General features: G+C 41.8%; 1 protein-coding gene across 3 annotated transcripts; it reads right to left on the bottom strand.

Annotated features, from left to right (window-relative positions):
• Window positions 1-43,286: 43,286 nt before the first annotated feature.
• Window positions 43,287-61,387, bottom strand: EZHIP (EZH inhibitory protein). 3 transcript variants are annotated; one of them, XM_015461682.3, is made up of 3 exons: window positions 61,008-61,387; window positions 46,248-46,467; window positions 43,287-45,763 (listed from the first exon to the last, which is right to left on the bottom strand). In XM_015461682.3, the coding sequence occupies exons 2-3, from the start codon at window positions 46,291-46,293 to the stop codon at window positions 43,617-43,619; spliced, it is 2,193 nt and encodes a 730-aa protein (XP_015317168.2). In that variant the 5' UTR covers window positions 46,294-46,467; window positions 61,008-61,387; the 3' UTR covers window positions 43,287-43,616. The 3 variants fall into 3 exon arrangements, with proteins under 3 accessions (XP_015317168.2, XP_024844486.1, XP_059739759.1); XM_024988718.2 differs by having other exon boundaries at window positions 43,287-45,715; window positions 61,008-61,386; XM_059883776.1 differs by having other exon boundaries at window positions 43,287-45,715; window positions 46,342-46,467; window positions 61,008-61,386.
• Window positions 61,388-72,089: the final 10,702 nt, after the last annotated feature.

Below are 72,089 nucleotides of genomic sequence, written 5' to 3'. Positions count from 1 at the left end.
AAAAAGAATTAAAAGAACTGAGGATAGTCTCAGAGACTGCTGGGACCATATCAAATGCACCAACATTAGAATAATAAGGGTCCCAGAAGAAGATAAAAAGAAAGGGTATGAGAAAATTTTTGAAGAGATTATACTTGAACATTGCTCCAACATGGAAAAGGAAGTCAATCAAGTCAAAGAGGCACAAAGAGTCCCACACAGGATAGACCCAAGGAGAAACACACCTCAGTTCAGTTCCGTTGCTCAGTCGTGTCCAACTCTTTGCAACCCCATGAATCGCAGCACGCCAGGCCTCCCTGTCCATCACCAACTCCCAGAGTTCACTCAGACTCACATCCATCGAGTCAGTGATGCCATCCAGCCATCTCATCCTCTGTCGTCCCCTTCTCCTCCTGCCCCCAATCCCTCCCACGATCAGAGTCTTTTCCAATGAGTCAACTCTTTGCATGAGGTGGCCAATCTACTGGAGTTTCCGCTTTAGCATCATTCCTTCCAAAAAAACCCCAGGGCTGATTTCCTTCAGAATGGACTGGTTGGATCTCCTTGCAGTCCAAGGGACTCTCAAGAGTCTTCTCCAACACCACATTTCAAAAGCATCAATCCTTCTGTGCTCAGCTTTCTTCACAGTCCAACTCTCATATCCATTCATGACCACTGGAAAAACCATAGCCTTGACTAGATGGACCTTTGTTGGCAAAGTAATGTCTCTGCTTTTGAATATGCTATCTAGGTTGGACATAACTTTCCTTCCAAGGAGTAAGCATCTTTTAATTTCATGGCTGCAGTCACCATCTGCAGTGATTTTCGAGCCCCCCAAAATAAAGTCTGACACTGTTTCCACTGTTTCCCTATCTATTTCCCATGAAGTGATGGGACCAGATGCCATGATCTTCGTTTTCTGAATGTTGATCTTTAAGCCAACTTTTTCACTCTCCACTTTCACTTTCTTCAAGAGGCTTTTTAGTTCCTCTTCACTTTCTGCCATAAGGGTGGTGTCATCTACATATCTGAGGTTATTGATATTTCTCCTGGCAATCTTGATTCCAGCTTGTGTTTCTTCCAGCCCAGCGTTTCTCATGATGTACTCTGCATAGAAGTTAAATAAGCAGGGTGACAATATACAGCCTTGACGTACTCCCTTTCCTATTTGGAACCAGTCTGTTGTTCCATGTCCAGTTCTAACTGTTGCTTCCTGACCTGCATACAGATTTCTCAAGAGGCAGGTCAGGTGGTCTGGTATTCCCATCTCTTTCAGAATTTTCCACAGTTTATTGTGATCCACACAGTCAAAGGCTTTGGCATAGTCAATAAAGCAGAAATAGATGTTTTCCTGGAACTCTCTTGTTTTTTCAATGATCCAGCAGATGTTGGCAATTTGATCTCTGGTTCCTCTGCCTTTTCTAAAACCCGCTTGAACATCTGGAAGTTCATGGTTCACATACTGCTGAAGCCTGGCTTGGAGAATTTTGAGCATTACTTTACTAGCATGTGAGATGAGTGCAATTGTGCGGTGGTTGGAGCATTCTTTGGCATTGCCTTTCTTTGGGATTGGAATGAAAGCAGACCTTTTCCAGGCCTGTGGCCACTGCTGAGTTTTCCAAATTTGCTGGCATATTGAGTGCAGCACTTTCACAGCATCATCTTTCAGGATTTGAAATAGCTCAACAGGAATTTCATCACCTCCACTAGCTTTGTTCGTAGTGATGCTTTCTAAGGCCCACTTCACATTCCAGGATTTCTGGCTCTAGGTCAGTGATCACACCATCATGATTATCTGGGGCATGAAGATCATTTTTGTACAGTTCTTCTGTGTATTCTTGCCTCCTTTTCTTGATATCTTCTGCTTCTGTTAGGTCCATACCATTTCTGTCCTTTATTGAGCCTGTCTTTGCATAAAATGTTCCCTTGGTATCTCTAATTTTCTTGAAGAGATCTCTAGTCTTTCCCATTCTGTTGTTTTCCTCTATTTCTTTGCATTGATCGCTGAGGAAGGCTTTCTTATGTCTTCTTGCTATTCTTTGGAACTCTGCATTCAGATGCCTATATTTTTCCTTTTCTCCTTTGCTTTTCGCTTCTCTTCTTTTCACAGCTATTTGTAAGGCCTCCCCAGACAGCCGTTTTGCTTTTTTGCATTTGTCTAACTCAATGAAACTAAGCCATGCCCGTGGGGCAACCCAAGATGGGCAGGTCATGGTGGAGAGATCTGACAGAATGTGGTTCACTGGAGAAGGGAATGGCAAACCACTTCAGTATTCTTGCCTTGAGAACCCCATGAACAGTACAAAAAGGCAAATTGATAAGATACTGAAAGAGGAACTCCCCAGGTCAGTAGGTGCCCAATATGCTACTGAAGATCAGTAGAGAAATAACTCCAGAAAAAATGAAGGGATGGAGCCAAAGCAAAAACAATACCCAGCTGTGGATGTGACTGGTGATAGAAGAAAGGTCCGATGCTGTAAAGATACTGCATAGGAACCTGGAATGTCAGGTCCATGAATCAAGGCAAATTGGAAGTGGTCAAACAAGAGATGGCAAGAGTGAATGTCGGCATTCTAGGAATCAGCAAACTAAAATGGACTGGAATGGGTGAATTTAATTCAGATGACCATTATATCTACTACTGTGGGCAGGAATCTCTCAGAAGAAATGGAGTAGCCATCATGGTCAACAAAAGAGTCTGAAATGCAGTACTTGGATGCAATCTCAAAAACGAAAGAATGATCTCTGTTCGTTTCCAAGGCAAACCATTCAATATCACGGTAATCCAAGTCTATGCCCCAACCAGTAACACTGAAGAAGCTGAAGTTGCATGGTTCTGTGAAGACCTACAAGACCTTTTAGAACTAATACCCAAAAAAGATGTCCTTTTCATTATAGGGGACTGGAATGCAAAAGTAGGAAGTCAAGAAACACCTGGAGTAACAGACAAATTTGGCCTTGGAATATGGAATGAAGCAGGACAAAGGCTAATAGAGTTTTGCCAAGAAAATGCACTGGTCATAGCAAACACCCTCTTCTAACAACACAAGAGAAGACTCTACACATGGACATCACCAGATGGTCAACACCAAAATCAGACTGATTATATTCTTTGCAGCCAAAGATGGAGAAGCTCTATACAGTCAACAAAAACAAGACCATGAGCTGACTGTGGCTTAGATCATGAACTCCTTATTACCAAATTCAGACTTAAATTGAAGAAAGTAGGAAAACCACTAGACCATTCAGGTATGACCTAAATCAAATCCCTTATGATTATACAGTGGAAGTGAGAAATAGATTTAAGGGCCTAGATCTGATAGATAGAGTGCCTGATGAACTATGGAATGAGTTTTGTGACATTGTACATGAGACAGGGATCAAGACCATCCCCATGGAAAAGAAACACACTTAGACACATACTAATCAAACTAACAAAGACTAAACACAAAGAAAGAATATTAAAAGCAGCAAGGGAGAAGCAATAAGTAATATACAAGGGAAACCGTATACACCTAACAGCTGATCTTTCAGCAGAAACTCTGCGGACCAGAAGGGAATGGCAGGATATACTTAAAGTGCTGAAAGGGAAAAATGTATAACCAAGATTACTGTACCAAGCAAGGATCTCATTCAAAATTGATGGAGAAATAAAAAGCTTTTCAGACAAGCAAAAGTTAAGACAATTCAGTACCACTGAACCAGCTTTACAACAAATGTTAAAGGGCCTTAACAAGAAACTCAAGAAATATAGTCAAGAAATACAAGAGAAGAAAAGAGATCTACAAAATCAACCCCAAAGAATTAAGAAAATGGCAATGGGAATATATGTATCAATAATTACTTTAAGTGTAAATGGCTTAAATGCTCCAACCAAAAGATACAGCCTGGTTGAACAGATACAAAAACAAGACCCATATATATGCTATCTACAAGAAACCCACTTCAGACCTAAAGACACATATAGACTGAAAGTGAGAGGATGGAAAAATAAATTCCATGCAAACGGAAGCAAAAGAAAGCTGGAATAGCAATCCTCATATCAGACAAAATAGACCTTAAAGAAGATTATAAGAGATAAGAGAGGATGCTACATAATTATCAAGAGGTCGATCCAAGAGGAAGACATAACAATTGTAAATATCTATGTACTCAACATAGGAGCACCTCAACACGTAAGACAAACACTAACAGACATAAAAGGAGAAATTGAGGTAACACGATAGTAGGAGACTTTAACACCCCACTCACACCAATGGACAGATCACCAAAGCAGAAAATTAATAAGGAAACACAAGTCTTAAGTGATACATTAGATGAGAGGGAGCTCATTGATATCTTCAGGACATTCCATCCAAATGCAGAGGAACATGGAACATTCTCCAGCCTCACAAATCAAAGCTTGTGATCTCGGCTCACAAATCAAAGTTCAGTAAATTTAAGAAAACTGAAATTGTTTCAAGCATCTTTTCCAACCACAATGTTATGAGACTAGATATCAATTACAGGGGAAAAAAAACTGTAAGGAACACAAACATGTGGAGATTGAACAACATGTTTCAAAATAACCAACAGGTTACTGAAGAAATCAAAAGGCCAATAAAAACATTTCTAGAAGCAAATGACAATGAAGATATGACAACTCAAAACCTATGGGATGCAGCAAAAGCAGCCCTAAGAGGGAAATTTATAGCAATACATTCCTACCTCAAGAAACAAGAAAAACATTGAATAGACAACCTAACTTTACACCTAAAACAAATGGAAAAAGAAGAACAAAAAACCAAAAGTAGCAGAAGGAAAAAAACCATAAAGATCTGAGCAGAAATAATTGAAAAAGAAATGAAAGAAACAATACTAATGATTAACAGATTGGCTAAAAGCCAGATTCATCAAGAAAAAAAGAAAGAGGAATCAAATCGTCAAACTTAAGAATGAAAAAAGGAGAGGTTACAACAGACAATGCAGAAATATAAAGGATTATAAGAAACTATTATGAACAACTATATGGCAATAAAATGGATAACCTGGAAGAAATGGACAGATTCTTAGAAAAGGTCAATCTTCCAAGACTGAATCAGCAAGAAGTAGAAAATATGAACAAACCAATTGCAGGCACTGATTGAAGCTATGACCAAAAATCTCCCCAAAACCAAAAGCCCAGGACCAGATGGCTTCACAGAAGCCATCAAACATTTAGAGTAGCGCTAATGTCCATCCTTCTAAAACTCTTTCAAAAAATTTCAAAGGAACACTTCCAAACTCATTCTGTGAGGCCACCATCACCCTGATACCAAAACCAGACAAAAACAGCACAAAAAAGAAAACTTCAGGCAAATATCACTGATGAACATAGATGCTAAAAGCCTCAACAAAATTTTAGCAAACAATTCAGCAACACATCAAAAAGCTCATACACCATGACCAAGTTTGGTTTATTCCAGGACTGCAAAGATTCTTCAATTTATGCAAATCAATCAATGTGATACACCATATTAACAAATTGAAAGATAAAAACCACATGATCATTTCAATAGATGCAGAAAAAGCCTTTGACAAAATTCAGCACCCATTTATAATTAAAACTCTTCAAAAAATGGGCATAGAAGGAACCTATCTCAATATAGTAAAGGCCATATATGATAAGCCTACAGCAAACCTTATTATCAATGGTGAAAAACTGAAAGCATTGCCCCTAAGATCAGGACCAAGACAAGCTACAGTCCACAGGGTCACAGAGAGTCAGACACTACAGAGGGACTAACACTTCACTTCATATATATATATATGACATTTAGTACAAGATATGCAGATGACACCACCCTTATGGCAGAAAGTGAAGAAGAACTAAAAAGCCTCTTGATGAAAGTGAAAGAAGAGACTGAAAAAGTTGGCTTAAAGCTCAACATTCAGAAAACGAAGATCATGGCTTTTGGTCCCATCACTTCATGGGAAATAGATGGGGAAACAGTGGAAACAGTGTCAGACTTTATTTTTGGGGGCTCCAAAATCACTGCAGATGGTGATTGCAGCCATGAAATTAAAAGACGCTTACTCCTTGGAAGGAAAGTTATGACCAACCTAGATAGCATATTCAAAAGCAGAGACATTACTTTGCCAACAAAGGTCCGTCTAGTCAAGGCTGTAGTTTTTCCAGTAGTCGTGTATGGATGTGAGAGCTGGACTGTGAAGAAAGCTGAGCACTAAAGAATTGATGCTTTTGAACTGTGGTGCTGGAGAAGACTCTTGAGAGTCCCATGGACTGCAAGGAGATCCAACCAGTCCATCCTAAAGATCAGTCCTGGGTGTTCATTGGAAGGACTAATGCTGAAGCTGAAACTTCAATACTTTTTCCACCTGATGCGAAGAGCTGACTCATTGGAAAAGACCCTGATGCTGGGAAAGATTGAGGGCAGGAGGAGAAGGGGATGACAGAGGATGAGATGGTTGGATGGCATCATCAACTCAGTGGACATGAATTTCAGCTAATTCCAGAAGATAGTGAAGTACAGGGAAGCCTGGAGTGCTGCAGTCCATGGGGTTCCAAAGAGTCGGACACTACTTAGTGACTGAACAACAACAACCATAAGGGCTTCCTGGAGGGCTCAGAGGTAAAGAATCTGCCGGCAGTGCAGGAGATGCAGGGGACACAGGTTCAATCTCTGGGTCAGGAGGATCCCTCAGTGAAGGAAATGGCAACCCACTTCAGTATTCTTGGCTGGAAAATCCCATGGGCAGAGGAACCTGGTGGGCTACAGTCCAAAGACTTGCAAAGTGTTGGACATGACTGAGCATGCACGCACCACACTAATTAAACAACAAGAAAAGTTAATACTCGGAGAGGCGGTCCTAAGATGGTGGAGGAATAGGATGGGGAGACCACTTTCTCCCCCAACAAATTCATCAAAAGAACATTTAAACGCTGAGTATATTCCACAAAACAACTTCTGAATGCCAGCAGAGGACATCAGGCACCCAGAAAAGCAGCCCATTGTCTTCGAAAGGAGGTAGGAAAAAATATAAAAGACAAAAAGAGAGACAAAAGAGGTAGGTGTGGAGCTCAGTCCCGGGAAGTGAGTCTTAAAAAAAGAGAAGTTTCCAAACACCAGGAAACACTCTCACTGCCGAGTCTGTGGCGAGCCTTGGAACCACAGAGGGCAACATAACTGGGAAAAAAAATAAATAATTAAAACCCACAGATTACGTGCCCAATGGTAACTCCCCCAGTGGAGAAGCAGCGCAGATGTCTGCATCCGCCACTAGCAAATGGGGGCTGGGCAGGGAGGTGCAGGCTGCATTGCTTATAGTAAGGACCGGGCCTGAATGCCCCGAGGGCAATCTGAGGGAACTAACTTGGGCTAGCAAACCAGACTGTGGGATAGCTACCACGTGAAAAGCCCTAACCTAAGACACCGCCAGGCCCACTCACAGAACAAAAGACTGAGCAGAGCTACGTGAAAAGCCCTAAGACATCGTCAGGCCAGCTCACAGAACAAAGGACTGAACAGAGATAGCCGGCTGCAGACCATCCCTCTCCAGGGACAGGCAGCCGGAGCCAGAAGGGGCCAATCACAGCCCCAGAAAGGCATTATCTACCAAACTGCAAGCAGGCTTCTTTTCTAACTAAGACTTCCTGGGGTTCTGGACAGTCAGCATCCGCCTGAGAAGGCGTGTTGGTTGTACATCCAGAAAATCGAGCAGCAGGGACAGGGGAGGCGATAAGTCGCAGCGACCGTGCTTGCCAAACACCTCATCACCTGAGCTGCTCGGACCTGGGAAGGGCACAAAACGCAGGCCCAACTGAGTCTGAGCCTCTGAGGACTACCCGACTGCCTGAACTTGAGCGGCTTAGACCTGGGAGGTGCATGCAGCCCAGGGCCGGCCTCGGATGGTTCCCGGAAGAGCAACCTAGAGCCTAAGCAGTGTGGGCAGGGAGGGCACACGCGCAGTAAGCAGGGGCAGGCCCAGCGTGGCTGAGACACTGCGAGCACACGCCAGTGTTATTTGTTTGCAGCGTCCCTCCGTCCCCACAGCGCGTCTGAACAAGTGAGCCTAAAATGTGTCCACCACCGCCCCCTTGTGTCAGGGCAGAAATCAGATACTGAAGAGACCAGCAAACAGAAGCTAAAACAGAGGGAACCATCTTCGAAGTGACAGGTGCAATAGATTAAAACCCTATAGTTAGTACCAACTACATAGGAAGGGGCCTATAGATCTTGAGAAATATAAGCCGGACCAAGGAACTAGCCAAAAATGAACTGACCCCCATTGCCCAAAACAACACCAGAGAAAGTCTTAGATATATTTTTACTACTTTTACTATCATTTAAAAAATTTTTTTTAATTTTTAAGTCCTCTATTACTCCTTTAATTTTCATTTTTATAGCCTACTATTACTTGGCAAAAAAAAGAGACCCTATTTTTTAAAGCAATCTTCAAATATATATAATTTTTATAATTTTTGTGACTTTTTTTTTTCTTTTCTTTAATATTGTATTTTTGAAAATCCAACCTCTACTCTAGATTTTTAATCTTTGGTTTTTGGTATTTTTTATCACTTTTGTACCTTTAAGAACCCAATCTTCAGTATCCATTTTAACTTTGGAGCGAGATTACTGGCTTGACTGCTCTATCCCCCTTTGGACTCTCCTTTTTCTCCACCAGGTCACCTCAATCTCCTCCCTCCCCCTTCTCTTCTCTACCCAACTCTGTGAATCTCTTTGTGTGTTCCAGATGGTGGGGGACCCTTAGGGAACTGATTACTGGCTGGATCTGACTCTTTGCTTTTGATTCACGCCTTTATCCTCGTGGCCACCTCTGTCTCCTTCCTCCCTCTTCTCCTCTCTGTATAACTCCATGAACATCTCGAGTGGTCCAGACTGTGGAGGGCACATAAGGAAGTGATTACTGGCTAGCTTGCTCTCTCCTCCTTTCATTCCACCTCATCTCATTCGGGTCACCTCTATCTCCCTCCTCCCTCTTCTCTTCTCCATGTAACTCTGTGAACCTCTCTGGGTATCCCTCACTGTTGAGAAACTTTTCATCTTTAACCTAGATATTTTATTATTGGTGCTGTATAGATGGAGAAGTCTTGAGGCTACTGTAAAAATAAGACTGAAAACCAGAAGCAGGAGGCTTAAGTCCAAATCCTGAGAACACCAGAGAACTCCTGACTCCAGGGAACATTAATTGACAAGAGCTCATCAAACGCCTCCATACATACACTGAAACCAAGCACCACCCAAGGGCCAACAAGTTCCAGAGCAAGACATACCATGCAAATTCTCCAGCAACACAGGAACACAGCCCTGAGCTTCAATATACAGGCTACCCAAAGTCACTCCAAACCCACTGACATCTCATAACTCATTACTGGACACTTCATTGCACTCCAGAGAGAAGAAATCCAGGTCCACCCACCAGAACACTGACACAAGCTTCCCTAACCAGGAAACCTTGACAACCCACCCATACAACCCCACCCACAGTGAGGAAACTCCACAATAAAGAGAACTTCACAAACTGCCAGAATACAGAAAGGCCACCCCAAACACAGCAATATAAACAGGATGAAGAGACAGAGAAATACCCAGCAGGTAAAGGAACAGGATAAATGCCCACCAAACCAAACAAAAGAGGAAGAGATAGGGAATCTACCTGATAAAGAATCCAGAATAATGATAGTGAAAATGATCCAAAATCTTGAAATCAAAATGGAATCACAGATAAATAGCCTGGAGACAAGGATTGAGAAGATGCAAGAAAGGTTTAACAAGGACCTAGAAGAAATAAAAAAAGAGTCAGTATATAATGAATAATGCAATAAATGAGATAAAAAACACTATGGAGGGAACAAATAGTAGAATAAAGGAGGCAGAAGATAGGATTAGTGAAGTAGAAGACAGAATAGTAGATATAAATGAATCAGAGAGGAAAAAAGAAAAACTAAAAGAAATGAGGACAATCTCAGAGACCTCCAGGACAATGTTAAACACCCCAACATTCGAATCATAGGAGTCCCAGAAGAAGAAGACAAAAAGAAAGACCATGAGAAAATACTTGAGGAGATAAAAGTTGAAAACTTCCCTAAAATGGGGGAGGAAATAATCACCCAAGTCCAAGAAACCCAGAGTGTCCCAAACAGGATAAACCCAAGGCAAAACACCCCAAGACACATATTAATCAAATTAACAAAGATCAAACACAAAGAACAAATATTAAAAGCAGCAAGGGAAAAACAACAAATAACACACAAGGGGATTCCCATAAAGATAACAGCTGATCTTTCAATAGAAACTCTTCAGGCCAGGAGGGAATGGAAGGACATACTTGAAGTGATGAAAGAAAATAACCTACAGCCCAGATTACTGTACAAAGCAAGGATCTCACTCAAATGTGAAGGAGAAATCAAAAGCTTTATAGACAAGCAAAAGCTCAGAGAATTCAGCACCACCAAACCAGCTCTCCAAAAAATGCTAAAGGATCTTCTCTAGACAGGAAACACAAAAAGGGTGTATAAACTCGAACCCAAAACAATACAGTAAATGGCAACGGGATCATACTTGTCAATAATTACCTTAAACATAAATGGTTTGAATGCCCCAACCAAAAGACAAAGACTGCTTGAATGCATACAAAAACAAGACCCTTATTTATGTTGTCTACAAGAGATCCACATCAAAACAGGGGACATATACAGACTGAAAGTGAAGGGCTGGAAAAAGATATTCCATACAAATAGAGACCAAAAGAGAGCAGGAGTAGCAATACTCATATCCGATAAAATAGACTTTAAAACAAAGGCCACGAAAAGAGACAAAGAAGGACACTACATAATGATCAAAGGATCAATCAAAGAAAAAGATATAACAATTATAAATATATATGCACCCAACATAGGAGCACCACAATATGTAAGACAAATACTAACAAGTATGAAAGGGGGAATTAACAATAACACAATAATAATGGGAGACTTTAATATCCCACTCACACCTATGGATAGATCAACTAAAGAGAAAATTAACAAGGAATCACAAACTTTAAATGATACAATAGACCAGTTAGACCTAATTGATATCTATAGGACATTTCACCCCAAAACAATGAATTTCACCTTTTTCTCAAGTGCACACGGAACCTTCTCCAGGATAGATCACATCCTGGGCCATAAATCTAGCCTTGGTAAATTAAAAAAATTGAAATCATTTCAAGCATCTTTTCTAACCACAGTGCAGTAAGATTAGATGTCAATTACAGGAGAAAAACTATTAAAAATTCCAACACATGGAGGCTGAACAACACGCTGCTGAATAACCAACAAATCACAGAAGAAATCAAAAAAGAAATAAAAATATGCATAGAAACGAATGAAAATGAAAACACAACAACTCAAAACCTATGGGACACTGTAAAAGCAGTGCTAAGGGGAAGCTTCATAGCAATACAGGCATACCTCAAGAAACAAGAAAAAAGTCAATAAATAACCTAACTCTACACCTAAAGCAACTAGAAAAGGAAGAAATGAAGAACCCTAGGGTTAGGAGAAGGAAAGAAATCTTAAAAATTAGGGCAGAAATAAATGCAAAAGAAACAAAAGAGACCATACCAAAAATCAACAAAGCCAAAAGCTTGTTCTTTGAGAGGATAAATAAAACTGACAAACCATTAGCCAGACTCATAAAGAAACAAAGGGAGAAAAATCAAATCAATAAAATTAGAAATGAAAATGGAGAGATCACAACAGACAACACAGAAATACAAAGGATCATAAGAGACTACTATCAGCAATTATATGCCAATAAAATGGACAACTTGGAAGACATGGACAAATTCTTAGAAAAGTACAACTTTCAAAAACTGAACCAGGAATAAATAGAAAATCTTAACAGACACATCACAAGCACGGAAATTGAAACTGTAATCAGAAATCTTCCAGCAAACAAAAGCCCAGGTCCAGATGGCTTCACACCTGAATTCTACCAAAAATTTAGAGAAGAGCTAACACCTATCCTACTCAAACTCTTTCAGAAAATTGCAGAGGAAGGTAAACTTCCAAACTCATTCTATGAGGGCACCATCACCCTAATACCAAAACTTGACAAAGATGCCACACAAAAAAGAAAACTACAGGCCAATATCACTAATGAATATAGATACAAAAATCCTTAACAAAATTCTAGCAATCAGAATCCAACAAAACATTAAAAAGATCATGCACCATGACCAAGTGGGCTTTATCCCAGGGATGCAAGGATTCTTCAATATCCACAAATCAATCAATGTAATACACCACACTAACAAATTGAAAAATAAAAGCCATATGATTATCTCAATAGATGCAGAGAAAGCCTTTGACAAAATTGAACATCCATTTATGACAAAAAAAAATCCTCCAGAAAGCAGGAATAGAAGGAACATACCTCAACATAATAAAAGCTATATATGACAAACCCACAGCAAACATTATCCACAATGGAGAAAAATTGAAAGCATTTCCCCTAAAGTCAGGAACAAGACAAGGGTGCCCATGCTCACCACTACTATTCAGCATAGTTTTGGAAGTTTTGGCCACAGCAATCAGAGCAGAAAAAGAAAAAAGGAATCCGAATTGGAAAAGAAATAGTAAAACTCACTGCAGATGACATGATCCTCTACGTAGAAAACCCTAAAGACCACCAGAAAATTACTAGAGCTAATCAATGAATATAGTAAAGGTGCAGGATATAAAATCAACAGACAGAAATCCTTGCATTCCTATACACTAATAATGAGAAAATAGAAAGAGAAATTAAGGAAACAATTCCATTTACCATTGCAATGAAAAGAATAAAATACTTAGGAATATATCTACCTAAAGAAACTAAAGACCTATATATAGAAAACTATAAAACACTGGTGAAAGAAATTAAAGAGGACACTAATACATGGAGAAATATACCGTGTTCATGGATTGGAAGAATCAATTTACTGAAAATGAGTATACTACGCAAAGCAATCAGTAGATTCAATGCAAACCCTAACAAGCTACCAACTGTATTCTTCACAGAGCTAGAACAAATAATTTCACAATTTGTATGGAAATACAAAAAACCTCGAATAGCCAAAGCAATCTTGAGAAATAAGAATGGAATATATATCAATATATATATCATGTATCATGTGCTGAGTCATAGCCTGTACATTTATTTCTCTGATTGGCTAAACTCTAACCTGTACTTTGCTGTGATTGGCTGACTCCTAGCCTGTTCCTTGCTCTAATTGGCTGAGTTCAAGCCTTTACTTTAGGTAGTTTGCTCTGACTGGCTGTCTCCTAGCCACTTCCTTATACTGATTGGCTGAACTCTAGCCTATACATTTCTCTGATTGGCTGACTCCTAACTTGTCCTTAGCTCTGATTGGCTGAGTTCAAACCTGTACTTTGCCATGACTGACTGAGTCCTAACCTGAACATTTCTCTAGCCAGTCTTTTGCTCTGACTTCTGCTGCTGTTAAGTCACTTCAGTCATGTCCGACTCTGTGTGACCCCATGGACGGCAGCCCACCAGGCTCCGCCATCCCTGGGATTCTCCAGGCAAGAGCACTGGAGTGGGTTGCCATTTCCTTCTCCAGTGCATGAAAGTGAAACGTGAAAGTGAAGTCGCTCAGTCGTGTCCGACTCTTAGCGACCCCATGGACTGCAGCCTACCAGGCTCCTCCATCCATGGGATTTGCTAGGCAAGGGTACTGGAGTGGGGTGCCATTGCCTTCTCCGTTTGCTCTGACTGGCTGACTCCTAACCTGTTCTTTACTCTTATTGGCTGAGTACAAGCCTGTAGTTTGCCCTGATTGGCTGATTCCTAGCCTGTACATTCCTTTAATTGGCTAAACTCTAGCCTGTACTTTGGTCTGATTGGCTGAGTCCTAGCCACTACATTGTTCTGATTGGCTGAAGCCTAGCCAACACTTTGCTTTGATTGGCTGACTCCTAACCTGTCCTTGGCTCTGATTGGCCTAGCTGGAGCCTGTACTTTGCCATGACTGGCTGAGTCCTAACCTGAATATTTGTCTATCTGGCTGAACTCTAGCCAGTCTTTTGCTCTGACTGGCTGACTCCTAACCTGTTCTTTACTCTTATTGGCTGAGTCTGAGCCTGTACTTTGCCCTGATTGGCTGAGTCCTAGCCTGTACATTTCTCTGATTGGCTAAACTCTAGCCTGTACTTTGCTTTGATTGGCTGACTCCTAGCCACTACATTGTTCTGATTGGCTGAAGTCTAACCAACACTTTGCTTTAATTGGCTGACTCCTAACCTGTCCTTGGCTCTGATTGGCCTAGTCGGAGTCTGTACTTTGCCATGATTGGCTGAGTCCTAACCTGAGTATTTCTCTGATTAGCTGAATTCTAGCCTGTCTTTTTCCCTGATTGGCTGGCTAATGGTGCGTACCTTGCTCTGATTGGCTGGCTCCTAGCCAGGACATTGTTCTGACTGGCTGACTGTAGGCTCTAGTTTGCCCTTATTCAGTTCAGTTCAGTTCAGTTCCGTCGCTCAGTCATGTCCGACTCTTTGCGACCCCATGAATCGCAGCACGCCAGGTCTCCCTGTCCATCACCAACTCCCGGAGTTCACTCAGACTCACGTCCATGGAATCAGTGATTGCCATCCAGCCATCTCATCCTCTGTCATCCCCTTCTCCTCCTGCCCCCAATCCCTCCCAGCATCAGAGTCTTTTCCAATGAGTCAACTCTTCGCATGAGGTGGCCTGACTCCTAACTTGTATATTGCTCTGATTGGCTGATCCTTAGCCTGTGCATTGCTCTGATTTTTCTGACGCCTATCCTGTACTTTGCGCTGAGTGGCTAAGTCCTATCTGGTAGTTTTCTCTGATTGGCTGAGTCCTGGCCTTGCCTTGCACTGACTGGCTGACTTGAAATTGCTCTCTGCTCTGATTGTCTGACTTGAGCCTCTACCTTGGTCCAAGTTACTGACTCCTAGTCTAAACCTTGCTCTGATTGGCTGGCTCGAGCCTGTACTTACCCCTGATTGGCTGACTCATAGCCCCTATTTTGCTCGATTGGCTAATTTTAGCCTGTACATTGCTCTGGTTGGCTGTCTCCTAGCCTGCACTTTGCACTGATTGGCTCACTCAAAGCTTGCATGCTGTCCTGATTGGTTAAGTCAGGCTTTATATTTGGTCTGGTTTTCTGGCTTATAGTCAGTACTTTTCTTTGACTGGCTGACTCCTACCCAGTGGTTTGTTCTGATTGGCTGATTCCTTGCCTTTATTTTTGTCCTGATTGGCTAATTTTAGCCTGTGCATTTCTCTGATTGGCTGAGTTCTAGCATGTACTTTGCTCTGATTGGCTAACTCCTATCTGTTAATTTTCTCTGATTGGCTGACTCCTGAATTGTATTTGCTCTGATTGGCTAACTCCTAGCATGTAGGTTGCTCTAATGGGCATACTCCAAGTCTGTACTTTGCACTGATTGGCTGACATGAAACTGGTATTCTGCTCCGATTTTCTGACTCCATCCTTTGCTTTGGTCTATTTGCTGGCAATGGCACCCCACTCCAGTACTCTTGCCTTGAAAATCCCATGGACGGAGGAGCCTGGTAGGCTGCAGTCCATGGGGTCGCTAAGATTCAGATATGACTGAGTGTCCTCACTTTCACTTTTCACTTTCATGCATTGGAGAAGGAAATGGCAACCCACTCCAGTGTTCTTGCCTGGAGAATCCCAGGGACGGGGGAGCCTGGTGGGCTGCCGTCTATGGGGTCACACAGAGTCGGACACGACTGGAGCGACTTAACAGGAGCAGCAGCAGCCTGTATGTTGTTCTGATTGGCTGACTCCTAGACTGTACCTTACTCTGATTGGCTCACTCTAGCCTTTACTTTGTCTTGATTGGCTGACTCCTAGCCCAGTTTTCTCTGATTGGCTGACTCAAAGCTTGTTGGGGGGGCTGAACTGATTAAGTCTGGCCTTTATATTGGTGGGATTTGCTGTCCCCTACCCAGTTGTGTGCTCTGATTGGCTGACTCCTGTACTTTGCTCTTATTGGCTGACTCTTAGCCTGTACCTTGCTCTGATTGGCTAACTCTGGCCTGTAGTTTGCCCTGATTAGCAGACTTAGAGCCTGTATATTGCTCTGATTAGCTGATTCCTAGCCTGTACTTTACTCTGATGGTCTAACTCCTTTCCAGTAGTTTGCTCTGATTGGCTGGCTCCTGGCCTGTATTTTTCTCTGATTGACTGATTCCTAGCCCCTACTTTGCTCTGACTGGCTGGCTCTTGACCTATACGTTGCTGTGATTGGCTGACTCCAGGCCTATACTTTGTTCTGATTGGCTAACTCCTAGCCTGTACATTACTCTGATTGGCTAACTCCTTGCCTGCACTTTTCACTGATTGGCTGACTTGAAGCTTGCACGCTGCTCTGGATTGTCTGACTCTAGCTTGTGCATTGGTCTGATTTGCTTACCAAGGTACTAGACTGTACCTTCCGAGAAGGCACTGGCACCCCACTCCAGTACTCTTGCCTGGAAAATCCCATGGATGGAGGAGCCTGGTAGGCTGCAGTCCATGGGGTCGACAAGAGTCAGACACGACGGAGCGACTACACTTTCTCTTTTCACCTTCATGCACTGGAGAGGGAAATGGCAACCCACTCCAGCGTTCTCGCCTGGAGAATCCCAGGGATGGGGGAGCCTGGTGGGCTGCCGTCTATGGGGTCGCAAAGAGTCAGACACGACTGAAGCGACTTAGCAGCAGCAGCAGCAGCAGACTGTACCTTAGACAATGGCACCCCAGTCCAGTACTCTTGCCTGGAAAATCCCATGGACAGAGGAGCCTGACAGGCTGCAGTCCATGGGATCGTGAAGAGTCGTACACGACTGAGCGACTTCACTTTCCCTTTTCACTTTCATGCATTGGAGAAGGAAATGGCAACCCACTCCAGTGTTCTTGCCTGGAGTATATACTGTATGCTGCTGCTGCTGCTGCTGCTAAGTCGCTTCAGTCTTTTCTGTCTCTGTGCGACCCCACAGATGGCAGCCCACCAGGCTCCCCCATCCCTGGGATTCTCCAGGAAGAACACTGGAGTCGGTTGCCATTTCCTTCTCCAATGCATGAAAGTGAAAAGTGATAGTGAAGTCGCTCAGTCGTGTCCAACGCTTTGTGACCCCATGGACTGCAGCCTACCAGGCTCATGAGATTTTCCAGGCAAGAGTACTGGAGTGGGGTGCCATCGCCTTCTCCGATATACTGTATAGACAGACATAAAAACAAACACAACTAGAGATTCATATCTTCACTTTAAAATTTGGTCATGAATTACATACTACAGTATAAACTTATTTGCTCAGATGGCTAAGGCCTTTTACTATTTGTAGAAAAGATATTTAATATTTTTATTTGTTCTTGATTAATAAGGAGGCTGTGAATTAGATTTTGGTAAGGGAGCCTTTCAGCAGTTTGAGTTTATAAAGGCCTTGTTTTTCCTTTTTTCTTTGGTTTCAGGTGTTACTTGATTGATCTAATTAGACTCAGTCTCAGGTCATTATGGACCATGTTTCCATTTCTGACTTGTACACCTTTGCAAGACAAAGACATGTTAGTTGCTCAGTTGTGTCCGACTCTTTGCAACCCCAGGCTCCTCTGTCCATGGAATTCTCCAGGAAAGAATACTGGAGTGGGTACCCATTCCCTTCTCCATCGGATCTTCCTGACTCAGGATAGAACCTGGATCTCCCCATTGCAGGCAGATTCTTTACTGTCTGAGCCACCAGGGAAGCTCAAGCCAAAGATAATTATTTTTAATTCCCCAAAGAACTGGTCTGCCATCTAAATTATATTAAAAGATTGATTTACCCAAGTACATTCCCCTTAATTTGCTTATTATCGTCCTCTAAATATTAGCTCCCCATTTTTAGTTTATATGTTGTGGGCCCAGGTAACCTTATTGGGATTTTTTTGTGTATTTTAATGATATTGTCTGAGAGGAAGATTTATATGCCCTGTCTTAAATTATTAGGCAGGGAAGCATTCCCCAGTGAAATAATGTCTATTCCACAATATAATTAGGTACCAACCAAATAGCTGTTTATATGATAGCTGACTAAATTTTACTGTAGAAGTTTCTAAACTTTAATGGATCCATGATCTGACCTTGGACAAGTAGTATCTTAATAGTGACTCAAACCAAAATACACAAGAGGAGTTCCCACAAGATAGTGTAAAGGATTTACAGTCTTTACAAAATCCAGAAAGTTACTTCAAAAATTAGTTTAAGAAAGTGAAGACCTTCACTGTACAGACAAATGCAAAGAAGGTTAGAATGACAAAGGCCTCTGAGAGCTGGCACAGACAGACAAAAAGACTGCTTGGAATCCCAGTCTATTGGACTGGCTGCAAAATGTACACTGTATGTGTCCCCTTCAGATAGCAAGACCATGCTCTTATAATCCTAAAATTTCTATGGAACCAAAAAAAAAAAAAAATCCCCTTTCCAAAGCTATCTGGAGAAAAAAGGACAAAGCTGGAGATATCAGGCTCACAAACTTTAGACTATAACATAAAGCTACAGTAATCAAAACACATAGTACATGCACAAAAACTGATCCACAGATCAGTGAAACAGTACAGATACCCCAGAAACAAACCCACATACTCATGGTCAATTAATCCACAACAAAATATGGAAGAATATACAACGAGGAAAGGACAATCCCTTCAATAAGTGGTGCTGAGAAAACTAGACAGCTACACATAGAAGAATGGAATTAGAAAAATTCCTCACCACATATAGAAAAATAAATACAAGATGGATTAAAGACTTAAATGTAGGACAAGATACCACAAAACTCCTAGGGGAAAACATAGGCAAAACACTCTTTGACATAAATTGGAGCAATATTTTTTTGGATCCATCTCCCTAAGGTAAAAAAAGAGCAAAAATAAATATATGAGATCCAATTAAAGTTAAAATCTTTTCCACAACAAAAGAAAACCATAAAGAAATAAAAAAGACAACATACTCAATGGGTAAAAATATTTACAAACAATATGACTGATAAAGGATTAAAATTCTACATGTATAAACAGCTCATACAACTCAACATAAAAAAAAAATTAAAAAGTAGGCAGAAGAACTGCATAGACATTTTTCCAAAAAGGAAGTACAGGTGGCCAACAGGCAGATGCAAAGATGCTCAGCATCATAAATCATCAGGGAAATGCAAATCAAAACCACAGTGAGATGTCACCTGTCAAAATGGTTATCATCCAAAAGTCTACAAATAACACCTGTTGGCAAGGATGTGGAGAAAAAGAAACTTTTGTACATTGGTTGGAATGTAAACTAGTGAAACCACTGTGGAAAACAGTATGGAGGTTTCTCAAAAAAAACTAAAACTACCATATGACTCATGACTCTGTGCATATATATATATATATATATACACATACATACATACATTCCTGGGTATATATCTGAAAAAACAAAACCACTATTTCAAAAAGATACATGCACCCCAATATTCATAGGAGCATTATTTACAATTGCCAAGACATGGAAACAACCTGCATCCATCAACAGATAATTAATAAAGTTGTTTTATATATACACAAAGGAATACTACTCAGCCATAAAAAGAAAGAAATTAGGTCGTTTTCAGCAACATGGATGGACCTAGAGACTATATCATACTAAGTGAAGTATGTCAGAGAAGGACAAATACCATATGAAATCATTTACATGTGAGATCTAAAATATGACACAAATGAAGTTAAGAAACAAAAATAGACACACGAACATAGAAAACAAACTTAAGGTTACCAAAGGAGAAAGGGGTGAAGGAGGAATAAATTAGGAGTTTGGGATTAGCAGGGCTTCCCTAGTGGCTCAGATGATGAAGAATCTTCCTGCAATGCAGAAGGCCTGGGTTTGATCCCTGGGTTGGGAAAATTTTCTACAGAAGGGAATGGCTATCCACTCCACTATTCTTGCCTGATGAAATCCATGGACAGAGGAGCCTGGCATGCTACAGTTCATAGGGTCACAGAGTCGGACACAACTGAGCAATTAACACGCAGAGATATCAACTACTGTGTATAAAATAGATAGACAAGGAGTTCCTATATAGCACTGGGAAATATATCCTGTAAAAGAATCTGTCTGCTAATGCAGGAGACACAAAAGATGTGGGTTCAATCCATGGATTGGGAAGATCCCCTGGAGGAGAAAATGGCAACCTACTCTAGTATTCTTGCCTGAGAGAATCCCACGGACAGAGGAGCCTGGCGGGTTACAGTTCATGAGGTCTCAAAGAGCTGGACATGACTGAGCAACTGAGCACACATGCACGCACATATATATGTATAACTGAAGCACTTTTCTGTACACCAGAAAGAAACACACCATTGTAAATCAAACATACTTCAACTTTTAAAAAAATTATGTATTTTCCATTTGCATAAAAATAGAGGAAAGCAACAGAAGAGAAAGACTAGAGATCTCTTTAGTAAAATTGGAACTATCAAGGGGATGTTTCACCCAAAGATGGGCATAATAAAGGACAGAAACAGTGGAGACCTAGTAGACGCAGAAGAGATCAAGAAGAGATGGAAAGAATACATGGAAGAATTGTACAAAGGATCTCAGTTAACAGGACAACTGCAATGGTGTAGTCAGTCACCCAGGGCCAGATATTCTGGACTGTGAAGTCATGTGGGCCTTAGAAAGCACTGCTGTCAATGAAGCTAGTGGATATGTTGGAATTCTAGCAGAGCTATTCAAAACTTTAAAGGATGATGCTATAAAAGTGTTGCACTAAGTATGTCGGCAAATCTGGAAGACCCACCAGAGGCCACAGGACTGGAAAACGTCAATCCTCATCCTAATTCCCAAGAAGAGCAGTACTAAAGATTGTTCAAGCCATCGGGCAATTGCACTCATCTCCCATGCTAGTAAGGTCATGCTTAAAATCTTGCATGCTAGGCTTCAGCATTATGTGAACAAAGAACTTTCAGATGTCCAAGCTGGATTTAGAAAAGGCAGAGGAACCAGAGATCAAATTTCCAACATTCACTGGATCATAGAGAAAGCAAGGGAATTCCAGAAAAACATCTACCTCTGTTTCATCGACTATGCTAAAGCCTTTGACTATGTGTATCATAAGAAACTGTGAAAAGCTCTTTAAAGAGATGGGAATACCAAACTATCTTGCCTGTCTCCTGAGAAACCTGTATGCAAGTCAAGAAGCAATGGTTATGGACCTGTATGGAACAGTTCCAACCCTGTATGGAAAAAACTGATTGGTTCAAGATTGATAAAGGAGTACGACAGGGCTGTCTACTGTCACCCTGTTTAGTTAACCTATATGCTGAGCATATCATGAGAAATGGCTGGCTGGATGAGTTACAAGCTGGAGTCAAGATAGGCAGGAGAAACAACAACAGCCTCAGATAGGTAGATGATACCATTCTAATGGCAGAAAGTCAAGGGGAACTAAAGAGCCTCTTGATGAGGGTGAAGGAGGAGAGTGAAAGATCTGGCTTAAAACTAAATATTAAAAAAAAAACTAAGATCATGGCATCTGGCCCCATTACTTCATGGCAAATAGAAGGGGAAAAGGTGGAAGTAGTGACAAATTTCCTCTTCTTAGACTCTAAAATCACTGCAGATGGTGACTGCAGCCATCAAATCAGAAGACGACTGCTTCTTGGCAAGAAAGCTATGACAAACCTAGACAGTCTGTTGAAAAGCAGAGACATTACTCTGCCAACAAAAGTCTGTATAGGCAAGGCTATGGTCTTTGCAGTAGTCATGTGAGATTGGGAGAGCTGGACCATAAAGAAGGCAGAGCACCAAATAATTAATGCCTTCAAACTGTGGTACTGTAAAAGACTCTTGAGAGTCCCCTGGACTGCAAGGAGATCAAACCAGTCAATCTTAAGGGAAATCAACCCTGCATACTCATTGGGAGGACTAGTGCTGTAGCTGAAGCTCCAGTATTTTGGTCACCTGATATGAACATCTGACTCATTGGAAAAGTCTCTGATGCTGGAAAAGATTTAGGGCAGAAGGAGCAAAGGGCTTCAGAGGATGAGATGGCTGGATGGCATCACTGATGCAATGGACATGAACTTGGGCTAACTTTGGGAGATGGTAAGGGACAGAGAGACCTGGTGTGCTGCAGTCCATGGGGTCGCAAAGAGTCAGACACGACTGGGCAACAGAACATTTGCAGTAACTAAATAAAATAAATCAAAGAAAAATACTGTATGATATCACTTATATGTGTAACCTAAATAATACAACAAACTAGTGAATATAGCATAAAAGAAGCAAAGAGATTAGAGAAACTAACTAGTGATTACCGGTGGGGGGAGGGGCAATACAGGGGTCGGGGAGTGGGAGGTACAAACTACTGGGTATAAGATAGGCTCAAAGATGTATTGTACAACACCGGGAATATAGCCAATATTTTGCAGTAACTGTAAATGGAAACTTTAAAAAATTGTATATATATTTGCCATATGACCCAGACATTTCACTATTAGGTATTTACCCAAGAGAAAAGAAAGCATGTCTATACAAAAAACTGTAAATAAATGTTCAGAGTTCTTTTTTTAATTGGAAGATAACTGCTTTACAACTTTGTGTTAGTTTCTGCTGTACAGCAATGTGAATCAGCCATAATTATACATATATCCCCTCCCTCTACAGCCTCCCTCCCATCTCCCATCCCACCCCTTTAGGTCATCACAGAGTACCAGGTTGGGCTCCCTGTGTTATACGGCAGCTTCCCACTTGCTATCTATTTATACAAGATGGTGTATATATGTCAGTGCTACTTTCTCAATTCATCATACCCTCTCCTTCCCCCACTATGTTCACAAGTCCATTCTCTATGTCTATGTCTCCATTCCTTCCCTGCAAATAGGTTCATCAGTACTGTTTTCCTAGATACCATACATATGTGTTAATATATGATGTTTACGTTTCTCTTTCTGATTTACTTCACTCTGCGTAACAGGCTCTAGGTTCATCCACCTCATTACAAGTGATTCAAATTTTTTCCTTTTTATGGCTGAGTAATTTTCTATTGTGGGCTTCCCTAGAGGCTCACTGGTAAACAACACTCCTGCCAATGCAGGAGACATGAGCTCAATTCCTGGGCCGTGAAGATCCCCTGAAGAAGGAAATGCTAACACATTCCAGTATTCTTACCTGGGAAATCTCATGAACAGAGGAGCCTGGTGGGCTGAAGTGCATGGGGACACAAAGAGTTGGACACGACTTAGTGACCAAAACAACGACAATATTCCATTGTAAATATGTACTACCTCTTCTTATTCATATGTCAATGGACATTTAGGTTGCTTCAATGTTCTGGCTATTGTAAACAGTGCAGCTAAGAACACTGGGGCACATGTGCCTTTTTGATTTACGGTTTTCTTAGGGTATATTCCCAGTAGTGGGACTGCTGGGTCATATGGTAGTTCTATTCCTAGTTTCTTAAGGACTTCCCTGGTGACTCAGATGGTAAAGCATCTGTCTACAATGTGGGAGACCTGGGTTCGATCCCTGGGTCGGGAAGATCCCCTGGAGAAGGAAATGGCAATCCACCCCAGTACTATTGCCTGGAAAATCCCATGGACAGAGGAGCCTGGTAGGCTACAGTCCATGGGGTCGCCAAGAGTCGGACACGACTGAGCAACTTCACTTTCATTTTCACTAAGGAATCTCCATACTGTACTCCATAGTGGCTATATCAATTTACATCCCCACCAACAGTGCAAGAGGGCTCCCTTTTCTCCACATCCTCTCCAGCATTTATTGTTTGTAGTTTTTGGGGGTTTTTTGATAATGGCCATTCTAACCAGCATGAAGTGATACCTCATTGTAGCTTTGATTCCTCTAATAATGAGCAACGTTAAGTATCTTTTCATGTGTCCGTTGGCCATCTCACAGAAATTTTATCTGCAATACTAAAGTATAAAACAAAACGAATCACCAGTCCAGGTTTGATGCATGATACAGGGTGCTCGGGGCTGGTGCACGGGGATGACCCAGAGGGATGGTATGGGGAGGGAGACAGGAGGCAGGGTCAAGATGGGGAACATGTGTACAGCTGTGGCAGATTCATGTTGATGTATGGCAAAACCAATACAGTATTTTAAAGTAATTAGCCTCCAATTAAAATAAATAAGTTTATATTAAAAAATAAAATAAACAAATTTATATTAAAAAAAACAAATATTCATCAACACATGTTTGAATAAAAATTGTGGTATATCCATATAATGAAATACCACTCAGCAATAAAAACCATTAACTATTGTTATTGTTGTTCTTTAGTTGCCAAGTCATGTCTGATTCTTTTGCGAACCCATGGACTGTAGCCCGCCAAGCTCCTCTGTGCTATTTTGGATCAATCTCAAAATATTTATGCTAAGTGAAAGAGACAAGACAAAAAGGAGTACAGATTGTGTATTTCAATTTATATAAAACTCTCTCAAAACTGTAACACAGTATATAAAGAAAGCAGGTCAGTGCTTACCCATGGATGGACCCTGGTGGGGAAGGACATGAAGGACTATTGGAGGTAATGTATTTGTCTATTAACATGGTGATGGTTTAATGAGAATATACATATGATCAAATTTATAAAATCATACATTTAAATATGTTTATTTATTTTATATCACTTACACCTCAATTAAGCTGTTAAAAAACAAAAAGGGAAGGGAAAGTGGAGGAAGGAAATGGAAAGGGAAGGATAAGGGAAGGAAGAAGAGCAAATAAGGGAGGAAAGAAAGTGAAATAACAAGCAAAAGAGAAAGGGCCAAAGAATGAAATTAAAAGAAAGATAAAAACTCTTAAAGAAGACAGAAAAGAAAAACAATCCTAAAGGTTTCTTACAAATGCCTGAGGTCTGTAAAACGCTACCGTTATTTAAGCTATGTAGTGAAAACTATACAAAATGATATAGAAAAAGGAGTAATTCCCCCTCAACTCACACCTGAGTATCAGAGTGCATCTGGGGATTTACAAAAGATGCACATATATTGCCTAAACAGATAGTATCTACAGAATGATCTCCAGACTGGAAGGTAGGTATTTTTCATATAAATGTCACAACAAAAGATTAATTAATTTGACAACTATTCAGTGATCCCCACTGAATAGGTATTGGCCTATTTTCTGGCTCTGGCAATGACCAAGGAAGCAGGGCATCACGTTCTATGGAGGAAGGCAGTCACATGATCAATAAAGGTCACACAATCATTAGCTGGACTAGATTATCATTGCAGGTACAGTGTACTGACATGAAAATAAAGGGCACAGGAGAAGAAAGAGAAATTGGAGATGACTGGTCATAGAAGAAAGAGGAATACCAAGAGAGCAGGCTCTGTGTACGAAATGATCGCTTGATTTTCACAGTTCCACTGACTGTGGCGGCGCCCCAGGGGTCTGCAAACCTCAGTCGGGACGAGTTAAAGGGATAGGCGAGTGAGGCGGGGGTGTGGCGCCCCGCGGCCGCCGCCGGACTCTGACCACCATGCTCCGTCCGCCACCGTCCGCTACGCGCAGGCTTAGAAACTACCGGCCCGTAATGCGGAGCTCGCCTGGTGCTGGCCGATGGCTGCCCGAGTCCTCATCTCCACCGTCACCTGACGACAGCTGCCATCCCCCCAGAAACCGGGCAGACACCGCCCCTCCCGGCCCCGGACGGCTATTCTCTTTCCCAACCCCTGAGGCTCTCCGCACATTCAAGACCCAGGCACCCTTCTCTCCTCCGAGGGCTGAGGAAGGCTCCGGCGGGAAGTGGGGCGCAAGCAGGCAGGCGCACACACAGGGAGGGCGAGAAAGACGAGAGCCAGACGCACGGAAGAGACACCCGAGGCTAAGAAGGCAGGGAGAGGGTGGCGGGCTCGGAGCAGAGGACAAAGGACGGGGAAACCGGTTCAGGGGCGGAAGCAGGAGGAGATGGGCGGGTGAACGACCACGCCGCCTGGAGCCGCCACCACCACGCCACACATCTCGCGACGGGCTGGAGGCTCAGCGCTGGGTGGTTGCGACCAGGGGCGTGACTGGCGCCAGAGGCGAAGGCGCGTGGGGGTGGGGGGAACTCTGCCCCCTAGAACCCTCCAACCCAGCCACTAGAGGCATGGCGGGGAGGTCTGCCGGGAGTGACACGAGGGAGACGCTGTTGTGGAACTCTGGGTGGGGGCCCTCTCAGACCGCCAGACTGGGGCTGAGTGTCCCTTGGGAGATAAGTGTGGGGAAGGCAAGGAGCTGCCCTCTCATCTGATCCCTTCACACTTACCCCCTCTTGCTCTCCTCCCTTCCGGAAGACTGCTAACCTGACAGGCTGCAGCGAGCACCGCCCTGGCACGCACACGTGCCGCCCTCCCTCCTTCCTCTTTCCGCTGCATGCTGAAACACGTGCTCCCAGAAACACATGCTCCCAGCAACACGTTAATGATCCTTCCACAGGTTTGCCTATGGAAACCCTGTTAAAACTTTTACTTCCTCTAGATCATGCTCAGACTTGTCAGACTCTGCAACCCCCATGGACCCCGCCTGGTTCCTCTGTCCATGGGATTTTTCCAGGCAAGAATACTAGAGTAGATTGCCAGTTTCTTCTCCAGGGAATCTTCCCAAGCCAGGAATCCAACCCTGGGTCTCCTGCAACTCCTGACTTGGAAATTCCAGAAAAACATTCTGGATTCTTTACCACTAAGCCACCTGTGAAGCCTGCTAGATCTGGGGTCCCTGAACCTCTCTGCCAGGGACTGTTACCAGTCCACAGCCTGTTAAGAGCCCAGTTACACAGCAGATGTTGAAAGGTGGGAAAGCGAAGATTCACCTGCAGCTCCCCATCACTGAATTTCCCCCTGAACCATCCCTGTTCCCCCGCCCTCCTCCCATGGAAAAATTGTCTTCCTCAAAACTGGTCACTAGTGCCAAAAAGGGTGGGGATTGCTGCTCAAGATGCTTAGGTTCCACCCTCTTGTCAGTGCTGTGCTAGGGCCTCACTAACCAATACAACCGGTATTAATGACTGGGTATGTGTTCATGCCTTCAATTTTGCCAATTTAAGACCAAATGATATGTAAGCCTTTTACCTATAAAACAAAACGTAACAGTTTTAGATGTAATTAGCTAGTTTTTATTCATCAAACAAGACATACAGTCAACAAATATTTTTGAGGGGCTATTTAGCATCAGTAATACATGTTTACCAGCTGAGCCAAACTTGTTTGGGAAGCCTTTGATACCATGTCCAATTCAGTTCCACTGTGAGGCCAGATCTGAGGCTGAGGGACTAACAGAAGGTCCTAGTTACATTATGAACCTAAGATATCAGGGACACACTGATTCTTGATGGTTCTGAAAAAGGTACAGGATGTTAGATACATGCCTTCCCTGAGTGAAGGAAATTGAAGAGAAATATCCTGAGTTCATGCATTTCTTATATATGGTTTTCAACAAATAAGTATTTTGTAAATTAATTTTGGTCTTTCTTAGGCACACAGCTTGAGGTATCACTATAAATTCAATAAATAATTCTTTCTGGATACCAGCCCCCAGGATACTTTGCTGAGTTCTGGGGATACAGAACATTCAGGCTCCAAGTTATCTACATTCTCACGGTCCAATGGCAAGATGGTTATACAGAGATATGATTTCCAAAAATGTGTAGAAGGCTCTGGCAAGGTTAAAAACAAGGGGCTCTGGGATCACAGAGGAAAGACACTAAATCACAGCTGGAGGGGTAAGTGAGCAGGAAGGATCAGGATAGGCACCTTTCAGAAGAAGGATTATGAAGTAGACACCATTATTATCCCCATTTACATATTATGAGACCAAGGGTCAAAGAGGTTATATTTGCTCAAAGTCTGTTGCCAAGGTGTTGCCAGTCTTCAAACCCAAGACTGTATGATCCCAGTGCCCTCTGCAGTTTACATTACCTTTTATGTTTTATATTTGTTTGTTTATTATTAACAGCCATTCTTTATTTTTCAAAAAAACCTTATAAAACAAATACTAGGACATTTAAAAATGTCATGCAGACCACACTAAATTACTCTGGTACATTACCCTTGTTTTAAAATGTAGGTTTTATTATTTTTCAGGTATGCTTAGGCCAACAGATCAAGAGAGGATTGCCATTGAAAAGACAGTTTCTTACAGTTCCCTACAGGAGGGGGCATGCCATGACAGGCAGGGACACAGGGAAGCACTAGGATCCCTCAAAAGGCAGGAGGAGGGGGTTGGGGGAGGGAGCAACATGGGAGAGAGTCTTTATTGCGGATTTTGTTGGAAGAAATGGTCAAGGCAGGGTAAGCAGGTTTAGGATTGGCTAATTTGAAAATTTCAGTCAGTTTTAGGGCATAGGGGCCTACTTGTCCTGCCTACTTGTCTGGTACATGACTTTCAGGTAATTAAGGTAGCAGAATATTGGCCTAAGTGTGAAAGCCCCTTTGAGAGCCTAAAAGAAGGTGGTTCAGCCATGGAAGTTCCTACACACAATTCTGGGGTCTGAAGACTCACATAAGCATCTCCATCCATAGCTCTCCTCTTCTTGGTCCACCTGCACTGTGCGCTTTTGTTCTTTTTCAGTGAAATTAGAATATCTCTGCCCCTGGGTTCGATCCCTGGGTTGGGAAAATCCCCTGGAGAAGGAAATGGCAACCCACTCCAGTATTCTTGCCTGGGAAATCCTATGGACAGAGGAACCTGGCGGGCTACAGTCCATGGGGTTGCAAAGAGTCAGACACGACTGAGCAACTTCACTTCACTTTTCACCCTGCCTTAATTCATAGGATAATTGCTCAGCATTCCTCTTGCTGGACTAGGGTATAGATATCATTAGGGAAGTTTTTCTCTTTGTTGTTGTTGTTCAGTTGCTCAGTCCTGCCCGAATTCTTTGCAACCTCATTGACTGTAGCACGCCAGGCTTTCCTGTCCTTCACTATCTCCCAGAGTTGATCAAACTCATGTCGATTGAGTCAATGATGCAATCCAACCACCTCATCCTCTGTCACCTCAATCTTTCCCAGCATCAGGGTCTTTTCCAGTAAGTCAGTTCTTACCATCACGTGGCCAAAGTATTGGAGCTTCAGCTTCAGCTTCAGCATCAGTCCTTCCAATGAATATTCAGTGTTGATTTCCTTTAGGATTGACTGGTTTGATCTCCTTGCTGTCCAAGGGACTCTCAAGAGTCTTCCCCAACACCATAATTCGAAAGCATCAATTCTTCAGTGCTCAGCCTTCTCTCACATCCCTAAAGACTACTGGAAAAACCATAGCTTTAACTATATGGACCTTTCTCACTAAAGTGATATCTCTGCTTTTTGATATGCAGTCTAGGTTTGTCATAGCTTTTCCTCCAAAGAGCAAGCATCTTCTAATTCTGTGGCTCCAGTCACAGTTCACAGTGATTTTGGAGCCCAAGAAAATAAAATCTGTCACTCTACTTTTCCCCCATCTGTTTGCCATGAATGATGGAACCAGATGCCACGATCTTCGTTTTTTGAATGTTTTCAGCCACCTTTTTCTTTCTCCTCTTTCACCTTCATCAAGTCTCTTTAGTTCCTTTTCACTTTCTGCCATTAGCATGGTGTCATCTGCATATCTGAAGTTATTTCTCCTGGCAATCTTGATTTCAGCTTGTGACTGATTCAGCTTGGCATTTCCCATAATGTATCTGCATATAAGTTAAATAAGCAGAGTGACAATACATCCTTGATGTACTCCTCTCCCAATTTTGACCCAGTCACTTGTTCCATGTCTGGTTCTCACTGTTGTTTCTCGACCCTCATGTAGGCTTCTCAGGAGACAGATAAGGCAGTCTGGTACTCCCATAGCTTTGAGAATTTTCCATAGTTTGTTGTGTTCCTCACAGTCAAAGGCTTTAGCATAGTCAATGAAGCAGGTGTTTTTCTGGAATTTCCTTGCTTTCTCCATGATCCAACAAATGTTGGCAATTTGATCCCTGGCTCCTCAGTCTTTTCTAAATCCAGCTTGTACAGCTGGAAGTTCTTGGTTCACGTACTGTTGAAGCCTAGCTTGAAGGATTTTGAGCATTACCTTGCTAGCATGTGAAATGAGGGAAATTGTATTGTAGATTGAACATTCTTTGGCATTGCCTTTTTAGGGATTGGAATGAAAAATGACCTTTTCCAGTTCTATGGTCACTGCTGAGTTTTTCAAATTTGCTGACATTTATCATCTTTTAGGAGTTGAACTGTCTCAGCTGGAATTCCATCACCTCTGCTAGCTTTATTTATAATAATGCTTCCTAAGGTGCACTTGACTTCACACTCAAGGATGTCTACGTCTAGGGTTGTGACTAAACCATCATGGTTATCTGGGTCATTAAGACCTTTTGTACAATTCTTCTGTGTATTCTTGCCGCTTCTTAATCTCTTCTGCTTCTGCTAGGTCCTTACCATTTCTGTCCTTTATTGTGCCCATCTTTGCATGAAATACTCCCTTGGTATCTTCAATTTTCTTGAAGAGATCGCTAGTCTTTCCCATTCTATTGTTTTCCTCTATTTCTTTGCATTAATTGCTAAGGAAGGCTTTCTTATCTCTCCTTGCTATTCTTTGGGACTCTGCATTCAAATGGGTATATCTTTCCTTTTCTCCTTTGCTTTTCACTTCCCTTCTTTTCTCAGCTATTTGTAAGGCCTCCTCAGACAACCAATTTGCCTTCTTGCATTCATTTTTCTTAGGGATTGTTTTGGTCACTGCCTCCTGTACAATGGTATGAACCTCCATCCATAGATCTTCAGGCACTCTGTTTATCAGATGTAATCCCTTGAATCTAGTTGACACCTCCATTGTATAATCATAAGAGATTTGATTTAGGTCATACCTGAATGGCTTAGTGGTTTTCCCTACTTTATTCAATTTAAGTCTGAATTTTGCAATAAGGAGCTCATGATCTGAGCCATAGTCAGCTCCAGGTTTTGTTTTTGCTGACTGTGTAGAGCTTCTCTACCTTCAGCTGTAAAGAACATAATCAATCTGATTTTGATGTTAACCATCTGGTGATGTGCATGAGTAGAGTCATCTTTTGTGTTGTTGGAAGAGGGTGTTTGCTATGACCAGTATGTTCTCTTGGCAAAACTGAAATCTCCTCAAATTTGATTTCTCTAAGCATACATTTTTCTTGCAGGAAAACTCCTAAACTGACTGTTACAGACCTTCCTGTATCCCCAGATTATCAAGGGAAACATGACTGGCTTTATATCCCCTTTAGAGAAGAATACTGGTGCTAAAGGAAACCTGTAGTTACCATCAAACTCATTGATTTGCTTCTTTAATAAATGATTCTCTTTTTCTATGAAAAAAAAAAGGTGGTTTAGGTGTGGGCTTGGGTTGGAATTAACCCTGGGTGGGGCAGTCACTTCCAGTGTCAGCAAGGCCCCAAGATGGCAAAGCATTGGAATAAAAAAAAAATGCTCAATGCAACTCTGCAGTCACTGTTATAACAATGTCTTCTGTTTTTTTTTTTTTTTTTCTGAGTTTAATGTTCGGGAGTTTTATTAACATTTATATTTACTTATATATTAAAATGGGCTTCCCTAGTGGCTCAGACAGTAAAGAATCTGCCTGCAATGCAGAAGACCTTGGTTCAATCCCTGGGTTGGGAAGATCCCCTGGAGAAGTGCATGGCAATCCACTCCAGTCTTCTTACCTGGAGAATCCCCATGGACACAAGGAGCCTGGCGGGCTACACTCCATGGGGTCACACAGAGCCAGACACAACTGGGTGACTAAGAACAGCATACATTAAAGTGGGCTTTTCAGGTGGCTCAGTAGTAAAGAACCCACCTACCAATACAGGAGACATAAGAGGCATGGGTTTGATCTCTGGATTGGGAAGATCCCCTGGAGGAGGGCATGGCAACCCACTCCACTATTCGTGCCTGGAGAATCCCATGGACAGAGGAGCCTAGTAGGCTACAGTCCATAGGGTTGCAAAGAGTCAGATAAGACTGAAGCAACTTAGCGTGCATGCATACATTAAAATTAAACACAAAAGGAGAGATCAAAACCATGAACAGGTAGAAACAAATATCAGACTACCACGTAATAGTGCTCTCTAAAATCTATGTGTCCTGTCATACCTAATACAGGGCATTTGAAAAGAGTGTGATAAAAATCTGAAATAAACAAATAATACATTTACATTATAGGCATTACTCAATTCTCTAGATTTTGAAATCAGCTTTTTTTATACCAACTTTAAAAAAATATGTTCACAGTACTGGCAAATCTTTCCACAGTGTACTTACCACCACACAATGTTAAACACATATTAACAATGTAGATGTAATTGTAAATTAGAAATACCAAGGGGACACTTCATGCAAAGATGGGAAAACAATAAAGGACAAAACGGTAAGGACCCAACAGAAGCAGAACAGAATAAGAAGCGGTGACATGAATACAAGAAGAACTATACAAAAAAGATCTTAATGACTTGGATAACCATGATGGTTTGGTCACTTACTTAGAGCCAGGTATCCTTGTGTGTGAAGTCAAGTGTGCCTTAGGAAGCATTACTATAAACAAAGCTAGTGAAGGTGATGTAATTCTAGCTGAGCTATTTCAAATTCTAAAAACATGATGCTGTTAAAGTGCTGCACTCAATATGCCAGCAAATTTAGAAAACTCAGCAGTGGCCACAGAACTGGAAAAGGCCAGTTTTCATTCCAATCTCAAAAAAGGCAGTGCCAAAGAATGTTCAAACTACAATACAATTGCACTCATTTCACATGCTAGCAAGCTCAAAATCTTTCAGCTAGGTTTCAGCAGTACAAGAACCAAGAACTTCCAGATATACAAGCTGTATTTTGAAAAATTAGAGAAACCAGAGATCAAATTGCCAACATTCACTGGATCATAAAAAAAGGAAAGGAATTCCAGAAAAACATCTACTTCGGCTTCATTGACTATGCTAAAGCCTTTGATAGTGGTGGTCACAAAAAAAATCATGGAAAATTTTTCAAGAGATGGGAGTACCAGGCCACCTTACCTGTCTCCTGAGCCACCTATATGCAGACAAGAAGCAACAGTTAGAACCAGACATGGAACAACAGACTGGTTCAAAATTGGGAAAGGGGTACATCAAAGCTGTATATTGACACCCTGCTTATTTAACTTATATGCAGAGTACATCATGAGAAACGCTGGGCTGGAAGAAGCACAAGCTAGAATCAAGATTGCCGGGAGAAATATCAACAACCTCAGATATGCATATGATACCACTTTAATGGCAGAAAGTGAAGAGGAACTAAAGAGCCTCTTAATGAAAGTGAAAGAAGAGAGTGAAAAGCTGGCTTAAAACTCAATGTTCAGAAAAGTAAGATCATGGCATCTGGTCCCATAATTTCATGACAAATAGATGGGGAAAAGGTGGAAACAGTGACAGATTTTATTTTTTTGGGCTCCAAAGTCACAGCAGATGGTGATTGCAGCCATAAAATTTAAAGACGCTTGCTCCTTGGAAGAAAAGCCCTAACAAACATAGACAGCATATTAAAAGGCAGAGATATCACTTTGCCAACAAAGGTCTGTATAGTCAAAGCTATGGTTTTTGCAGTAGTCATATATGGATGTGAAAGTTGGACCATAAAGAAGGCTGAGCACAAAAGAACTGATGCTTTTGAATGTGGTACTGGAGAAAACTCTTGAGAGTCCCTTGGACAGCAAGATCAAATCAGTCAATCCGAAGGAAATTAATCCTATCTATTCATTGGAAGGACTGATATTGAAGCTGAAGTTCCAGTACTTGGCTGCCTGATGCGAAGTGTTGACTCACTGGAAAAGAAGCTGATGCTGGGAAAGTCTGAGGGCAAGCAAGAAGGCAAAAGGAGAAGAGGATCAGATGGTTGGATAGCATCACTGACTCAGTGGACATTAGTTTAAGCAAGTTCTGGGAGATGATGAAGAATAGGGAAGGCTGGCATGCTGCAGTTCATGGGGTCACAGAGTCAGACACAATTTAGTGACTGAGCAATAACAACAATTGTAAACACAGAGAGGCATATAATTACATATCACAGATTTAAGAGCTAATTCTTTTCTTTTCTTACTCTGCATCTTAGCAACATAATTATTTTTTGACTGCACACAAACACCCTAAAATTGAATGTCATCTGTTTTAATTCACAGCCACCACTACATTTCCTGGGAGTCTGCTGCTGCTGCTGCAGCTAAGTCACTTCAGTCGTGTCTGACTCTGTTCAACCCCATAGATGGCAGCCCACCAGGCTCCCCTGTCCCTGGGATTCTCCAGGCAAGAGTACTGGAGTGGGTTGCCATTGCCTTCTCCGTCCTGGGAGTCTACTGGTCCTATAATATAGAACTAGGACCGATTGCATAATTTGTTGGGCCTAGTACAAAATGAAGATGCTGGGTACCTTGTATAAAAAAATCAGTAAGAATTTTAAGATGGTGGCTTAGTGTTAGTTGCTCAGTTGTGTCTGACTCTTTATGACCCCATGGACTATAGCCTGCCAGGCTCCTCTGTCCATGGCATTCTCCAGGCAAGAATACTGGAGTGGGTTGCCATTTCCTCCTCCATGGGATCTTCCCGACCTAGGGATCAGTCCCATGTCTCCTGCATTACAGGCAGATTCTTTACCATCTGAACCACCAGGGAACCCCAAGACAGTGGCAGCTCATCATTAACCTAATCAGGGGCCAGAGCAACTGCACAGGTCACATATCACAAAACCAGCCCTGTACAGCATAGTAGTCAATCAGCAGGCAACTTCCAGAGAAAAGAATACAGGAGGTCTTTCCAGTATTTCCTGGTTCCTGACCACAATGGACTCCTGGGGTAAAAGCTCTGCTCAGCTGTAAATGATGCAGGACTCTGAGAGAGGCCTTTTCCCTCCCCTTTCCCAGACTATGGCTGTTTCTGGGGATTGGACACTACTTGGATGCAGGGACACAAGGGGAAGACTACATCTTTCCATTATACTAGAGGGTGCAGAAATTTCCAAGAATAGCTCAGTAATGTCACTTTCTAAATACCTTGCTCCTGATTCTAGGTAGATTAATCTTCCCTGTATAATAAATTATAATCTCTTGCTATGATCATTTTTACATGTGCCTTTGAGTTAATGTTGGCTGAGCTGGAATTTTTCACTTTTCATTTGAAGTTTGAGTGAATAGAGTGATTTTATACAATACAAAAACAATACTGTTCTTCCTATTAAACAGCAGCATATTAATGAGTCCAAACTATTGCTTTACACTTGGCAGAATGGTAGTACTCTATGTAGGGATATATCTTGCAGTTTATTTCAAAAAGAGAGTTAATTACTTTGCAAATAACAATGACAGTGTTCACAACTCAACGTGTGTTTCATTCCTATTATCTCTTATTAATCAGTAACCTCTGTTCCTGAATTTCAACTTCTGTAAGACTGAGCTCAGTATGAATACATATTTCCCAAGATTGTTTTGTGTATTAAAAGTTAGTATATGTAAAAATATTGAAATAGGACTTATCTTCCCGACCAAGGAATTGAACCAGGGTCTCCTGCTTTGCATGTGGATTCTTTACCAACTGAGCTATCAGGGAAGCCCATAACTCATATAAAGACACAATGATTGTTATCTGTTATATCTACATGTCATGTAATGTGTAAAGGTAACTTTCAGCCAATAATGTTAATCCCAGGTGTATTCTACTCATCCATTAAAATGAACTTAGGCAAAATTCCTGGAATACTCTTCTCCTAAGTACTTACATAACTACTTTAGGGTCAAATGTTAAATTCCTAGTGTTTGTACTTTGGATGCTAAACACTTTGCTTTTTATATTTTCATGCAGTGGCTTCTGGTGTTGACAAAAGTGTCACTCAATATTATGCATAAACATAAACATACTTACTGTAAAGTAAGTACAGTAATGAGTCCCCTTTGTGTATTACAGCCTTGTCATGGTGAAGGGGCTTGTGAAACTCAATAAAGCTATGAGCCATGCCACCTGTTCAGGGTCACCCAAGACAGATGAGTCACAGTGAAGTGCTCTGACAAAATGTGGTCCATTGGTGGAGGAAATGGCAAACCACTCTAGTATTCCTATCTTGAGAACTCTATGAACAGTATCAAAAGGCAAAAACCTATGACATTGGAAGATCAACCCCCAGATTAGAAGGTGTCCAATATGCTACTGGGGAAGAGAAGAGGGCAATTACTAATAGCTCAAGAAAGAATGAAGTGGCTAGACCAAAGTGGAAATGATGCTCAGTCGTGGATGTGTCTGGTGGTGAAAGTAAAATCTGATGCTGTTAAGAACAATATTGTATAGGAACCTGGAATGTTAGGTACATGAATCAAGGTAAATTGGACCTGGTCAAGTAGGAGATGGGAAGATTGAACATTGACATTTTAGGAATCAGTGAACTAAAATGAATGGGAATGGGTGAATTTAATTCACATGACCATTATATTTACTACTGTGGGCAAGAATCCCTTAGAAGAAATGCAGTAGCCCTCACAGTCAACAAAACAGTCTGAAATGCAGTACTTGCATGCAATTTCAAAAATGACAGAAATGATCTTGATTCCTTTCCAAGGCAAACCATTCAACATCACAATAATCCAAGTAAGTCTAGGCCCTGACTACTGATACCGAAGAAGCTAAAGTTGACTGTTTCTATGAAAACCAATAAGACCTTCTAGAACTAACACCAGAAAAAGATGTCCTTTTCATCACAGGGGATTGGAATGGAAAAATAGAAAGTCAAGAGATACCCAGAATAACAGGTAAGTTTGGCCTTGGAGTAAAAATGGCTTTGGAGTACAAAGGAAGCAGGGCCAAGGCAAACAAAGTTTTGTCAAGAGAACACCCTTGTTCTCAAACAAAGCAAACACCCCTTTCCAACAACACAAGAGACATTTCTACATATGGACATCACCAGATGGTCAATACTGAATGATTATGTTCATTATGTTATTTGCAGCCAAAGATGGAGAAGCTCTATACAGTCAGCAAAAACAAGACTGGGTGCTGACTGTGGCACAGATTATGAGCTTCTTATTGCAAAATTCAGAATTAAATTTAAGAAAGTAGGAAGAACCACTAGGTCATTCAGGTATGACCTAAGTTAAATCCTTTGTGATTATACAATGGAGGTGTCAAATAGATTCAAGGGATTAGATCAGGTAGACAGAGTGCCTGAAGAGCTATGGACAGGGGTTCATACCATTGTACAGGAGGCAGTTTCCAAAACCATCCCAAAGAAAAAGAAATGCAAGAAGGCAACGTGGTTGTCTGAGGAAGCCTTACAAATAGCTGAGCAAAGGAAGAGAACTGAAAGGCAAGGGAGACAAGGAAAGATATACCCAACTGAATGCAGAGTTCCAGAGAATCACAAGGAGAGGGAAGAAGGTCTTCCTAAATAAGCAGTGCAAAGAAATATAGGAGAACAATGGAATGGGAAAGACTAGAGATCTCTTCAAGAAAATTGGAGATATCAAGGGAACATTGCATGTAAAGATAGGCATGATAAAGGCCAGAAATAGTAAGGGCCTATCAGAAGCAGATTAAGAAGAGGTGGGAAGAATACACAGAAGAAGCATACAAAATAGGTCTTAATGACCTGGATAACCATGATGGTGTGGTCACTCACCTGGACATCCTGGAGTGTGAAGTCAATTGGGCCTTAGGAAGCATTACTAGGAACAAAGCTGGTGGAGGTAACAGAATTCTAGCTGAGCTATTTAAAACCCTAGAAGCTGATGCTATTAAAGTGATGCACTCAATAATTGCAAACTTGGAAAACTCAGCAATTACCACAGGACTGGAAAAGGTCAGTTTTCACTCCAGTCCCAAAGGGCAATTCCAAATGAAAGTTCAACGTGCATACATGCATGCGTGTTCAGTCGTGTCCAACTCTTTGCAATCTCATAGACTATAGCCTGCTAGGCTCCTCTGTCCATGTAATTTTCCCAGCAAGAATACTGGAGTGGGTTTCCCTTTACTACTCCAGCAACCTACCCTAAAACTGTGCTCATTTCACATGCTAGCATGGTCTGGATCCTTAAAGCTAGGCCTCAGCAGATACATGAACAGAGAAATTCCAGATATACAAGCTGGGTTAGAAAAGGAAGAGGAACCAGACATCAAATTGCCAACATCATTGCATCCTAGATAAAGCAAGGATGAGTTCCAGGAAGACATCAACTTGTGCGTCATTGATGCCTTTAACTCTGTGGATCACAACAAACTGTGGAAAATTCTTAAAGAGATGGAATACCAGACCACCTTACCGGCCTCCTGAAAAACTTGTATGTGAGTCAAGAAGCAACAGTTAGAACCAGACATGGAGCAGCTGACTGGTTCAAAATTGGGAAAGGAATATGACAAGGCTGTACATGGTCACCTTGCTTATGCAGAGTGTAACACAGAAATGCTGGGCTGGATGAATCAAAAGCTGGAATCAAGATTGTTGGGAGCAATATCAACAACCTCAGATATGCAGATGATACGACCTTAATGGCAGAAAGTGAAGAGGAATTAAAGAGCCTCTTGATGAGGATAAAAGAGGAAAGTGAAAAAGCTGGCTTGAAACTCAGCATTAAAAATACTGAGATTGTGGCATCCAGTTCCATCACTTCATGACAAATAGAAGGGGAAAAAGTGGAAACAGTGACAGATTTTATTGTCTTGGGCTTGAAAATCACTGTGCATGCTGACTGCAGGCACAAGATTAAAAGATGCTTGCTCCTTGGCAGAAAAGCTATGACAAACCTAGATAGAATATTAAAAAGAGACATCACTTTGCTGACAAAGATCTTTATAGTCGAATCTATGATGTTCTTCAGTAGTCATGTACAGATGTGAGAATTGGACCATAAAGAAGGCTGAGCGCTGAAGAATTGATGCTTTCAAATTGTGCTGGAGAAGACTGATAGTGCCTTGGACTGCAAGGTGTTCAAACTAGTCAATCCTAAAGGAAATCAACCCTGACTATTCATTGGAAGGACTGTTAGAGAAGCTGTAATACTTTGACCACCTGATACAAAGAGCTGACTCACTGGAGAAGACCCTTATGCTGGGAAAGATTGAAGGCAAAAGGAGAAGAGGGCAGCAGAGTGTGTGATGGTTTGATAGGATCACCGACTCAATGGACATGAATTTGAACAAATTCCGGGAAATAGTGGAAACAGGGGGGCCTGGCTTGCGGCAAGGAGTTGGATACCACTTACTGTTGACTGAACAGCAACAACAATAATTAGTTGCCCTGTCCATTTTTGAAATATCTAATTTGATTTTAAAGTATCATTGCTTGAGAAAGATCTGTTAAATGTTAAGAGTCTATCTGCTGGAGTCAGAAATATCTGGGTATATGATTATAATCCTAATTAGAATAAGAGCCATCTTTACTGGGCACTTACTATGTGCCAGATGCCTTTGGAAGCACTTAATGCACAGCATCCATTTTAATACTTATAACAATCTAGGAGCCATGCACTTTTATCGTGCTTCATTAACAAATGAGGAGATTTAGGATCCCAGGTTCATTAACCTGTGAAGGAACATACAGTGAGTCAATAGGAAAATCAGAATTTAAACTAGGAATTCTAACTCTAGACAATGACAACAACGTATGCTCAGTCATATCCCAGTCTTTGCAACCCCACGGACTGTAGCCTGCCAGGCTCCTCTGTCCATAGGATTTCCCAAGCAAGAATACTGGAGTTGGTTGCCCTTTCCTACTTCAGGGGATCTTCCCGATCCAGGGATTCAACCCGTGTCTTTTGCATCTCTTGCATTGGCAGGTGGATTCTTTACCACTAGTGCCACCTCTAACTCTAGAGCCAAGTCCAACTAGCAATGATATCTCAAGAGTCACAAAATTTCTCTGAGCCTCAATTTCCACATTGGTAAAATGGTACTAAATATAAGCCCTCTGACCTGAAGTTGTGACACTTGCTGCATTAAAACTATGTATTTTACATTCTAGTTTTTGGTCATCTGTAGAATTACTGAAGAATAAGTATGTTGGAAGAGGTCAAGAGGACATAACCAGCAGTTGACTCTCAAGCTGGACCTGAGCAACTAGGGGCTCCTCAATCCCTCTACAGTCTTTGGAAGGTACTTTCAGTCTACCATTTCCAAAGCTGGTGCCGTTTTCAAGGACAGAGCCTGAGATAGCAATGTGATATTGAGACCATCTGATTGGTATGCATGACTGAACCCCAGTAAGGCCACTATGTAAACTTTCAAGATTCTGGCAGGCAGATATGGAGATCTACCGTCTTGCAGCTGTCCAAGAGAAGCCTGAAGTGTAAGTTCCTTGTGGGGAATTATGTGGCAGTCCAGTGGTTAGGACTCTGTGCGTTCACTGCTGAGGGCCTGGGTCCAATCCCTGGTTGAGAAACTAAGATCCCACAGGCCAAGTGGCATGACCAAATAAAAAAAATAAAGACTTAAATGTGAAAGGCCAATATTTTTTTTAAAGTAAGTTCTTGAGACTTCCCTGGTGGTCCAATGGTTAGGGTTCCTCTTTCATGGCTGAGGACCCAGGTTCAGTCCCTAGTCAGGGAACTAAGATCCCACAAGCCACATCATATGGCCAAAAGAAATAAATATTTTTAAAATGTAAGTTCTTTGCTTATTAAAACTGACATCTACCAATCTGGAGTAGTCTGCCTCTTTCTTCCATCTTTCCTTGCCCTTCATGTACAGGATCCAGTTTGTGAACCAACAAAGTAATATGATAAAGTAAAAACTTTTAAAATGTGTTCTCGAAAATAACTTCTTTAGTTCTAAAGATTTTTAGTAGCATGCCCAACAGGTTTTTGTTCCAATTCTTGAATTTAATTATTTTTTCTATTTTAGTACAGATGATGCATCCCACTGTGATCCTTCAGAGACACCAAAGGCTTGACTGGGTGACACATTTTTGAAGGAGTCAGGACACTTGGTGGTACAGATTCTGGGAAAATGGTGGTAACAGTGGCTATATAGCTTTTTGCTCTCTCTACACACTCACATAAAAACAGAGCAACAAGAGCAAAAGCAAAATGCATGAATAATATTTTCAATACATGTAGGTTATAAGATACCCTCTCAGCCCCCCAAAATTCAAGCAGATGAGGACAAACCACTAAAAGTTGCATTACTTACATGTTATCAGTGTCTGTGCGTAAAGAAAAAGAAGTATCAGCACAGCATTTTACCGACTTGATAATAAGAGACTGCAACCAACCAACTCACTGGAAAGAGAAGCTGAAACTGCCAAGATTTATGCCCTTTTCAATACCAGGTAAGTGCAAGGAGCCCAGCTCAAAAGACACCAAAGGTGCTGGAAGCATCATAGCCCTTGTAAAGTCCCCAAGCTGACATGTCAGGGCTCCCTTCTAGGATGGGAGCCCATAATATGAGAAACTGCTGGAGTTGGAATCATGATTCAGTAGGAAATGTATAAGAAAATGAGAAGGTCTAAAACTGTACTGTACACACATGTCCACACTTGTGGCTACTGAGTCCTTGAAATGTGGCTAGTCAGAATTAAGATATGCTGCAGGTGGCTAGTCAGAATTAAGATATGCTGCAGGTGTAAATTACACACCAGAGTTTGAAAACTTCATAGGAAAACATTTTAAATATCTCATTAATTATAATATTAAGTGAAGTAAGAAAAAGACAAATACCATATGGTATCACTTATATGTGGAACTTAAAATATGACACAAATGAATTTATTTATGAAACAGACCCACAGACACAGAAAACTTATGGTTACCAAAGGGGAAAGGGGTTAGGGAAGGGATAAATTGGGAGTTTAGGATTAGTGGATACAAACTACTATGTATAAAATAGACAAGGCCCTACTGTATAGGACAGGGAACCATATTCAATATCCTATAATAAACCATAATGGAAAAGAATATGAAAAAGAATATGTATATATATATATATACACACATGGCTGAGTCACTGCTATACACTAGAAACACATCATTGTAGATGAATTATACTTCAATAAAAACATTTTTTTATCTAAAAAATATTTCATAAATAATTTTATATTGATTACATGTTGAAATAATATTTTAGATAGATGAAATTAAATAAATTATTGTCATGTGTTTCTTTAGGCATTTTTAAATGTGGCTACTAGACAATGTTATTACATGTGTGGCTAGAATTATATTTCTACTGAACAGAACTACATGTTACTGAAGTTTGAGATGTCTTTTAGACATCCCAAGTAGAAAAGTCAATTAGGTAGCTGGATATATGTGACTGGAGTACAAGAGAATAGGGAGAGGAAATTTCTTTTACTGGTTTGGTTTAAATTTTCTTTCACTCTGTTTTTTAAAATGTGGTCTCCTACCATGTTTCCACAACTTAAACTTCTTAAAAAAAAAAAAAATGCTGAATTGAGTTTCATTACAGAACCAGCAATATGGCCAAGGTGAAAAATGCAAAACAAAGACCATACCACCAGTTATTTCAAAGATGAGATATATGCCCTGCTCGTAGCATGGTATATGTCCATCCAGTTCTCTCCAAATGTCTATACATGTACACACAAATACACACATACATACTCACCTCACATATCTGGTCACACTTAGAATAATTTTTTAAATGGAATTATCCATTAACACAATTTTCACTAAGTATATGACCACTTTTACATCAATCATTAACCTTGAACTTGACCTAGAAAATTCCATGGATTGAATAGTCCATGGGGTCACAAAGAATCCGACAGGACTGACCGACTTTCACTTTCACTCTCCCAGACATTCCCCTCCCCTCTCCTCACATACCTCAGGAACCCTTGCTCCCAACATACAAATTTTTTTCTCCAATGGAAACTGAGACCTTCCCCCTTGGGCTCCTGACTCCTGCTATTCTTCTCCTGCTATCCTCCTTCCTGATCCTGCATCTTCCTTCCAGCACCTCCTACTCCCATCTGAGGAGGAAGTATTCCCTCTACATGCCCTACCTCTTAAAGTTCAACCTGGATATCTCCATCACCCCTCTTCTCTAGCCACCCTGGGTTAAACCCTGCCCCCTCTTGTCCAAGCTGCAAATCACCTATGCAAATAGCATATATAACATGTAAATGCTATTTTCCTGGGAAAAACTCTATGTTAGACAGTGGACATAAAAGATTGCTAGGATAGTATTTCATTCCCTCCCCCTTCCAATGAGTCAGCTAGTATGTCAACAACTTTCTTAAATCCTCTAAATAAGACATAGGATTAACAGTGGTTTTTTGGACAAAAAAAAAAAAAGTCACACTTTTTAAATGCAATTAACACTTTATTTATTCAAAAATTTCATTGCATAAACGCAACTTGGAAAAGAGAAAGCTCAACTTAGAGGCAAACACAGGCCTTTCGCGGGGATAAGCAGGGGCTGGAATTAAGTGCTAACAGCAGATAAACGCTAATTAGTGCCATTACAGGAAGGAGAGGCTTCAAAACTGCCTTTTCAAACAAGAGCTTCAAAACTGCGCATGATGTTGGTTAATGGCTAGAACATTTGTAAACCTCACAGGTAATCGCGGAACAGGCAGCCCATTCAGGGCAGTGGGGTGGATATTGATTCCTTCCGCAGGACTCATGAGGATGCTCATGAGAATCATAGCACAGGAGATGGAGGGGAGGGAGGCGGGCTCCCTTCTTCAGCCGGCTCTTCTGAGGAGAGAGGGCTCAGGGCTTCAAGCTCTGGCAGCAACATACGCCTAACGCCAGGAGGGCTAGAAGTGGCGATGGAACCCACACCGGAAAAACTAGCGGAAGATGGAATGGATCTCCCGTCGGAAAAATTAGTGGGGGATGGGGGGCAGCTCTGGTCAGAAGACCCAGGGGAGTTAGAGGAAGAGGAAACGGATGAATTCTCAGCATACTCCCTAGGGAAAGTAAAGACCCTACCAGGAGGTGACGGTGAGGAGGCACGCATACGGACTGCATGCCAAACTTGCTGGGTAGTAAGGCTTGGGACCTCGGATTCAAGAGAACTTGAGCTGCTCTGGCGGGGAAGCCCTCCTCCAGCGAACCCAGGGGCTGAAGGACGACCCCCACCATTAGGCCCAACGGGAGAGGCGCAGCTAGTAGGTGGTGATCTTCGCTGGGTGGCGCGGCCCCGGAGGGAAGAGCCTGAAGTAGGGCTGCGGCTTTGGAGGCGAGGGCCTAGCCCCACTGCGCCGCTACTTAGGGCAGGGCCTGGCCCACAGGCACGGCGACGTGAAGCACTGCTGCGGCGGCGGCGACCAGCAGGGCCAGGCATGGAAGCAGAGCGGCCGCGATGATCAGGGCCAGGCGTGGAAGCAAGGCGGCGGCGGCGACGAGCAGGGCCAGACGTGGAAGCAGGGCAGCCGCGATGATCAGGGCCAGGCGTGGAAGCAGGGCGGCGGCGGCGGCGACGAGCAGGGCCAGGCGTGGAAGCAGGGCGGCCGCGAAGATCCGGGCCAGGCGTGGAAGCAGGGCGGCTGCGACGAGCAGGGCCAGACACGGAAGCAGGGCGACCGCGATTATCAGGGCCAGGCGTGGAACCAAGGCGGCGGCGGCGAGCAGGGCCAGGCGTAGAAGCAGGGCGGCCAGGATGATCAGGGCCAGGCGTGGAACCAAGGCGGCGACGGCGGCGACGAGCAGGGCCCGGCGTGGAAGCAGGAGAGCCGCGAAGATTCAGGCCAGGAGTGGAAGCAGGGCCGCTGGGACTATCAGGGCCAGGCACCAAAGCAGAGCCCCTGCGAAGATCTCCACCAGGCTCAAAAGCAGGGCGGCCACGACGAGCAGCATCAGCCGCGGAAGCAGGGCCGCCACGACGAGCAGGGCCAGGTGCAGAAACACGGCCGCCACGAGGATTAGGGCCACGCGTGGAAGCAGAGCGACCGCGGCGAACAGGGCCAGGCGCGGAACCACCGTCGCGGCGATGATCAGGGCCAGGCGCTGAAGCAGGACGGCCATGACGAGCAGGATCAGGCGCAGAACCACCGCGGCGCGGACGAGTAGGGCCAGCCGCGGAACCAGGGGCGCCACGAGGATCAGGGCCAGGCGCCAAAGCAGGGCGGCCCTGACGAACAGGGCCAGGTGCGGAACCACCGCGGCGGCGAAGCTCAGGGCCAGACGTGGAAGTAGGGCCGCTGCTAGGACCAGGGCCAGGCGCCAAAGCAGGGGAGCCGCAATGATTAGGGCCAGGCGCAGAAGCTGAGCGGCCGCGACGAGCAGGGCCAGGCACAGAAGTAGGGCTGCCACGACCATCAGGGCCAGGCGCGGAAGCACTGCGGCGGCGGAAAGCAGGGCCTGCTTCGGGTATACCGCCGCCCGTTGGGCCTGGCTTGGGTGCACGGCTTCCGCGTTGAGCAGGGCCGGGCGCTGATGCTTGACGCCCAAGAGCAGGGCTCGGCCCGGGTTGACGACGACTGCGACGAGGTGGGCCTGGCTCGGGAGCACAGCGGTAGAAGCCAGCAGAGCCTCGATCAGCTGCACCGGACCCGGATGTGTGGCTACGGAGAGCAGGGCCTGGCCTGGCTGCCTGACTGCGCAGAACAGGACCTGATGGGGTGATGCTGCCCTGGAGAGCAGGGCGTTGCATAGCTGCACCGCTGCGGACGTGAGGGCCAGGACCCACTGCTTGATTGCGGGGAGCAGGACCTGGTGCGTTGGCCTGGCTTTGGAGGGCAGGAACCAGCTGCGACGCGTGGTTAGTCAAAGAAGCCGAGCTGCCGGGCTGAGACCCTGGAAAAGATGGCGGCGAAGACACGGACCTTGGGGACACAGCAGCCACTGGAAACAGACAGCGTCGAGGAGGGTTCTGAGCCGTGGCAGCCTCCTCGCGGCTGAGCCGCTTCCTCCCACGGCCTTTCCCTGGGCTAGCGATCTGGGTGAAATGCTGGTCAATGCCCCCTGCGGCTTGCCCAACGGCAGCCCCACTGCGAGCAGGCGCCATCTGGAGGCCTGGGCCAGACTGGGGCACCACACAGCTCAGCTCCACGTGGGGACTCTTGCCACCCTGGAGGTCGGGGCCCCCCCTCCCCTGCACACCTTCCACGGAGGACTCCCCCGGCTCCTCCCCAGTGAGCAAAATGGCGGTGGTAGCCATGTCGCAGGATGAGGAACCTGCTGTGCCACCAAGTGGGGGCGCCACCACCCAATAGAGAGGGGTTGGTCAAGACCACTGGGACCAAGTCACCAGGACTGGTGTTCTCGGCCCCGCGGGCGTCACCAGGGGCAGAGGCAACCTCATTATTTGGCCCTGTGGGCATCTCACCCTGCTGTGGCTTCTGCTCCTTCTCCAAACACGACTGGGTGGCCATAATGCTAGGTTCTACCTCAGACGCGGAGAGCGCAGCTGTAGACGTTACCTCAGTCGAGCTCCGAGTGCGAAGAGCGAGGACGGTGGGCGGATCCCCTGGAGTCTTCACTTCTGATTGGTGGGCTAGATGTCATGTGACCTTCGTCTCCCTGGCAACAGGCAAATATGGCTCCACCTAGCGTGGAAGAGGAGGGTTTGCTCCACGCCTCTGGCGTCTTTTGCCGGGCCGCGGGCCCCCCGCTGAGTCAATGTGGTGAATTCCCTATCCTAACCCCAGGAGTGTACTGTGTGTTTTCAAAGAGGGGTTGAGGATGGGGAGGCTGTATATATAAACAATTCGAGTCACACCCCCTCCCAAATCAGCTTAGCTTGTAGCACTACTCTGGTGGCTCAATCCTTAGCTAGGCGTCCCTCCTTGAATATGATCAGGACACTGGACCCATATCAGTGACCGTGGAAAGGATGGTCCCAAAACTGCTCTGAGCATCTGGATGACCCATAAGAAGGTCTGCTCAGAGAGCAGGCTGAAAGTGAGCAAACAGAACGGATGGGTCCTACATCGGGGTCTTGGCTCAGAATGTTCAGTATGCTACGGGGGGTGGGGGGTGGGGGCTGGGGGCAGGGGGCAGGGGTGGTTAATTCTTTAGCAAGATGGTTGCCGCTGCCCTGCTTCCTGAACACAAACAGATTGCCTGGGATTAAGGGTGCTATTGTCCTTAAAGATACGTCATCATTTGTATGGGCTGTATAGTAATCCACTGGTGAATGTACATTAATTTATTTGACCTACTCTCTAGTTTCTGTTAATATAAACATGATGTGATGCAAAGGCTTGAAGTTCAATATCTGCACACATTTTTAGTCATGAAAGTCATTATTACTGCATGTTCAGTACCTAAAACAAAGGTAAATGTAGGAAAGCTAGATTCTAGATTCCCACAGACCAGCAAGCTAGTACAGCTGCTGCTGCTAAGTCGCTTCAGTCGTGTCTGACTCTGTGCGACCCCATAGACGGCAGCCCACCAGGCTCCCCCATCCCTGGGATTCTCCAGGCAAGAACACTGGAGTGGGTTGCCATTTCCTTCTCCAATGCATGAAAGTGAAAAGTGAAAGTGAAGTCGCTCATTCGTGTCTGACTCTAGCGACCCCACGGACTGCAGCCTACCAGGCTCCTCCGTCCATGGGATTTTCCAGGCAAGAGTACTGGAGTAGGGTAGTACTAAGAATGTTTAATTATTTTTTGGTCTAATGGCCATGTGTAAATAATTCATAGTTCTTTCGTTTTATGAAAATGGAACTTTTCATGCATAGATCTTGTTCTGTAACCTGCCTTTTGTGTCCAGAAAACACACTTTCCATGTCAGTAAATAAATTTCCACAAGGCCATTGTATAACTACAAAATATTCCTTTTATGGAGGAAGCTTACATTTTCAAACACGCTATATTGATCAATGTTTATGTTATTTCCAACTTTTCACTCTCTGTAACACATCAATGTAAGATATATCCTTTTTACTAAAAATTGTTCATATCCTCCAATGTGAATTTATTGTAGATAAATTCCCAGAAAAGGATATTCTGAATATGGGTCATACACATTTGTAATTCTTTGATAAGAATTTTGGTTAAGTGGTTCTCCTGAAAGTTGCTGTTGCAGCAATTTTGGCCAAATGAAATGGGATATTTAGTGGAATGGATGAACAAATCGACTGAAACACAACACAAAAATAGAATGGAATGGCATTTGGATTGTTAAATAATATGGAATGGAAAATGGAATTGAAATGGAATGCAGAATGTGATGAAATTGAGACTGATTGTAGTGGAAATTAGAATAAAATGGAAAAGGAATATGGACTTGAATAGGATATGAAATGGAAAGTTTAATGGAAAGATGGAATGGAATGCAAAATGTAAATATCCAATGGTCTATGGAATAAAAGAAAAATATTATATGAGAAAAGGAATGAAATGGAGTATGGTGTGAAATAAAATATTAAAGAAAATAGAAGGAAATCAAAATAAGAACAACCAGAGTATGGAGTGCAATATGTAGTGGCCTGAATTAAATGGACCGTGAAACAAAAACTATAGATTTAAAAGTACCATAAAAAGAATGGAATAAAGCTTGGAATGGAAAACAGAGTCTAAGATTATGAAGGATGAAAAAGCAATTGAATGCAAATGGAATTTGTAAAATCAAAGATTGATGAAGTGCAGGATGGACTTAAATGAACAGAATGTGTTCTGGTCATCCATCATTCCACAATATAGTACTGTGGGATAATGTCCATTTCATTATGCTCATGAATCTCTCTCTCTCTCTCTCTCTCTCTCTCTCTCTCTCTCTATATATATATATATATATATATATATATATATATATATATATAGTTTTCCCCATTTACTTATTTGCTCTTTTCTAAGATCTCAAACTTTATACTAAGGAAGTTCCTCTGTTTAACTGTATTGGTGTGTCTAAAGTGCCCTCTCCTTTTTAGTTCCCAGTTCTCCTGTTTAGGAGATAGTGTTTATGTACATTTGTGCTTATAGAAAAAGAATCTGGAAGGGTAAGTTTGTTCTGTCATATTTTATCTTCTGAATGTTTTCAATGAGCATACCTTATTCATACTCAGAAAAAATAGGACTATTTGCATTTTTAAAACAATTTTAATGTTTGATTAGATTTTAAACTGATGTAAAAAGCAACAACAACAACAACAAAAAAAAAAACAGGCTATCTCATATACTACTGAATGGAGTTATAAATTCATAGCATCTTGCCAGATGGAACATGTTCATTTGACACTATAATTTCTTTTCCAGGCATTAACTCTAAAGAAATACTCATGCATGCATGCATGCTAAGTTGCTTCAGTCATGTCCCATTCTTTGCAACCCTATGAACTGTAGCCTGCCAGGCTCCTTTGTCCATGGGATTCTCCAGACAAGAATACTGGAGTGGGTTGCCATGCCCTCCTCCAGGGGATCTTCCCAACCCAGTGATCAAACCCGCATCTCTTACATCTACTTCATTGGGAGGCGGGTTCTTTACCACTAGTGCCATAATCTGAAATCCTATTTCCCATAGGATACTGGATGTCCATAGAACAAACCTATGCAGATTTCATAGGATATTTTTGAAAAAATTTTAATACCATGGAAAAATGACTATGATATTTATATACAAAAAAAAACGCATGATGTATTATATCTACTGATCTGTATTTACATCAGTATATTTATTTTTACATCTAAGTAATTTTCTACATATATTAGAATTTCATTCACTACAGTGCAATGAGGGGGGGTGGTGGGCATCTGGAAATGTCTGTAGACTGACACAATTGGGGAGAGAGAGGTGCTAGGTACTGGCATCCAGTATGCAGAGGGTAGGTATGCTCTCAATCACTTCAAAGAAAAGGAGAGCCTCTGACAACATAGAATTATCTGACCCCCAAATGCCAATAGTGTCCAGTTTGACAAACGCTGTGGTAAAGCATTTAGATAATTCAGAAAAGTTTAAGAAAACTTAAATCATGATCAATCCTACCAGCCATTGATAACTATTGCTAAAGTTTGATATGTGTATGCATTAAATTTTCTAAAATAATTTTGTGCTTTAATAAATAGCAAAAGGGTATTTTTGAAATGAACGAAGTTTTTTTTTCATTTTAAAATTTATTCATCAAAAAGCTACAAATGTTTTTCACATATGAAGCTTACTGTTCATTGCTTAAAAAATTGTATAACTTAAGAATCATAATTTCAATTCATTTTACATGGAGGAATATTCTACAAAAAAAATCCATCCTCATCTATTTACTGATTCTCAAACTTCTAAATCAAAGTATTAATATGTAAACATTTATATATTTAGCTAAAATATTTTAGTATTTGGCTAAAATAATGAAAATTTGTGGCATCATAATCATGATGCAATGTATTTGATAGATAAAGGGCAGCATGTTTGACTAATAGGTCATAGTAACCTCATTACTATTCCAGTGACTGTGAATGTGTATTTCTCAGTTGTGGTTAATGAGATATAAATGTAAGTAACTTTGGGGTCTTTGGAGGATGGTTTCTTAGCTCTTAAAAAACAGAAGAGACACAACAGATTATTCACAAAAAATAACCTAAAGAATGTATGTACCAAATATTAGAATTAATAAATGAATTGAGCATGTTGCTGGATATAAGGTCAATATTACAAAATTGAGTTGTATTTCTACATATTAGCTTCAAAAATTATAATGAAAAAAATTTAATGCCATTCACTATAAATCAGAAAACATTAAATACCTAGGAACAAATCTAAGAAAAGATTCGCAAGACCTCTGTCCAGAAATCTATGTATTTCTGAGAGATACTAAAGAAGACCTAATTGGAGAAACATCATCTTCATTGATTAGAAGACAGCATCATGAAAATCAAATCTAAAATTCTCATCAAAATGATTTGTGGATTCAATCTAACTTCAGTTGAAATCGCAGATGATTTTTTGTAAATGGAAATTAGCAAACTGATTCTAAAGTATATATGGGTATCAGAGATTCAAGAACAGCCAAAGTCATCCAAAAGAAGAAATTCAGAGGACTTTCAAAGCCAGATTGCAAGGCCAACTGCAGAGCCATAATCATTAAGATAGTGTGATTTGTGTAAAAGAATAGATAAATAGACTGATAGAACAAAGAAAAAAGTTCACAAGCAGACACATACATATATGGCCATATAACACACACACACACACACACGCGCGCGCACACACACACACACACACACACACACACATTTGCACCTAATTTACAACAAAGGTACCAATGCAGTACTTGGGAGGAAGGAGAGTCACTTAAGTAAATGCAATTAGACTAACTGTATATCCATCCTTGTGAAAAAAGTAACTTCAGCTCCTAACTTATACACAGAAGTTAATTCCAGAAAATAAAGCTAGAAAATTCTATATAAGCATATTATCAACTATACTTCAATAAAAGAAGGAAAGAGAAAGGAAATTTCATAATGTATAAATGTAGCTTCATGACATTGGAGTAGATGATGATATCTGAAACAGGACAGAAAAAGCACTGAGAATAAAGGAAAACATTGAAAAACTTTATACCTTCACACACACATACATCCAAAAAATATGTACAGAATAAAATCAAGAAAAAAAGCAAATGCAATTTAACATTGGCACAATATTTCAACAGGCACATCACAAAATGGAACATCCAGATGACCAAGAAATAATAATAGATCACCCAAACTCAGGCATGAGGGATGTGAAAATTAAATTACAATGAAATATTAGTAAATATCTACCAGAATAGTCAAAACAACTACCAGTATATGGAGTTGGAGAAAATAAAGAAGTGGAACTCTAACTGCTGGTGGGAGTGTAAATTGGTACTACCACTTAGAAAACTGTTTGGCAATATCAAAGTTGGATATATATCCCTCTTCTATAACCCAGCAACTCCATCTGTATTAGCTTTTTATTCCTGTGTAACAAATTACCACAAATTTAGTGACTTAAACTTAGTGGCTTTCGAACTGTGGTGCTGGAGAAGACTCTTGAGAGTCCCTTGGACAGCAAAGAGATCAAACCAGTGAATCCTAAAGGAAATCAATTCTGAATACTCTTTGGAAGGACTGATGCTGAAGCTGAAGCTCCAATACTTGGTTACCTGATGCAAAGAGCTGACTCTTTAGCAAAGACCCTGATGCTTGGAGGGGTCTTCCCTGATAGCTCAGTTGGTGAAGAATCTGTCTGCAATGCATGAGGCCCCAGTTCAATTCCTGGGTCGGGAAGATCCACTGGAGAAGGGATAGGCTACCCACTCCAGTACTCTGGTCTGGAGGATTCCATGGACTGTATAGTCTATGGGGTCGCAAAGAGTCAGACATGACTGAGTGACTTTCACTTTCACTTTCATTGATGTTGGGAAAGATTGAGGGCAGGAAGAGAAGGGGTCAACAGAGGATGAGATGGTTGGAAGCCATCACTGACTCAATGGGCATACGTTTAAGCAAACTCAGGGAGATAGTGAAGGACAGGGAAGCCTGGAATGCTGCAGTCCATGGGGTCACAAAGAGTTGGACATGATTGAGTGACTGAACAACAACATAGTGGCTTAAAACAATGTCTTTTGATTAACTCCCAGTTCTGTAGGTTCAGAAATCCATACGTGGGTAGCATGGCTGGGTTTTCTGCTCAGTCGTCTCACAGGGTGAAGTCAGGCTGAGAAGTCATTTGGCCAGTGCTATGGACTGAATGTCTGTGTCTCTCCTAAAATCCACGTGTTAAAACCTTAATCCCCAATGTGGTAGAAGTTGAAGGTGGAGCCTTTGGAAGGTAATTAGGTTAAGATGAGTCATGTGAGTGGAGTCCCATCATGGGATTGGTGCCCTTATAAGTGGATGAAAAAAACAGAGCTCTCTCTGTGTGTGAGTATACAGTAAGAAGGTGACCATCTGCAAACCAGGAAATAGGCCTTCATCAGACACCAAACTTTTGGCTCCTTGCTTATGGGAATTCCCGGCCACTAGAACTGTGAAAAATTTTTGTTGTTCAGGCTACTCAGTCTATGGTAATTTGTTACAGCAGGACAAACTAATTAAGACAGCCAGGCTATGTTTCTTGCTGAGTGCTCTTCAGAAGAATCCATTTCCAAGCTCATTCAAGTTATTGGCAGAATTTAGTTCCACTTTCAGCTCCTAGAGACTTCCTACAGTTTCTTGCCAAATTAATCCCTCCATATAATGTCTCACACTTGAGTCTCTTAGAAAATCCAGTTTAAGGTCTCACTTGGTTAGGTCTGGCTCACTCAGGGTACCTTCTTATTGAAAGTCCACTGCTTTGGGAAAATATATCTCCAAAAATCTCTTTTCCTATATAATTTATCATAATCACAGGAGCAATCATAATACCAAGCTCTTCTCACACTTAACCAGAGGAGATTATACAAGGTCAAGTGTCATTAGGCATCATTTTAGAATTCTTCCCTCTGACCCCAAGCAATCCAATCTGTCCCACATAGAATATTCATTAACCTCATGTCACAGTTTCCAGATTTCTCATGGTATTATAGCATCAGCTCAATTCTAAAAGCTCATCTAAATCTTATTGGTTCAAAGTATGAAAACCTTATAATTTAAATCACCTAAATCAAGCATGCATGAGGTTCCTGGGTATAATCCAACAGTATAATCCTGAGGCACAATCCCTCTCCAACTATATACTGGTGACACTAAAATGACAAACTACCTTCCCCCAGCACACAATAGTGAGACTGGCATGGGTTAACAGCTATAAAAATTCTGTTTTAATATGAGGGGACATGGAAGGTAGAAAGGAGTTAGAATTTCAAAGCAGTCTGGAAATTCGTCTGATTCCTAGTAACAGTCTCTCCAAAGCAATTGTCTTTTTCTAAGGCAACTCTGTCTTTCTCTAGCATTTTGACCTCAAAATTCTTCAAGGCTTCACCCAATATTCAGTTCCAAAGCCACACACATGTTTTTAGGGGTTTGTAATGGCAATACCCCACATCCAGGTATCAAAACCTCTATTTTTCTATTGATATGGAAAAAAATGACCACACTCTTAGAAGTAGCCCTCATTTAGTAGCTCACAGTTATGCAGGTGAGAAGTCTGTGCCCAGTGTGACCAGTTTCCCTGTTAGGGTATAATAGGGTGAGATGATAGTGTTCCTTTCTGGAGGCTCTGGGGAAGAGTCCCTCCCAAACTCTTCCATCTTGTTAGCCGAATTCACTTTCCAACTGCTAAAGGACTGAGGCCCCTCATTCCACTGCTGGCTGTCAGCCTGGGGCAGCACTCATCTCCTAGAGGCTGCATGCACTTCCTCAACCTCTGTGCGTGCATGTGTGCTAAGTCACTTTAGTCATGTCCAATTCTTTGTGACCCTGTGGGCTGTAGCCCACCAGGACCCTCTGTCCATGAGATTCTCCAGGCAAGAATACTGGAGTGGGTTGCCATGCCATCCTCCAGGGGATCTTCCTGACCCAGGGAACAGACCTGCATCTCCTATGTCTCCTGCACTGGTAGGCAGGTTCTTTACCATTAGTGCCACTTGGGAAGCCGTCATCGCCCTGTAGCCCCCTTCAAATACTCTCTCATGCTTCAAACCTCTCTTTCAGCCAGGGCCTTACCCTAGTAAATGGTCACCTGACTATATCTGGCCCACCCCCAAGTAATCTCCCTGTCTTATGATTGACTGTAACAATTACATCTGCAAAATCCTTCTCCCCCCATACAATTAACACAATCATAGGAGTTATACCTTATTATATCCACAGGTTCCATCCATATTCAATGAAGAGATTATACAAAGTTAAGATCCTGAATTCTGCCTGCTATACAAAGTATATATGTAACAGAAATGCATAAACTTGTTCTCCAAAATACATGAGTAAGGATGTTCATAGTAGCACTATTATAAATAGTCAAAAACTGGAAAAAGTCTGAATTTTGATCAACAGTTGAATGAATAAATACAAGTATAGTATCCATATAATGGAATACTATACAGCCATGAAATTATAAAATATTCCTACATTCAACAAATATGGATCACTGTACCGAACAAAGGAAATGGGCATTAAAATGCACAAGATTGATAATTCTGTTTGTATTAAGTTTAAAAAACAGGCAAAATGAATATATAGTGACATAGGTTAGAAGAGTAGTTAGCTTTCAGAGGTAATGGCTACATAAGGTCATAATAACTTTCAGGTGTAATGACTACTTAAGGTCATAAGGTCATATGTTTCTGGGTAACAGTACTGTTCTATATCTTAGTATTGGTTTTACATGCATCTGCTTGCTCTGTAAGATGTCATCAAGTTGTTGCCCTTTGTGTTTTATTTACTGTTCTCTTTTCAACTTCAATGACAAAAAAAGCTAATATAAAAGAAAAAACCTTATAAAAGGCAAGAAGAGTTGACAAAAATGTACATCAGAAACACAATCCCTTATACGCAATTTTAAAGTGGAAATGCTTTTAACCTTTCCAGACTTCAGATTATATTATAAAGCTACAGTAATCAAAATAGCTTGGTATTGGTACAAAAACAGGCATATAGATCAACAGAACAGAATAAAGAACCCAGAAATAAACCCACACACCCACAGTAAATTAATCTATGACAAAGGAGGCAAGAATATATAGTGGAGAAAACAGAGTCTCTTCAACAAGTGGTGATGAAAAATTTGGGTAGCTACATATAAATCGATGAAATTAGAATACTTCCTTATACCATATGCAAAAATGAATTAAAATGGTTTAAAAACCTAAATATAAGAAGTGACATCAAGAACTGTATACAGAAAACTATAAGACACTGATGAAAGAAATCAAAGATGACATAAACAGATGGAGAGACATTACATATTCCTGGGTTGGAAGAAACAGTATTGTGAAAATGACTATGTTACCAAACGCAATCTACAGATTCAATGTGATCCCTATCAAATTACCAATGACATTTTTCACATAACTAGAACAAAAAAAATTTCAAAATTCATATGGAAATGCAAAAGACCCTGAATAGCAAAAGCAATCTTGACAGAGAATAATGGAGCTGGAGGAATCAACTTTCCTGACTTCAGATTATACTACAAACCTGTTGTCATCATGACAGTAAGGTACTGGCACAAAAACAGAAATATAGACCAATGGAACAAGATAGAAAGTCCAGAGATAAACCCATGCACCTATGGGTACCTTATTTTTGACAAAGGAGGCAAGAATGTGCAATGGGACAAAGATAGCCTCTTCAATAAGTGCTGCTGGGAAAACTGGACAGCTTCATGTAAAAGAATGAAATTAGAACACTTCTTAACACCATACACAAAGATAAACTCAAAAATGGATTAAAGACATAAATATAACACTAGAAACTATAAAACTCTTAGAGGAAAACATAGGCAGAACCCTCTACGACATAAATCACAGCAAGATTGTCTATGACCCTCCTCCTAGAGTAATGGAAATAAAAGCAACAATAAACAAGTGGGACCTAATTACACTTAAAAGCTTTTGCACAGCAAAGGAAACTATACAGTTCAGTTCAGTCACTCAGTCGTCTCCGACTCTTTGCAGCCCCATGGACTGCAGCATGCGAGGCCTCCCTGTCCGTCACCAACTCCTGGAGTTTACTCAAACTCATGTCCATTGAGTGGGTGATGCCATCCAACCATTTCATCCTCTGTCGTCCCCTTCTCCTCCTGCCTTCAATCTTTCCCAGCATCAGGGTCTTTTCAAGTGAGTCAGCTCTTTGCTGACTCATTTGAAACTATAAACAAGGAAACTAAAAACAAGGTGAAAAAACAACCCTCAGAATGGGAGAAAATAAGAACAAATGAAACAACTGACAGGATTAATTTCCAAAATATACAAGCAGCTCATAAAAGTCAATACCAGAAAAACAACCCAATCAAACCATGGGAAAATGACCTAAACAGACATTTCTTCAAAGAAGACATACAGATGGCTAACAAACACATGGAAAGATGCTCAACATTGCTCATTATTAGAGAAATGTAAAAACTACAATGATATATCACCTCACAGGAGTCAGAATGACCATCATCAAAAAGTCTACAAACAATAAATTCCAGAAAGGTGTGGATAAAAGGGAACCCTCTTGCACTGTTGGTGGGAATGTAAACTGATACAGCCACTATGGAGAACAGTATGGGGATTCCTTCAAAACTAGGAATAAAACCACCATATGACCCAGCAATCCCACTACTAAGGATATAGCAGCAGTTTCCCTGAGGAAACCAAAATTGAAAAAGACACATGTACCCCAATGTTCATTGCAGTACTATTTACAATAGCTAGAACATGGATGCAACCTAGATGTCCATCAACAGATGAATGGATAAAGGAGCTGTGGTACATATATACAATGGAATATTACTCAGCCATAAAGGAATGAATTTGAGTCCATTCTAATGAGGTGGATGAATCTAGAACCTATTATACAGAGGGAAATAAGTCAGAAAGAGAAAAACAAGTATCATATACTAATGCATATGTATGGAATCTAGAAAGATTGTACTGATGAAATTATTTGCAGGGCAGCAATGAAGACACAGACATAGAGAACATACTTAGGGAGACGGCGGGAAGGGGGGAAGAAGGAGAGGGTGGGATATATGGACAGAGTAACATGGAAACATACCTTACCATATGTAAAATACATAGCTAATGGGACTTTGCTATATGACTCAGGGAACCTAAGCTGGGGCTCTGTAACAACCTAGAGAGATGGGATGGGGACGGAGATGGAAGGGAGGTTCAAGAGGGAGGGGACATAGGTAGACCCATGCCATGTTGCTACTTGGTGGAAACCAACACAATTCTGTAAAGCAATTATCCTTCAATTTAAAAATAAATAAATTTAAAATTAAAAAAGACGTGACATCATAAAACTCCAAAGAGAACATAGGCAAAACATTCTTAGCCATATATCATAGCCATATTTTCTTAAATCAGTTTCCCAAGGCAAAATAAAAGCAGAAAGTAAAGGAGACCTAATTAAACTTAAAAGCTTTGCACAGCAATAGAAATAATCACCAAAACAAAATGACAACTTACGAAATGAGTGAAAATATCTGCAAATGGTGTAACCAAAAGGGGTTTATATCCAAAATATACAAATAGCTCATACAAATCATTATCAAATAAACAAGAAACCCAATCAATCAAAAAATGAGCAGAAGACCTAAACAGACATTTCTCCAAAGAAGACATACACATGGGTAACAGGCACATGAAAAGATGCTGTTTTTTAGAATTAGAAAACACAACTAATTATTAGAGAAATGCAAATCAAAACCACAATGAGGTATCACCTCTCACCAGTCAGAATGGCTATCATCAAAAAAGTCTACAAATAATAAATGTGGGAGAGAATGTGCGGAACAGGGAACCCTTATATATTGTTGGTGGGAATGTAAATTATTGCAGTCACTGTGGAAAACATTATGGAGTTCCTTAAAAAACTAAACATAGAGCTACCATATCATCCAGCAATTTCATTCCTGGGTAAATATCTGGAAAAATTTAAAAATCAACAACAAAAACTCTAATTGAAAAGAAACATGCACCTCAATGTTCACAGCAGCACCATTTACAACAGCCAAGATAGACAAACAACCCAAATGTCCATCGACAGACTACTGATTTATATATACACCACAGCTTCCTAAATATACATATATTATATATAGGCTTTCCTGGTGGCTCAGAAGGTAAAGAATCTGCCTGCAATGTGGAAGAACCCAGTTTGATCCCCAGTTTGGGAAGATCCTCTGGAGAAGGGCATGGCAACCCACTCCAGTATTCTTGCCTAGAAAAGTCCACGGACAGAGGAGCTTGGTGGGCTACAGTCCATGGGATTGCAGAGTCGGACACGACTGAGCAACTAACACACACATACATTATGTATATATATAACTGCATCATTTTGCTGTGTACTTGAAACTAACATAATATTGTAAATCAACTATACTTCAATTAAAAAACACATAAAAATAAATTTTTAAAAATAAACCAAAATGGAAGTACTTCAAAAACTGAGCTCAGTTTCCTAATGCCTTTGCCCATAAAACTTGACCTGAAGTGACAGGAAGCAATCTGTAGTTTTTATATATCTTGGAGTGAATATTTATATGTTTCAGTGCAGAAATATTTAATTAGATTCAGTAGTATTACTCTAAACTCTGCTATGGATCTTGTGCAATGTATCGTGTATGAATTCTGAAATACTTAGTTCCAAGAATTTAGGATTTTAACATAATTCTGTCAGCAGAGTAAATAAACACTAAGTAAAACTGCAGTTTATCATTTGATTGAATTTACTGAATTCTTTGTTCAGTCTTCAAATGATTATATAGTTTTTCTCCTTTGACTTTTTGATATAATAGATTATTAAAATTTTCAAATATTTCCTAATACTATATCATACTCTCATGACTAGGAAACTACCAGGTTGTGGTAGATTTGTATATACTGTTGAATTTTATTCACTCTAGTTTTATTGATAAAAAAATGTAATCTATGTTCATTAAAGAGATAGAGCCATTATCTTTCTGTTTGTGTGTGTGTGTGGTATACCATCTCTTCTAGGTCTTAGAATCAGGGTTTAGACTCCCTTCATTAAGTAATTTTAGAAGCTTGCTATCTTTTCTTCTAGCTTCTAAGTAGATTTTTTTATTGTTTTAGGAATTTTTGATTTATTAAAAGAATGGGATGATCATACTCAACTTTCCTTGTGCATTCAACATTAATTTTTATTCCAAAACCTAGTGGAAGAATAACATCATTTTCTGATTAAGGTCTAGCTATTCAAAAGTACATTCTAGGAAAGGTAGAGGGATACACTAACATAGATGCTAATTACATAAGGACTTGGGTGACTGTTCTAGTTCCACCATTTATTCAGTGTATGACTTTCAGCAAGTTGCTTAATCTTTCAGCCCTGAGTTTCTTCATCTGGGAAACAGTCCCCTCTTTTGCATTGTTTACCCCAAATTTAGTAAAGGGCAAATTTTACATCATTACTCGTCAGTTAATGTGCAAGCCTGCTGGGATCAAGAAAAAAACATATGTGGATTTACAAAGTCACAGTTAGCATCAACAAGTAAGAGGTAATAACTATTTAAGGAAATTGTATGTATTTCTGAACTTTTATTAATCTTAAAGTTATGTTTATCATTTCTATGTATTTTCCACACACAGATTATTTCTGTATCACCTATTCTTTAATTTTTTGAAAATAGCACACATGCATGCTCTTAAAAGTTAAATAGTAACACTAGACTTTAATGAAATCAGAAATCAGTTGATTCTAAATGCTCTCTCACACACATACCCTACCCATTCCTACGCTGGCTCCCTGAGTCAACTTTCATCTTCTTTTCTGTTTCTCTGTAATTTACTATGATATTTCTAAATTATAGCCCCTGGAGAAGGAAATGGCAGCCCACTCCAGTATTCTTGCCTGGGAAATCCCATGGACAGAGGAGCCTTGCAGGCTACAACAACAATTGAAATGTAGTTGCTTTACAATGTTGTGTTCATTTCTATTGTGCAGCAAATTGAACTGTTGTTGCTCAGTCTTTAAGTCGTGTTCCACTCTTGCGACCTCATAGACTGTAGCCCGCCAGGCTCCTCTGTCCATGGGATTTCCCAGGCAAAAATACTGGAGTGCCATTTCCTTGTCCAGGGGATCTTCCTGACCCTGGGATAGAATTCTCATTTCCCTGCATTGGCAGGCGTTTTTTGTTTGTTTGTTTTTGTTGTTGTTTTTAACCACGGATCCACCAGGGAAGCCCATACTGATTATAACATATTGCAAAGATGACCACACAAGTCAGGACTTTTGGTTCTAACTCCCTCGCGTAAAGAAACTGGAAATAGTCACCTCCGTTCTTATAACAAGAAGACTCTGGAAAAACTGAATCAAATTTTAAAAATAATCATTGGCCAACCGAGGTTATAGCGCAAACCACCACCGCGAAAGGCAGGTTCAGAGAAGCACGGCGGATATCTGCTTACCTGGAACAGATGTCTCTAGAACCATATACATCCAACATGTAAATAGTAAATTTGCTAAATTGTTTAAAGCTGAGCGTAGAATCGTATGAGAGTAAGGAAGCCTCCATGTATCTGTGGGCTTACCTTCAGGAAAATTTCCCCTCGTCCAGGCAGTGTGAGGCAAAACCATAAATCCAGAGGTCAGAGACGGATGCGTGGAAACTCCATCCCGCACCTGCTGCAGAAGCTGTGCAGCGCCTGATGGGTGTGGGATCAGTACGTGATGTTCTTGAGCCCAGGAGGGGCAGGCACTAAGGGCAAGATTGGGAGGAGGCAGTGTCTGAGCTGCTTCTTTCTGAACAGTTTGCAACTGCAAACAAACCAGAACTCACAGGTTTGCAGGCGCGAGCTTCATATTAACTGTGCTACACCGGCAGCCTCTGGTGTAGTTCACCAGACCTGTGGACTCAAAGATGTGGAGCAAATTTGGCCATATGCATGCATCTGAGGCCTCATAGCTTCCTGCAAGGTCTCCCAGAGCTGGTGGCTGCGTGCCCAGTTGTATCTCGTTGCAGGACACGGCAGGCTCCAGGGAGGTGCACGTGGCTATGGATCTTTGGAGTCCGCTACACTAGCCTTCCGGCTTCGTATCAGTAGTGTTCTTTGTAGCCGCTGGGCTCCCGACCTTGGACAAGACGGTGCCAGGTTCCAAGAACAAAGTGGCTGCGCTGGTGGGGGCAGGGAGGGTGAGGATGAGGGTTGGGAGCCAAGAACAGGGGGATTAAGACCCCTGGACTGCTCTTGGCTTTGCGATTGAGCTGCAGTTTTTTTCCTTACCCTGCCTATGACTTTCTCAACCATAAAGGCAAATCTGACCAGGTCAACACCCAACAGTACAGGGTGAGGGGTGGGAATATTGGGGCCAGGTGCTTAGGTTCTAAGAATTTCCAGGGTCGTCCCTTTATCTGCACTACCAAGATTGGCTGCTTGTTGCAAATGAGGTCAAGAGACCCTTCCCCCTGAACCTAAAATAACTTTACTGGTATATAATTTTGGAGAATTGTAGCGCTTTCTCCAAAGAGATTTTTTTAGATCAGCCACAGACAAATGGAGATTAGCTGTATCCATGCTCATTCTGTTATACACCTGCCCTGTGACCCTGAAATGGTCCTGAAATTCTTGGGTCCCAGAAATCTCATATGAGAAAACGGGAATAATATTCTGTATTCCAAAGTAAATTCAAGACAGTAAATTCAAGAACATATTTGATGTACTATTTAATACAGCAGAAGGGAATTGGATTTATGTCTATATTATTTCTAAATTTTTTTCTAATAATTTCCTAAGTTTTAAAAACTTTTGTTGGATTTATTTTTAGTTTCCTTCAATGCCAAGATTCAGGAAGTGTTCTGGATCTGGATGGGTAAAAACCAGCATAACTTGATCTTTTCCTCAAGCATCACCATCTACTGTGGTAGACATACACACAAATTACATGAAAGTCTTTTGAGAATTAGCAGAATTTTAGGGGTATTGTGAGACTGCAAAGGAGAGACACAAAGAAAAAGGCTGAATACTGGGATAGACTGGAGATGAGTGCCCAAAAAGGAAACAGGATTCCCAAGAGAGCCATGACCTTGGAAGCAAAACAGAAGCAACTGTTATTCCAATACCCACTAACTGTCATTGAGGTCAGTAGCCATCAGGTGTCCTACAGACAGGTGGGGCAGGCAAAACTGCTATACTACTTTCAAGGGCTTTACCACAGGAACACCTGAACCCTACCTACATTTTTGTTTTTGTTTTTTGGCTGCACCACTTGGCATTCGGGATCTTAGTTCCCTGACCAGGAATGAAACCCATGCCCCTCAATGGAAGCCTAGGGTCTTAACCACTAGACCACCAGGGAAGTCCCTCTACCCACTTTTATAGACTAATTTCTTTCCAGATGAGCGTCTTAGTTTTCATGTAGTTGGTAACTTCACAACATTCACTGAGAACTGAGTTGGGCCTCATGGTCAAGAAGGGCAGTGAGATTTTAACATAGTTTCCTATTGCTGCTGTAACAAGTTGCTGCAATCTTAGTGTCTTCAAGTAACCCCAATGTATTATACTTATTGAGGTCAGAAATCTAAATAGATCCACAGGGGTGATTCCTTTTTGGATATTCTAGGGGAAAAACTGTTTCTTGCCTTTTGCAGCTTGTAAAGACTGCCTACTCCTTGCAACTTCAAAGCCAATAGCATAGTATTTCTCTCTCCTTCTATTGTCACATCTCTTCACTGACCTTCTTTCTTATAAGGACCCTTGTGATCACATTTGCCCACCTGGCTAACCCAGTATACTCTTCTCATATCAAGGTCATTAAATTAATCACATATGCACTGTTCCTTTTGTGATAAAGGAAACATCCACAAGTCTGGAATTAGGATGTAGATACTGGGGGGAAGGGGTATTTTTCAATTTACCTTAATTTCCTTTCCCAGAGGCTAGAGAACCCCAGGCATTTTCACTCTCATGTTTGTCAAAGGTACTCTAATTGTCTCAGCCAGACTGAGATCCGACCTCAGCTTGCCAAGCCTTCCCACAGCCAAACATTGACCCATGGGGATAGATGTGGCTTATGGGAATAGGGGAGGTTTACCCTGGTGTGACGGAGAAGGCAATGGCACCCCACTCCAGTACTTTTTTGCCTGGAAAATCCCATGGACGGAGGAGCCTGGTAGGCTGCAGTCCATGGGGTCGCTAAGAGTCGGACACGACTGAGCGACTTCACTTTCACTTTTCACTTTCATGCATTGGAGAAGGAAATGGCAACCCACTCCAGTGTTCTTGCCTGGAGAATCCCAGGGACGGGAAGCCTGGTTGGCTGCTGTCTATGGGGTCGCACAGAGTCGGACACGACTGAAGCGACGCAGCAGCAGCAGCAGCAGCACCCTGGTGTGATAAATAAGCCGGACAGTCTAGGTTGTACCTGAGAGTGGCAGGCTACTCTCATCCAGATATTTACAAATCCTGCCCCACCAAGAGGCATAGTACAAAGAAATATCCCAGGAGGGTTGTCCATCATGTATAGAAAATCCTGCTAACTTCTTTCTAGGGTTCCCCCTTTACTTTATACCTCTTACTCAACTTTCAAGTCTAAACGTAGACTTCATTTCCTCTAGGAAAAATTCTGTGGTTCCCAAGCTGAATCTTGCATTGGTGCTCCACCTATTGTTCTCATAGCACCCTCTATGGTACACCTAATAGCTATTACTCCTGATTAGTGATACTGAGGATCTTTCATGTGCCTGTTGGCCATCTGTATGTCTTCTTTGGAAGGATGTCTGTTCAGATATTCTGCTCATTTTTCAATCATTTTTTTAAATGTATGAGATTGTGTTAGCTATTTATATATTTTGAATATTAACACCTTATCAGTCATATCCTTTGCAAATGTTTTCTCCCATTCATTAGATTAGGTTGTCTTTTTCTTTTGTTGATGATTTCCTTTGTTGTAAAAAAACTTTTAAGTCTAATTAGATCCCAGGGTGGGGGTGGAGGGTGAGAGGGAGATTCAAGAGGAAAGTGATACATGTATACATATAGCTGATTCACTTCGTTGTACAGCAGAAACTAGCACAATATTGTAAAGCAATTATACTCATTTTAAAAAAAGTTAGGTCCCATTTGTTTATTGTTGCTTTTGTTTCCTTTGCCTTAGGGGACAGATCACCCCCCACACACACACAAATTGCTATACTTTATGTTAAAGAGTTTCCTGTCTATGTGTTCTTCTATGAAATTTATAGTGTAGGGGAATAACAATTAGCCAAGATGGCAGTGGTCAGGCTCTCTCACCCTACTTCCTCTCACTCATGCCCCACATGCTGTAAACAATGACTTTGCATGGTTATGTAACAGCTGAGGCCATCCATAGCACTATGCATGTTTGTTTATGTTACTTATATAAGCACCACCTAAAAAATCCCTTGCAGCTGTATCAACCATTATCGAGTAAAGTATGTCTGCAGTTCCTCTGGCTCCTCACATTTTCTTCCAGCTTCCCAGCTCATGCCTTGCCTACCCTGGGTTCAGCAAACAGCGAGACAGTTGGTGTAGTCCGCAGGATATCCAGCAGGTAGGAGAGCCTGAGGATCCAATGGATGGTGGAAGCCAGTGACCACTGTATAGCATGTGATACCCTGTGGCTGTGGTCCTCTCAGCGTGGGCCCTGGTGGAAGATTGGGAAGCAGTGGACAGGTCACTGGATAGTATTGAAAAGGCATTGCATGTGGTGAGTTCCCTGCTGCCGGACAAGGCGGCACCTACTGCCGCTGGCACCATGCAATGGATATTCTTGACTGCCCTGAGGCTAATATGGATAGTGCCCTCCTTGATGCTGTGCAAGTGCACAAATTGCAGAGATGGGAGGAAGAAGTAGAGCAGTGTCTGTGTATCCTGGAGCAAGAGATGCATAGCCTTGATGAACCCAGCACCTCAGACAGTGAGGTAATAAGGGACGGTGACGATGAACAATATGGAACTGTGGGTCCCTGCTTGTTAGCCAGGCCCATTGTGCAACAGAAGGTAAAGCATGAGCAGCCTGTGGCCCAGAGGGGTCATTCCCAAAAGGGTCCCCCAATGTGACTGAGTACATGACTTGTCAACCATATACCCAGGCAGAGTAAGCAACTGGGGTAAGCAATTTCTTGGGTAAGAAAAGCTATGACTAACCTAGACAGCATATTAAGAAGCAGAGATATTACTTTGCCAACAAAGGTCCATCTAGTCAAAGCTTTGTTTTTCCAGTAGTCATGTATGGATGTGAGAGTTGGATCATAAAGAAAGCTGAGCACTGATGAATTGATGCTCTTGAACTGTGGTGTTGGAGAAGACTCTTGAGAGTCCCTTGGACTGCAAGGAGATCAAACCAGTCTATCCTAAAGGAAATCAGTCCTGAATATTGATTGGAAGGACTGATGCTGAAGCTGAAGCTCCAATACTTTGGCCAACTGATGCAAAGAACTAACTCCTTAGAAAAGACCCTGATGCTGGGAAAGATTGAAGGCAGGAGAAGGGGACAACAGAGGATGAGATGATTGGATGGCATCACCAACTCAGTGCACATGAGTTGAGCAACCTCTGGGAATTGGTGACAGGGAAGTCTGGCATGCTGCAGTCCATGGGGTTGTAAAAAGTTGGACATAACTAAGCGACTGAACTGAACTGATAGCTAGAACAAAGGAGCTTCTTATATGCTAGTCCATTGTCACAAGAGTTGCAACATTTTCTAGGGCCTGTTACATTTACAGTGGACATATTGGGAGGCACCCTGACAATGATGGAGCCAGAATCCTCACCATTTAAAGAAGGTAAACCTCCGATAGATGTTCAATCTTGGTATACTGATGGGTCCAGTAGAGGCCAGGCCTCCTCCTGAACCACCATTGCTTTCCAGCCCACCACAGATACCATGTGGTTTGATTCCAGAGTCGATCAAAGCAGCCAGGGGGATGAGTTACATGCTATCTGGATAGTGGCCAAGAATGAAGCAGCTTCCCTACTATCTATACAGATTGTTGTGAGGTTTATAAAGGCTTGACACTGTGGATTACTTCCTGAAAGATACAGGAATGGTCAATCACAGACCCCTGTGGGGCCAAGCCATGTGGCAGGACTTATGGAACTTAGGGCATGAGGAGGACATAATAGTAATATATGTGACTTGGCATCTACCTTATGGCGAGCCCAGGGAATAATGAAGCTGACAAACTTGTGTGTGTCTGATGGGTGGATCAGGCTGCACACAATGAGGTAGCAGCTTGGCTACACCAGTATGGGGACAAAAACCATATGGGCAGTTGCTAAAAGATGGGATCTTCTCATTTCATAGAGAGAGAGATAGCAGATGCCTGCCACGACTGTTCCATATGTGCCCAAGAGGACCTCTATCCCCTAGACAGGCAGCAACTGATGGACGAGTGGTAAAGAGAAGGGTTGCCTTTGACTCAGTGGCAAGTGGACTTCATATGGCCTCTGCCAGCATCAGACAATGCTGCTGCTGCTGCTAAGTCACTTCAGTCATGTCCGACTCTGTGCAACCCCATAGATGGCAGCCCACCAGGCTCCAACATCCCTGGGATTTTCCAGGCAAGCACACTGGAGTGGGTTGCCATTTCCTTCTCCAATGCATGAAAGTGAAAAGTGAAAGTGAAGTTGCTCAGTCGTGTCCAACTCTTAGCGACCCCATGGACTGCAGCCCACCAGGCTCCTCCATCCATGGGATTTTCTAGGCAAGAGTATTGGAGTGGGGTGCCATCACCTTCTCCGTCAGACAGTGCTAGCTTTTCACTAACAGCTATAGACACAGCCACAGATTTTCTTTTGCCCTTAAGGCCACAGATCAATGCTATACACTCAGGACACTTGACTGCCTGATGGCCCTATACAACTGTCCTCTAATCATAGCGAGTGATCAAGATAACCATTTCACTGGAAAGGAGTTTTGGAAATGGGCACATAGATGGGGAATATGATGGATATTTCACGTCCTGTACAACCCACAGGCAGCAGGTATGATTGAGTGATATAGTGGCTTGCTAAAACAGGTCCTACAGATGTCTATTGATCCCCCCTCTCTAAAGGGGATGGGCCCAGCACCTATGGGGGTGTTTTGCAGGTCCTTAATGAGAAACTCTGCAGGAGTAGAGTTGTCCCTGTGGAGGCTCTCCTGCATCGTGCTGCCACACCTATACAGTTGCAAGTAACAACAGATATTTTGTTAAAGCCTGGATGTGGAACCCAAGGTAATATCCTGCTGCTGGCTCCAGTGGGGATTTCACAAGGACAAACAGTAAACTGGACTTGACCATGGAAGATAAAGGCACCCCACATGTGGTGGGTGGCTCTTTTATCCCCATGGGGGCAAGACTACAACACAACTTCCAGGTAGTACCCTGGATGACAAGTGCCTGGCCTTCTTGTGTGCAGGTTACCTGGCCAGGCCCAAAGGGGGCCACCTCAATGTTGAAAGGTGCATTTGTGCTCTCTCTGTGGTCCATTGCAAGTTATCTTGTCATGCGAGAACCACAGGATGTGAGTAATCAGGTAAACAAAGTATGGTATACAAAACCAGGTAAATCTCCAGTACTGGGAACAGTTCTCTCCCAAGACACAAAGCTTGCATGAATTCTGTTAGATGGAAAGGAATTGCCTATGTCAGTACCTTTGACCTCAGTCTTTCTGCCCATTGATGTGTCATGACCAATATAATTGTAGACTGGGCACACACCTATACGATGGTACAAAATGTGTAAGTATGTTGGATCTGCACCAAGCTCCCTGTTGGGGCTGCCATGGGACTTCCCTGGTGCATTTAACCTATGACTAATTGGACCTGAAGACAAAGCACCTTCCAGTCAGATCGAGAGGTGGAGGAGACAAAGCACCTGATCCTAAAAGTTGTAAAGAAACTGTGGAGCATGCCTCCTCCCCAGGGAGAACAAGTGCTGTGGGATGGGTTTTCCTGGTTGCCGGCAATGAGTACTGAATTATGGGAAATTGCATCCTTTTTTTTAATAGAGAACAGGGATGGTACTGAGCCAGCAGGGAGGAACCCCGCCCATCCCTTTGTGTTAATGTTAGCTTTGATAAGACATATCCAGAGGCCGTTAGTGTACTCCCCATCCCTCATGGAACCCTGCGGGTATGTGAGATCAAACTTTCATCTCTTACGTCTTCTGCATTGTCAGGTGGGTTCTTTATCTCTAGTGCCACCTGGGAAGCCTATTTAGGTGCATATATGTTAACAAATGTTATATGCTCTTGTTGTATTGTTCCTTTTGTTACTATATAATGCCCATTTTGCCTTTAGTTATAAACTTTGATTTAAAGTCTACATTGTCCAATATGGATATTTTCACCCCAGCTTTCTTGTCTTTTCCATTTCCATGAAGTATCTTTTTCCATCCCCTCAATTTCTGTGCATGTGTTTAGCTCTGAAGTAAGTCTCTTGTTTTTTTTTTTTTTAATTAATGTATTTTAATTGGAGGCTAATTATTTTACAATATTGTAGTGGTTTTGTCATACATTGACATGAATCATCCATGGGTGTACATGTGTTCCCCATCCTGAACCCCCCTCCCACCTCCCTCCCCAACCCATCCCTCTGGGTTATCAAGTCTCTTGTTTTTATCCAATCAACCACCCTATTTCTTTTGATTGGAAAATTTAGTCTATTGATGTTTAAAAGGATTATTGATAGGTATGTACTTACTGTCATTTTGTTACATGTTTTCTGGCTATTTTTGTAGTTCTTAGTTCTTTCCTTGTTTTTGTTTCTTCCATTCTGGTTTGATGATTTTCTTTAGTTGTATGCTTGTGATTCTTTCTCTCCAGTTTTTGTCTATTGTAGAGTTTTGATTTGTGGTTACCATGGGGTTCATATATGTCGACACATATCTATCTATGTCTACTGGCTTTAAACTGATAGTCAAAGTTAAAACACAGTTTAAGATCTACATTTTTATTTTTCTCCCTGATGTTTACTATTTTAATGTCATATTTTATATCTTCATGTTTATCCATTAGCTGTTTACTGTAATTACAGTTAAGTTTACACTCTTAGCCTTTCAGTCTTCATACTAGCTTATTTAAATAGTTGATCCACAGCCTCAGCTATACATTTGCATTTACTAATGGGATTTTTCCTTTCATACAAGTACTTCTTGTTGCACCTTTTTCTTTTCCACTTAGAGAAGACACTTTAACATTTTTAGGGTCAGTTTAGTATTGATTAACTACTAGATTTGCTTGTCTGATAAATTCTTTATCTTGCCTTCTATTCTAAATGATAATCTTGCTGGATAGAGTGTCCTAGGTTTTAGGGTTTTTCTTTTTCCTTTCAGCATTTTATTTTTTTATTTTTATTGGAATATAGTTGCTTCACACTGGTGTGTCAGTTTCTGCTGTCCAGCAAAGTGAATCAGAAATACACATAAACATATCCCCTCTCTTTTGGATCTCCTTCACATTTAGGTTGCCACAGACCACTGAGTAGAGTTTCCTGTGATATACAGTAGGTTCTCATTAGTTATCTATTTTATACATAGTAGTGAATATTTGTCAGTCTTGATCTCTCAGTTCATTCTACCCCACCTCCTCCCCTGGGGTAAATGTATCCATTTGTTCTTTTTATTTGTGTCTCTATTTCTGTTTTGCAAATAATATCATTTATACCATTTTTCTAGATTCCACATATATACAACACAATTTTATGGAATATTACTCAGCCATGAAAAAGAACAAAATTGTGTCATTTGTAGACATGGATGGACCTAGAGACTGCTGTACAGAGTGAAGTGAAAAAGAGAAAAACAAATATTGTATATTAATGCATATATGTGGAATCTAGAAAAATGATATAGATGATCTTATTTGTAAACCAGAAATAGAGATACAGATGTAGAGAACAAATGTATGAATACCAGGGGGAGGGTGGGAGTGGAACATCTTTATCCATGGACTTCCCTGGTTGCTCAGCCAGTAAAGAATCTGCCTGCAGTGTAGGATACTGGAGTTTGATCCCTGGGTTGGGAAGATACCCTGGAGATGGGAATGGCAACCCATTCCACTATTCTTACCTGGAGAATTCCATGGACAGGAGCCTGACAGGCTACAATCCATGGGGTCATAATGAGTTGGACATGACTGAGCAACTAACACTTTCACTTTTCTTTATCCATTTGATTGTTGATGAACATATAGGTTGCTTTCATGTCCTGGCCATTGTAAATAGTGCTGCAATGAACATTGGGGTACACATATCTTTTTGAATTATGGTTTTTTCTGGGCACATGCCCAGGAGTGGGATTGCTGGGTCATATGGTAGTTCTACTTTTAGTTTTCTAATGAATCTTCATACTGTTCTCCATAGAGGCTGTAAATTTACATTCCCAGCAACAGTGTAAGAGGGTTCCCTTTACTCCATACCCTCTCTAGCATTTATTACTTGTAGATTTTTTGATGATGGTCATTATGACTAGTGTGAAGTGATACCTCATTGTAGTTTTGATTTGCATTTCTCTAATAATTAGTCATATTGAGCATCTTTTCATGTGTTTGCTGGCTGTATGCCTTCTTTAGAAAAAATGTTTATGTAGGTCTTCCCACTTTTTGACTTGGTTCTTTTATTGATATTGAGCTTCATGAGCTGTTTGTATATTTTGGAGATTAATCCCTTGAAACTTGCTTGATTTTCAAATATTTTCTCCCATTCTGAGGGTTGTTTTTCATCTTGCTTATGGTTTCCTTTGTTGTCCAAAAGCTTTTAAGTTTAATCAGATCCCCTTTGTTTATTTTTGGTTTTATTTTCATTACACTAGGAGATGGGTCAAAAATTATCTTGCTGCAATTTACACTGAATGTTCTGCCTATGTTTTCCTCCAAGAGGTTTATAGTGTCTGGCCTTACATTTAGGTCTTTAATACATTTTGAGTTTAATTTTGTGTATGGCGTTAGAGAGTATTCTAATTTCATTTTTTTACACACAGCTGACCAGTTTTCCCAGCACCACTTCTTGAAGAGACTGTTTTTCTCCATTGTATAATCTTGTTTCCTTTGTCAAAGATTAGGTGAATAGAGGTGTTTGTGTTTATCTCTGGGCTTTCCATCCTGTTCCATTGATCTAGATTTTTGTTTTTGTGCCAGTACCACACTGTCTTTTTAAAATATAATTTTATTTATTTAGTTTTTGCTAGGCTGGGTCTTTGTTGCTATGTGGGGTTTTCTCTACTTGTGACAAGCAGGGGCTAATTTGTAGTTGCCATGTGTGGGCTTCTCATTGTGGTGGGTTCTCCTACAGAGCACATGCTCTAGGTGCACGAGCTTCAGTAGTTGCAGTGTGTGGGCTCCAGAGCGCAGGCTTAATGGTTGTGGTGCATGGGCTTAGTTGCTCTGTGGTGTGTGGGATCCTCCCAGACCAGGGATCATACCTGTGTCTCCTGCATTTGCATGCATGTGTGCTAAGTCTCTTCAGTCATGTCCAACTCTTTGCGACACTATGGACTGTAGCCTGCCAGGCTCCTCTGTCCATGGGTATTCTCCAGGCAAGAATATTGGAGTGGGTTGCCATGCTCTCCTCCAGGGAATCATCCCAACCCAGGGATCGAACCCATGTCTCTTAGGTCTCCTGCATTGGCAGATGGGTTCTTTAACACTAGAGCCACCAGGGAAGCCCCTTCC

The sequence above is a fragment of the Bos taurus genome, chromosome X, assembly GCF_002263795.3.
Source record: "Bos taurus isolate L1 Dominette 01449 registration number 42190680 breed Hereford chromosome X, ARS-UCD2.0, whole genome shotgun sequence".
In the NCBI taxonomy this organism is placed as follows: domain Eukaryota; kingdom Metazoa; phylum Chordata; class Mammalia; order Artiodactyla; family Bovidae; genus Bos; species Bos taurus.
The sequence above is the reverse complement of the archived record's forward strand: the minus strand, read 5'-3'. Positions and strand labels throughout refer to the sequence as shown.

Excerpts from the sequence above, each read along its gene's own strand:
- EZHIP (XM_015461682.3), bottom strand. The coding sequence starts at position 46,293 with ATGGCCACCCAGTCGTGTTTGGAGAAGGAGCAGAAGCCACAGCAGG. Across the intron at positions 45,764-46,247 it reads GGAGCAGAAGCCACAGCAGG|TGGCTGCTGTGTCCCCAAGG; the intron begins GTGAGATGCCCA and ends GTCTGTTTCCAG.